The sequence below is a fragment of the Phaseolus vulgaris genome, chromosome 9, assembly GCF_000499845.2.
Source record: "Phaseolus vulgaris cultivar G19833 chromosome 9, P. vulgaris v2.0, whole genome shotgun sequence".
Classification (NCBI taxonomy): Eukaryota; Viridiplantae; Streptophyta; class Magnoliopsida; order Fabales; family Fabaceae; genus Phaseolus; species Phaseolus vulgaris.
Genome location: NC_023751.2, coordinates 12,729,894 through 12,798,008, shown reverse-complemented (window position 1 = coordinate 12,798,008; position 68,115 = coordinate 12,729,894). Strand labels below are relative to the sequence as shown.

The 68,115-nt window shown below is 29.4% G+C and overlaps 3 protein-coding genes across 7 annotated transcripts; 1 reads left to right on the top strand and 2 right to left on the bottom strand.

The window, feature by feature from the left end:
- The first annotated feature begins 18,656 nt into the window (after positions 1-18,656).
- LOC137822746 (transcription factor RAX3-like) lies at positions 18,657-20,533 on the top strand. Its single transcript, XM_068627730.1, has 3 exons — positions 18,657-18,962; positions 19,086-19,215; positions 19,490-20,533. Exons 1-3 carry the CDS (start codon positions 18,827-18,829, stop codon positions 20,256-20,258), a joined length of 1,035 nt encoding a protein of 344 aa, XP_068483831.1. The 5' UTR covers positions 18,657-18,826; the 3' UTR covers positions 20,259-20,533.
- Positions 20,534-31,610: 11,077 nt separating this feature from the next.
- Positions 31,611-43,512, bottom strand: LOC137822474 (CSC1-like protein RXW8). 5 transcript variants are annotated; one of them, XR_011082924.1, is made up of 12 exons: positions 43,281-43,467; positions 41,944-42,297; positions 40,813-40,959; positions 40,051-40,114; positions 39,721-39,930; positions 36,307-36,498; positions 35,193-35,491; positions 33,955-34,231; positions 33,534-33,812; positions 32,249-32,450; positions 31,993-32,161; positions 31,611-31,888 (listed from the first exon to the last, which is right to left on the bottom strand). XR_011082924.1 is itself a non-coding variant. In XM_068627361.1 (12 exons), the coding sequence occupies exons 2-12, from the start codon at positions 42,219-42,221 to the stop codon at positions 31,809-31,811; spliced, it is 2,187 nt and encodes a 728-aa protein (XP_068483462.1). In that variant the 5' UTR covers positions 42,222-42,297; positions 43,281-43,512; the 3' UTR covers positions 31,611-31,808. The 5 variants fall into 5 exon arrangements, 4 of the variants coding, with proteins under 4 accessions (XP_068483462.1, XP_068483461.1, XP_068483463.1 ...); XM_068627361.1 differs by having other exon boundaries at positions 32,249-32,440; positions 43,281-43,512; XM_068627360.1 differs by having other exon boundaries at positions 32,249-32,482; positions 43,281-43,506.
- A 2,883-nt stretch (positions 43,513-46,395) lies between these two features.
- On the bottom strand, positions 46,396-51,950 carry LOC137821163 (1-aminocyclopropane-1-carboxylate synthase CMA101-like). Its single transcript, XM_068625631.1, has 4 exons — positions 51,738-51,950; positions 50,784-50,915; positions 48,470-48,630; positions 46,396-47,412 (listed from the first exon to the last, which is right to left on the bottom strand). The coding sequence occupies exons 1-4, from the start codon at positions 51,876-51,878 to the stop codon at positions 46,476-46,478; spliced, it is 1,371 nt and encodes a 456-aa protein (XP_068481732.1). The 5' UTR covers positions 51,879-51,950; the 3' UTR covers positions 46,396-46,475.
- Positions 51,951-68,115: the final 16,165 nt, after the last annotated feature.

The following is a 68,115-nucleotide window of genomic DNA, read 5'->3' as shown; positions in this document are numbered from 1 at the left end:
TTATGACTAATTTCATAGCAGTTTCTTCCTGCACCTCTACATTTTTCTTCTTGCACCCCCAAAATCTAATGCAAAGACAAAAATATCCCTACTATTTTTTAAAAACCTCAAAATACACATAAGACCCACACTACTCTTTTTTCTTTCGGACAATGCAATTCAGTAATTCTACGGAATGGGAAATCTGTATTTATTTTTTTGCATTCCGGATTGGAAAATCCATAAATATTTCGGATTGGTGAATCTGGTAATCTTCCGGATCCATCAATCTGTAACAAAAAATAGACTTCCGGATTTAGCAATCCAGAAATCAACAAGTTGATTTCGAAACACCCCTTTATTTGAAAAAGAACACGAATCACTTTTGGATTGATGAATCCGTAGCACACTCCTGGATCCCGATAATCCGATAACCTAAAAAACTCTAATTTTTCAAATAAAAGGTGAAGGTCAATTTTGGGATTTACAAAATTTTGGGGGTGCAGGAAGAATAAGCATAATTTCATTATTATTAGTGCAAACAACTCTTAGTTTATACTAAACTTTTCTCATTTAATTTCTTGGCAGTTTCTTCCTGCACCCCTACATATTTCTTCTTGCACCCCCACAATTTTGTAAATTCCAATACTGACCCCCACAATTTTGGGATCTGGAAGTGTGTTATGGATTCATCAATCCGGAAGTGAATCATGTTACATTCCGAATGAGGGGGTGTTTCAGAAGCAAATTTTGCATAAATTGTTGATTTCCAGATTATTGAATCTGGAAGCCTAATTTGTATCACGGATTGGTGGATCCGAAATGATTTTTTTCAATTATGAATTTCTGAATCCAGAATGCATATTTTGAATTACGGATTGGCGGATCCATAGTGGTTTTTTCAAGTATGGATGTTTTGCATTTTTTTATTTATTTTGGATTAGCACTATCATTCATATACTACCGGAAGCATCAATCTGGAAGATTACCGGATGTGCCAATCCAAAAATTTACCGGAAGCGCCAATCCAAAAATTTACTGGATTTCATAATCCGAAATACAAAAAAATATAAAAATGTACCGTTTATATAGGGATAGTTTTATATTTGCATAACCTTGTAGGAGTGCAGGAAGAAAAATGTAGGAATGCAGGAAGAAACAGTCTAATTTCTTTTGATATCGAGTGCGTGAGTCCATTCAACTTTATGAAAAAAAAAAACTCAATTATTTTTTTATTTTATAAATATTTCTTGAAGAACTTTATCTAAATAAAATTTTATTAACTTTAAAAAAAACTCAATTATTTTTTTATTTTATAAATATTTCTTGGAGAAATTTATCTAAATAAAATCTAGATAAAATTTTAATTTTATATGTTTCAAATGACCTCACAGATACATTCAATTGACGTCATTCTTCCCGTAATTTAGTTAAAAGTAAATAAAATATGCTTTTATAAACGACTTCTTAAAAAATGTATTTGATGACATGAGTTTTTTGTGCATAAAATCAAATTAAAAAAAAAAGTATAGACTAAAATGTGGAAAAATATATGTAATCATCAAATTAAAATATGGTCTTAATTTTTCTTCGTGGAAAATAGATTAATGGAGTTTTCACTCTATGATTTAAAATAAACAGAGACGAAAAATCATTAATTTTTAGTTCTGAAATTAAAAAAAAGGAACAAATTAAAAAAAAAATCATATATGCTGAAGCCATTAATCTTAAAACAAAAAATTCATGCTTCTCAGTAAAATACCAATACTTATATATATTGATAACCTACACCATATTACAATTAAAAAAATATTTTTTTATCAAAATAAGAACCCTATTTAAAAAGATCAAACAATTTTAAAATCATATTATAAAATTTGTAAACTGATGTTTTTCATTGTAAAATTGTGAAAAGTGATATTTTTGAAAAGTAATATTTTCCTATATAGATAGATATCTGAGTTGAGAGAAGGTGCATGCACTATGGTTATGGATCAACCTAATAAGCCAAAGAGGACCTACATGCACATCTATATTCAAAGTCGTCGTATAAGTAGCATACCAGTAACTGTTCAATGCACCAATCCTATCATATCATGAAAAAAAGTCAAGTTGTAGGACTATTGAACCCTTCATTTTCGTTTTTCACTACAACAAGTTTCCAAAGAGGAAAGTTCTGCAATATTCCAAATCCTCATTCACTATATGACAATTAGACTTCATCAGAACCATAGCTGCTTCTCTGCTTCAAGGTTCAGTATCACCCAATCGACCAACCCTATCTTCTTTATTTAAGTTGAATTATGTGCTTTTAACCACATGAATTCTTTCCTATAATTATTATTTTTAACCAAATGCAACCCCTTGTGTGAATACTTAATTTCTTGAGAAAATCGAACTACTGCAACAAACAAAGTTTTACCAAATTTACAAAGTTGACATATTTTTCAAATCCAGAACAAAATTTTATTCCACCTAGAAGGATAATTATGGTAATATTAAAAAAACCATGAAATAAAAATTAATTTTAGATAAAAAAAAAATAATTAGTTGCTATAGTAACTAAATTAGAAACCATTTTAGAGACTAATTTTTTTATTTATTTCTAAATTAGTATCTATTATTGTTAAATAGTTTCTAAATTGGTATCTAGTCAGCTATCAAGGTTTTAACTACCAATTATTTAGATTCTAAATTTGGTAGCAAAAACTTTGGTAACTAATCAAATATCAATTTAGAAATCATTTAACAATAATATAATTAATTTAGAAACCAATTTTTTTTTTAGTTTTTAAAATCATCACTCATCTAGTTACTATAACAACTAATTATTATTATTTTTTCTAAAATTGGTTTCACTTTCATGATTTTCTCGTAAGAGTTTGGATATTTAATATAAGTATATATACTTAAAATTCAAATTTGATAATAATATTATTTATTTGATTTGTGAACTTAAACTTTATATACTCGTTAAGAAAAAAAAATTATGCACATACACTACAAGAAAATAATGAAATAGAAATAAATTTTTAGAGACCAAAATAATTAGTTGCAATAGTAACTAAATTAGAGACCATTTTAGAAACTAAAAAAAAATTGGTTTCTAAATTAGTTTATATTATTGTTAAATAGTTTCTAAATTAGTATCTAATTAGCAACCAAGGTTTTAACTACCAATTATTTAGTTTCTAAATTTGGTCTCTAAAACCTTGATTGCTAATTACATACTAATTTAGAAATTATTTAACAATTTAGAAACTAAAAATTGTTTTAATTTCTAAAATGGTCTCTAATTTAGTTACTATTGCAACTAATTATTTTAATATCTAATTTAGTTACTATTGCAACTAATTATTTTAATATCTAAAAATTGGTTTCATGATTTTATTGAAGTGATATAACTGATTTGAAATAATAATATTTTTTTCTACTTTGTATTTCCATTCTTCTATTTTTCAAACAAAGACATAGGTCCACTTCGGATGTAAAGTAACCTTGAGGCAAGTCTTGAACACTTTTTTTTTCTTCATAATAGTACAACTTAATTAAACCAATAAAATTATTTTTGGCTTTACAAAACGTAGACTATTATATGGAAATATTATACACTAGAACTAAAGTTGGCTTCAGCTGTACTACTTGCCACTAAGGAACTAGATTGTCAAGAAATGATTGATTTTTCAAACTTGCATGTCAAATCAAGCATTTAACACTTCAATTGTTTATTTACCATTATACATTACACCTTTCTTCTACTTTTCAACTCTTTCAACCTTTTTTTCTTCTTCTTCATTATATCATCCTTCTTGCAATCGCTTCTTTTTTTTTTTACTGCGTCTTTGTTTTATGTTTCAAAAGATTATTCGTCATACATAGAGCTAGCTTTAGGTGTCTCCTTATATAACCAAGTTCTCCATCTGAATTATTTTATTTGGCAACACTTGTTGACTATGTAATTCGTTGTGTAGGTTACTTAAAGTTTCAATTGGAAATAAACAATCGAATAGGTATGAGTGATGGATATGTTGATGTAACTTCTCAGACCTAAATATAATAACTCCTAATGGAATTCCTTAATCAAACTTTGGGATGAAAATACATGACATTTATTATAAAGCACGTCATATTTGATAATATTTACGTATTAAAGGAAATTAATCTCTAATAATCAATACAACATATACAAAAAATAGCAACAAAAAGGCATGAATTAGAATGATTTTTGTTAAGTGTGATAACAGATTTGTTTTGTTGCATTGCATCCCCAGGTAGCTTGAAGCTGCTACTATTACATGGCTGCGCTACCTGCTACTCATCCAAGTCTCTAAAACACTGACATGTGGCAAACAAAACCAAACCAATGAAGACAATCCAAAGGTCAATCAAATGAAGCCACTTGGATATAAAGTTTATATGACATTCTAATAGTAAAAAATAATTATTCCTATAATCAATTTTTAGAAGGTATTATTATTCTATATTAAAGTGAAAATGAGAGAAAAAGTTAATGTTAAAAAAACTTTTCTCCTGATAACTATTAAAAGGAGTTATATAAGTGAAAGTGAAAATGTTGGACATGTCTTTATATTTTATTTGTTCAAAAAATGTGAATAAAGGTCTTATTTTGTTAATAAACATTTTTCTTTTTCTTTTTTTCTCTTACCAAACAATATAAATAATTACATAATATTTGTATTATTTTTTTCATTTATTTTGTTTCACACTTTTTCTCTTAAAACAAGCATACCCTTGTGTTAAAATTGATATGATAGAAAATGAAATTAGAAAGAGAAGTTTAAAATTTGAATTATTGAGTGTTTTTTTAAAGTGTTTTTGATAAGTAAATCCTTATTTTTAGGTGATACGAACCTTTTTAGATGCGGTTTAAAATGACTCATGCAAGTCTTATATCAGGATAGATACTTATATTACAAAAATCAACTCAAATTTCACTTAAACCTAGCTAGTTTCATTGTTAAATTTCATTCAAATCTTAATGTATGTTTGGTTAAACTTTTTCACAATACTTTTAAAAGAAAAAATAATAACAAAAATGAAAAAAAAAGTGTTATTTATTCACAAATAAAAATAGGAAATTAGATAAACTGTATAGATAATAATTTTAGTTTACGTAGAATTTTATTTCTTTATTTGTATTTTTTTCTCATTTTTTTTTATATAAAGTTGGCTTTGGTGATAAACTCGTAGAGAATTGTATAAATATGAGGGGTAGGTTTCTCGTACTTAAATAATCAATGAGGGTTAAATTTTGGGTTGAGGTTTTTCATTTCGTGCCCAGAGAGAGCAAATCCTGAAGAGCCCAAATTCTGAATTTTCCCTTCCAATTTTAAGTTTTACCTTTGTATGGAAATATCTGGGGTGGAAAAAAAAAAATTTTGGTGATGCATTGATAAAAGATAATAGGTAGGAATAACTTCCTAGTATAGAAAAATAATAAAAAAGAATGAATAAGTTTTTGAAATTAATTTATGTATAAATTTAAAATTAGAAAAATTAAAAAAGTTATGCGAATATTTTTTTTATAAATTGTATAAATTAAGTTTAAATTTTGAATTATTTAATTTTATTTTTTATTATTCTTTCTTAAAAAGATTTGTAGAAATTTAGGGATGACTCAGTTTTCATTTTTTGAAAATTTTGAAATGTTAAATTGTTTTTCTTTGACACAAATATTGTTGATGTGAGATCTCCAACACACATCCTTCACGTCGAGAATGACAGTTCGTGTGTGAGACAACATATTATGGGTGGTCCGATAACAGTTCGATAGCGGGTGACACTATAGGTCCAATAAACAGTTGTTAGGATAGACTTTAAGGCTCTGTTTGCTTCCAGAGATGTACTGAGAAAGGATGTGAGTGGATATCCATGGTTTGGATCAAGGGATGTGTAAGGAAGGGAGAGAGTGAATATCCATGAACAGTGATTTTTCTCATCCTTCTCATATGCAAAGATTTGAAGGGAAAGCCACCTAAGATGGTGGTGTTTTCCCTTTTTGGCCTTTTTTTTTCTTTGTCATTAATGTAATAATATATATAATAATACCTTTTATTTTTATTATTTTTCCATCATAATTATCATATTATGATATTTCATACTTTATTATATATATTTCTTCTTCTTTATAAATAAATTTGTTGTACAATTCACTTTATATATAATATTTTTTATTATAAAATGTCCTCTAAAATATCTACATGGTTATGTATCTATATACAATCTAAATCTAAATCAATGAATATAAAAAAACTTTAAAAAATGTATAAATAAATATAACAATAAATTTGTATATGCTTAGATAATATTATTTTTATGATTTTTTTCATGTTTCGATAATATTACATAACTCGTATTTTTTTAAAATAATTATTTAATAGTATCGAAATAAATTATTCAATTGTACAGAAAATAATTTAAAATATTTCAACTAACTCAAATTTACACAAAAATACATCATATTTCTTTATTTAAATATTTATAAATACAAGGATAAATTTGTAAACTTATATTTTACACTTTAAAAAAAAAAAAAAACTTACAACAATTACATCACTCACAAACTCTCATAAACTTTCCTCACACATCCACCCTAACATACCACAATCCAAACAACCTCACTTTCTTCACACTTTCTTCTCACATCCTCACACATCCACTCCCTCAAATCCTCACACATCTACTCTCCAATTCAAACACACACTAAATGAATCTATCATATTACAGAGTGGACTTTAATAAAATAATTAATAAAATTCAAATTTTTAATTATACTTATTTTCTTAGCCTGTGTACTTATTTATTTTCAATAATTTAAATAACTTAAAATGTCTACAATTGTTTCTTTACCTCTGCTTATTTGCATAAAGTATATTTATATTTTTTAGTATAAATTAAGTTTATTATTTTAGTTTGTATAAGATGTAATGGTTTGGACTTTGATAGTGAAGTGGGGACGCTATAGAGTGCAATGGTTAAGGTCAACCTGCTGCCTCGGTCCTCACGGCATTCTTCTTTTATCTTGTTGCTTTGTTGGTCATTTGTTCACCAACCAAAAGCAACAAAAACCTATAATTTTTTCATATATTTTCAATATCGCTAATGCCTTGTTTCTTCCTTCTAGAAACTCTATAACCTTTCAATTATAAAATGCACATGGATTTGATAGTTGATCATAATTTTCAACATCTTGCTTTTCATTTTCTCATTTGGGTGAAGTTTAGTGAATTAAAGACCCTACAAGTTTATTATCTATTGGTGAAATGTGAACCTAAAGTTTCGTAGTAGAATAAATAACTAATAAGTGAAAAAAATGACAACTATAATACATTAAGGATATTTTTATCAATAAAAAATAAAATGAATAAAATAGAATATTTTAAAATGTTTCAATATTTATACAAAAGATTCAAAACATATATAACTCATTGGAGATTAAAAAAATCCGAATGTATATCAACCAATATATAAAAAAAAAACACTTAAAATACAGGATTTAAAGAGAGGGTTAACAATCTTAAAATCACTACAATAATATATCTTAAGGTACATATTGCATTAAGCGTGATATATCTTAACTCTATTTCATACTTCAATAATGATTTTTTTTTTCTAATGTTTACTTTCTCATTCAAAGTATCATCCTAATTTTCCTTCCCTCAAATGTTCCCTATATTTTACAAGAATTCTAACATCCTTTAAATATTCTAAATTTATTGATTTATTCATTATGGATAAAAAAAGTCTCTCTCTCAAATTCTTAGACCTTGCATTTTTGTTTTCTCTTTAACTAAATTATCTTTTCTTATTATTGTTAATTTTTTTTATAGAGAAATGTTACTTTAACAATTTATACCGTGTAAAAACATCAGTTTCCAACTATTATCTGACATAATATTATTTCAAAATTACTTAATTTTAATAAAAAATAATTTTCTCTCTAGTTGTAATATTAGTCCCCTTTATTATTTCTTCCTATATATTGAATTTTTTTATAGGTATATATTTCTAAATAAAAATTACTTTGCAATTACTTGTCATTATGATGTGTTAAAATAAACATATATAATATACTTTTAACTAACCTTGTATTCATTTAGCTAGTATATACTTATAGTGCACATAACATTTTATAATATAGAGTTGTATTTAAAACAATTTTTTTTCCAAAATATATATACTATTAAATCATAAAAGAAAAAATAACTAAAAAAGCTACAAAGTGTAATTGAAGGTTTAATTTTTTTATCAATAAAAAATATAAAATATAAAAGATTTTAGGTTCATATCCTGTTACAATAAAAAAAATTATGATTTCTGCATAACTCTTATAAAATCAACAATCTAACAAAATAGGATTTATCACCCTATCAGTTTCAGCATGCCCATAGTCAACTATACACAAAAAAAAAAAAAAAAAAAACTTATACTAGTGCTTACTCCTTAAGGTGAGCATATAAAACACTACTAAGGATAGGAAGCACACAACAAAAAAAGCGTAGATGTAACCATTTACAAAACCAAGAACCAAACCTCCCAAAAAAAAAACTAATAGGCGTAGGTAAGGATAGTGTGTGCGTGGATAACGAGAAAACCGTAGTTACCCATCCACCATTATTTAAAAAATATCTAAAGAAACTTTAACCATTACATTAATAAATTTTATTGTTATATTATAATTATTATTATATTTATTAATATCATTATTAATATTAATATAATTAATAAAATAAAAGTTAATAATATTATTCATATATTTAATATTATTATTATTATTAAATATTATAAATAGTGTTAATTTTATTAATAATATTTATATTATTAATGTTATTATTACTAATATTATTAATTTTGTTATATTAGTAATATCATTAATACTATTAATATTACTAATACTATTATTATTAATAATAATATTATTATTCATATTATTAATATAATATTAATATTATAATATTAATAATATTAATATTATAATATTAATAATATTAATATTATAATATTAATAATATTAATAATATTAATAATATGTATATTTATTAGTTATTATTATTATTTATGATTTTATAATTATTCATATTATAATAATATTTTTAATATTATGTATATAATAATTATTATTATTATAACAGTTGATAGGTAATAGAGATATGTGAGTGATAGTTTGTAGGTAATAAAGATTCGTAGATAATAGTTGGTAGGTAATAGAGATCTATGGGTAAAAATTGATAAGTAATAAGATTTGTTGGTAATAGTGGGTAGGTAATGCTGAATTTACCTACGGATTCAGAATCTGTGGGTAATATTTGTAGGTAATGTTTTTCGTGGGTAATATTTGTAGGTAATGCTGAATTTACCTATAGATTCAGATTTATGAGTAAAAATTCATAGATAATACTGATTTATTTTGTAGTATACCCACCAGAGTCAAAGTATGAAGTTGCTTTAACCTAATATGATTTATGACTATAATGGTCTTGATTGTCTTTTTATAAATTAAAAACTAATTCATGTCATATATAAAAATTAGTCATATTCCTAATATGATTGTCTTGAGTATTGATTATCTAATAATTTTTCTCTAATTTGTTTTGGGCTCAGAATTAACTTTTTTAAGAGCAAAATTGGTGTCATTATGAGGTACTCCACTGTAGCATTATGAACTTACAGTTTCTTTATCTTGTATTGCCTATTGGGGGGAAACCCTTCTAAAGCTGACTTTTGGGAACTAGTGATTACAAAAGGTGAAGAAGAGGCTATCAACCTAAAAAGGTAAAAATCTATCATTTGTTGGTCGTGTCTGCTTGATTCGTTTTATGTTGAATTCTATTTCTTTGTATTATCTTTCGTTCTTCAAAGCCCCATCCTCTATTTGCAAAAAAGATTACAAAGCTTCAACGCAATTTTTTGTGGAGTTAGGATTCTGAGAATCGGAAAATTGCTTGGATTAAATGGGATAATATATGAAAGCCTAAAGTGGAAGGAGGGTTAGGCATAAAGCAATTAGAGCCCTTCTTGGAAAATGGAAGTGGAGACTTGGGTCTTTTGAGAATGGTTTATGGAAAGATATTTTTGTCTCTAAATATGGCTCATGGAGGAATCTATTTGATCCTACAACCCATAAGGCATGCATCTAGATGGTGGTGTGACTTAAATAAAGTGTGTGAGGATGGGCAAGGTATTATTTTGATTCTAATATGGAATAGCCAGTAGGCTTCGGTGAAAAAATCAAGCTATGAGAAGATGTTTGGGTGGATAATTGTCAATTGAAAGTCAGATTCCCAAGGTTGTTTAATAATTCTCTCACCATTGACAACTCCCTGTGTTGCTTTTGCAAATGAAATAGTAACATTTGGAGTTTGGAATTCAAGTGGAGAAGAGAATGGTTTGAGTGGGAGAAGGAGCAAGTAGATGAATTCATGTCTATTTTGGAAGATCAAACCTTGAAATCAAGCTGGAACGACAAATGGCTATGGGGAGATCCGCAAAACTGTAAGTATTCTATCAAATCTACATATAAAATCCTTAGTTCTACCACATATGCTTTTAATGACATGTTTAGAGTCATGTGAGGTCTGTTGATCCCACCCTCGTCACAATGCTTTGCTTGGAGGGCACTATAAGACAAGATAACTACAAAACAAAATCTGTTTAGAAGGTCGGTTCACGTTGTGGATTCTCCATGTGTTTTATGTGAAAGCGAGGAGGAAACAACTTCTCACATACTGATATCTTGTCCATCTGCGAATGTTGTTTGGATTTTATGTCACAATTGGATCGGGGTTAGCTTTGTAAACCATTTTGCTATGATGAAACCCTTTGAACAATGTCATTGTACTTGGTTTAGCAAAGAAGGTAATAAGTTGTGGGTTTCCATCATTTGGTGCATTTAAAAACATAGGAATGTGATAGTGTTTAACCAAGCAAAAGTGGATGCAAGTGAAATCTTCTCTCTGGTTCAAGTACAATCATGGACTTGGTTAAAAAACAAGGTTCAAAGGGTGGTGTACTTCTTCTTTTTTTGATTGGGCCCAAAGCCCATCTACTTGTATTATTATGACAACAAAACGTTGATCGTCGAGTGGTTTGAAAAGTTAGTCCTCGGTTCCTTTTGCTTGGCCTGACAGATGTGCGTTTTGTTTCTTACTCATGCTTTGATTTTTAGTTTTCTTGTTTGAGAGACACTTTTCTCCTTTGATGTGGTTTTTTGTTTTGTATGGCGTTATTTCATGAGAGTAGGGAATTTTTGTGCTTTGTTTTGACATGTTTGCTTTTATCATAGTGTTCTTAGAAATGTTGTTTGAATTCTTTTTTGTATAAAGATTCAAACACCCATTTATATTTCTTTTATATTTATATTTATTTATTGTTTGTTTATTAAAAAAAAAAATCTCTCCAATTTACCCTCGAAAATAGTATCCTTTTCCCTTAGTTGGAGATTAACTATGGTCAAGCCTTTCTCTTTGAAAGGAACACATCAATTAGCATCTATATTTCTTCTAGTAGTGCTTCCTAACAAATATAGTTTTTTTTTTCAAACACAACATAGACATTATTTTTACCTTTTTTAAGTGTTTTTCCTTCTTCAAAATGTTAGTGCAAAGCACGTGCGCTAATTTAATAGATAATATTGTGTCTTAAGCATATGATTAAATATTCAATATCTCATATTCATATGAAAAATAATATTTGTTGAGAGATATGATTATAAGCAAATATAAGAATCTTGTAAGATAATCTAGGGCTCCCAGTGGAAGAATACCCTGATTTTTTCACCCCCCAAAAAAGCATTCATGTGCGATACCATTAACTACTAAGATGAAAAGCACACACAAGCACAAGTGTTTGGATCGTTAACTTTTGGCAAGTTTCAACTTTTTCTTTTCTTTTCTTCTGTTAGAAAATTGAAGGAACAGTGAATGTAAAAAAACAATACAATTTTGAATGCTTCTATAGTATGTTTTCGAGGGGGACACTTCTCCATTTGATCCATATATAAATTAAAAACTTAATTCGTCGCCTTTTAATGCTACAACTCTACCATCAAAATAGTTGAAGAAGGTTAATTATGTACACTAATTTTTTTTTTTCATGATGAAAAAAAAAATTATTTGAATGTCATAAATAGACTTAGTGTGTTTCAATGAGTTTTGGCAACATTAATTTCCAATGAAACTAATTTTACAAAACTAATTTTGATTCAAATTTATTTTGAATTAATATAAATTATAAAATATTTAATTATAAAAACAAGTTAACACTACTATAAGAGGTTTTTTTGACCATCATGGGGTTATTTTTTTTTGTTTTTATTAAAATGGGGTCCGTTTAAAAAAAATTATAAATTAAGGCTAGTCGTGCCTAATTAGGATGACTTCATATGCAGAAGTCGTACCAATTAGGCACGACTTCTGCCATGTCATACTAAAGTCGTGCCAACTTGGCACGACTTCTGCCCCATCATATTGAAGTCGTGCCAACTTGACACGACTTCTGCCACGTCATAATTTTTTTTTAATTTTATTGTTTTATATTGGGTAGTAAGTTATGTAATGTTAAAAATTAATTTGATACATAATTTTCTAAGTGTGTTAGTTTTAAGGAACAAAAAATTGAATAATCGTTCGTTACCCTCCCAAATGAATTTAGTAACATGCTTATTTTGAAGGTGCAATAGAGACATATCACAAGGTAGATGACGTCCGAATGCCATAAAAAATGTATGCCATAAAAAATGTTTCTATACTTACTGTAATTATTTTGAAATAATTAATTAATTGTAAATAATTATATATATTTTAAATAAGTCAAATAATACCGTAATTATTTTGAAATAATTAAATAATTTAAAAATAATTATATATTTTTTAAATAAGTCAAATAATATAAATACTTTGACTAATGTAGCAAATCACAAATAACAAAATTATAAACAAATCATAAATTATGATTTTTTTTTGTCTGAACTAATAATTATTTTTATCACAAATCAAATAATACATTTTTCGTAAACCTGCTTTTTTTCCTTAAAACTAACACTCTTAGAAAATTGTGTATCAAATTAATTTTTAACATTACATAACTTACTACCCAATATATAAACAATAAAATTAAAAAAAAAATTATGACAGGGCAGAAGTCGTGCCAAGTTGGCACGACTTCTGTATGACATGGCAGAAGTCGTGCCTAATTGGTACGACTTCTGCATATGAAGTCGTCCTAATTAGGTACGACTTGCCTAAATTTGTAATTTTTTTTAAACGGATCCCATTTTAGTAAAAAAAAAAAAAAAAATAACTCCATCATGGTCAAAAAACCACTATAAGATTCACGACAAAAATTTTGGTCCAACTCAAGAAAAGTACCTAAAATAATTTCAACTCTAAAAATTTTTAGTCTCATTCAATTTTCCAATAAAAAAATGTGAAAAATCATCTAAAATATGTTAACTATGTTGTTGTAGTGCAAGTTATCTGATGGTTGTGTTACTAAAGCATAGTTTTAGTAGCCTTGTAACTAACACCATGCTGTTGTGGCATTAACAGTAAGAAGTTTTTAGAGTTAGTTAGATTAGTTTTGCTTAGAGGTTGTAAACAGAACTAAATATCAGTGTGAGAGATTGATTTTTCTAGAGATTAAATAGCTGTTGTAATCCTCTGTTTCAATACTAATAAAATTCACGTTAGTTTTCAATCACAAAAAGAAAGTCTTGTTCCAACAAACTGGTATCAAGAGCATTGGTTAAGATCCAATTTCCGCAATGGCAAATCAAAGTACGACGAGTTCCCAATTTCCGGCGAATCTTCCGGTGTTCAAAGGTGAGAATTATGATCGGTGGTGTGCGCAGATGAAGGTCATATTCAGATTTCAAGATGTGCTTGAAATTGTGAATGATGGAGTTGCAGAATTGGCAGCAGATACCAATGAGGCTGCAAGAACCTTGCATCATGATATGAAGAAGAAAGATGGAAAGGCTTTGTTCATCATACATCAATGCGTTGATGGTAATGTCTTTGAGAAGATCATTGAGGAAGAAACGGCGAAGGGAGCATGGGAGACTCTAAAAAGGCTCTATGGAGGTGATGAAAAGTTAAAGAAGGTGAAGTTACAGGCTTTGAGGAAGCAGTATGAGGTGTTGAATATGAAAGAAGGTGAAGCCATATCAGAATTCTTTTCAAGATTGGTAGTCTTGACCAATCAGATGAAAACATGTGGTGAAACGGTCACTGGTTTGCAGAAGATTGAGAAGGTGTTGAGGGCCTTAACTGCAAATTTTGATCACATTGTAGTTGCAATTGAAGAGTCTAAGGATCTTTCTGTTATGAAGCTTGAGGAGTTACAAGCTACTCTGGAAGCTCATGAGATGAGGCTGAAGCAGAGGAAAACAGAGAAGGGAATAGATCAGGCTTTGCAAGCAAAATTCACCAAGAAAGTCAAAGATGAGGCTTCATGGTTCAAGAAGAACAAAGAGAAGTGGAAAAAGAAGAAGGGTAATACTGAATCTGAGAACAAATGTTCAAAGAATCAGAATGATGCCAAGAACAAAGGTGCTTCTAGTAGTAAGAATCCAAAGAAGAAGGATCTGAATGAGGTCAAATGTTTTTGTTGTGAAAAGTATGGTCATTATGCAAGAGATTGTCCAAATAAAGGATCAAACAATCAAGGAAAAGATGAGGCTCAGCTGGCAGAAAGTGACTCAGATGATGCAATGTTGATGGCTACAACACAATTGGATGATGACACATCAAATGTGTGGTACCTAGACACAGGTTGCAGCAACCACATGACTGGAAACAGAGGTTGGTTTGTAGATCTGGATGAATCTAGTTCTAGAGGAATCAGATTTGCAGACAATAGTCAAGTGAATTCTGAGGGCATTGGAAGCATCATGGTGAAGAGGAAGGATGGCAAAGAGGCTATCATCACAGATGTGTTATATGTGCCACGCATGAGGAGTAACTTGATTAGTGTTGGTCAATTACTTGAGAAGAATTATACAGTGAAGATGGTGGATAAAGAAATGAAGCTGTTTGATTCAAAAGAGAGATTGGTTCTTAAAGCTCCACTGTCAAGTAACAAAACCTTCAAAGTGTGCATTAACATGATTGATCACAAATGTTTTGTTACCACTGTTGCTGATGATCAGAATTGGACATGGCATCATAGATATGGCCATTTGAATTTTAGGAACCTGAGCATGTTGAATGCAAAGGGTATGGTGACTGGTCTTCCTAAAATTCAGGTTCCAAGACAACTTTGCAAAGAATGCTGCATTGCTAAGTCTGCAAGAAAGGCATTCAAGCATGATTTACCCATGAAATCATCACAGAAATTGCAAGTTGTACATTCTGATTTGTGTGGTCCTATGGAGGCTCAATCTATTGGAGGTAATCACTATTTTCTCACTTTCATTGATGAGTACACTAGACATGTGTGGATATATATAATTGAGAAAAAGAGTGACACCTTCCCACAGTTCAAGAAATTTAAGCTACTTGTTGAGAAGGACAGTGGTTGTAGCATTAAGAAATTGAGATCTGATGGTGGAGGTGAATACACTTCCCTTGAATTTGCCAAATTCTGTGAGAATGAGGGCATAATTCATGAGATTGTAGCTCCATACACACCACAACATAATGGCATTGTTGAGAGGAAGAATAGGAGCATAATGAATATGGCTAGAAGTATGCTCAATGGAAAAGGAATGCCAAAGAGGTTCTGGGCAGAAGCTGCTGCTACTGCAGTATACATTCTGAATAGAAGTCCTACAAAGAAGCTGCAAGGTGTGACACCTTATGAAGCATGGACTGGTGAGAAGCCAAGTGTTGGTCACTTTAGGGTGTTTGGCTCACTGTGCTATAGACATGTACCAGAACAATTGAGAAAAAAGTTGGATGATAGAAGTCAAACAATGGTGTTCGTTGGTTATCACTCAACTGGTGCTTACAAATTGTATTCACCAACAGATCACAAGATGGTCAAGAGTAGGGATGTACAATTTGATGAGGCAAGAGGCTGGTGCTGGAATGAAAATTCAACACAGAGAGAAATTGTACCACCTACAGTTAGAGCCACTCTTGATGACTGTGATGCTGAAGAGAATCCTATCAGGGTTAGTACTGAAACTGGACCTGAACAACCAGTGGTCAGAAGATCAACTAGAACAAGGGTACCTTCAGTAAGATTGACAGAGTATGATGTGTTTCCTGATCAAGCAATAGGCCAAGAGGGTGAATTACTTGAGGAAAACATGTTAGCTGAATCAGAACCAATAAATCTCGAATCAGCAATGAGAGATTCAAATTGGCTAGATGCTATGAAAGAGGAATTGGCAGCTATTGAGAAGAATAAGACTTGGGTACTTGTGTCACAAACTGAGAAGAAGGCAATTGATGTAAAGTGGGTTTACAAGCTGAAGCTGAGGCCAAATGGTGAGATTGCAAAGTATAAGGCAAGGTTGGTAGCAAAGGGGTTTCTGCAGAGGGCAGGTATTGACTTTAATGAGGTATATGCACCAGTAGCTAGACTAGAAACTGTCAGGATTTTGGTAGCAATAGCAACACAGTATGGATGGAATTTGCATCAACTGGATGTAAAATCTGCATTTTTGAATGGTCCATTAGAAGAGGAAGTCTATGTGAAGCAGCCACCAGGTTTTGAAGTTAAGGGTCAAGAGAGCAAAGTGTATAGGCTCAAGAAGGCACTGTATGGGCTGAAACAAGCTCTAAGAGCTTGGAATAAGAGGATTGATAGTTTTCTGATAAAGGCAGGATGCACTAAGTGTGTTTCAGAACATGGAGTATATGTGAAGGGCTCTAGTAAGTCTGATCATATAATCCTATGTCTTTATGTGGATGATCTACTGATCACAGGTGCAAATGAGCAAGAAAATATGAAGTTCAAGTCAATGCTGATGAAGGAATTTGAGATGAGTGATCTAGGAAATTTGTCATATTTTCTAGGGATGGAATTTAAATTCACTGACAGAGGGGTCTTTCTTCATCAAAAGAAGTATGCTGAAGACATTTTGAAGAGGTTCAAAATGACAAACTGCAATCCAGCTATTACACCCATGGAGACTGGTTTGAAACTGAGCAGAGAATCACCAGGGGAGCTTGTAGATGCTACACTGTACAAACAGATCATTGGTTCACTGAGATACTTGTGCAACACTAGACCTGATATCAGTCATACTGTTGGGTTATTGAGCAGATTCATGGAACAGCCAAGGTCATGCCACTTGCTTGCAGTCAAGAGAATTTTGAGGTTTATAAAAGGAACTACCGATCATGGCGTGTTGATGCTAAGTGAAAACAATTTGAAGAAAATTGAAGTTTTGGGGTATTCAGATTCTGACTGGGGAGGTGATGTGGATGATAAGAAGAGTACTGCTGGGTATTTGTTCATGATTGGGAAGGCATTGATATGCTGGAGCTCAAAGAAACAGGATGTTGTAGCTTTGTCATCGTGTGAGGCAGAGTATGTAGCTGCATCATATGCTGCTTGTCAAGCTATGTGGATCAAAATGCTATTGGAAGAAATGAGGATTTGTGACAGTACCAAGGTGAAGCTGCTGATTGATAACAAGTCTGCAATTGATCTTGCAAAACACCCTGTTAGTCATGGCAGGAGCAAGCACATTGAGAGGAGGTATCATTTTCTTAGAGAACAAGTGAATGAAGACAAGCTTGATGTGGAGCATTGTAGAACCGAGGTTCAGTTGGCTGACATACTGACCAAACCTCTTAAGAGAGTGAGGTTTGAGGAATTGAAGGAGCTTATGGGAATGGAAAGCTTGGATAACTTGTACTAGGAGGTGTGTTGTTGTAGTGCAAGTTATCTGATGGTTGTGTTACTAAAGCATAGTTTTAGTAGCCTTGTAACTAACACCATGCTGTTGTGGCATTAACAGTAAGAAGTTGTTAGAGTTAGTTAGATTAGTTTTGCTTAGAGGTTGTAAACAGAACTAAATATCAGTGTGAGAGATTGATTTTTCTAGAGATTAAATAGCTGTTGTAATCCTCTGTTTCAATACTAATAAAATTCACGTTAGTTTTCAATCACAAAAAGAAAGTCTTGTTCCAACAAACTATATTTCAATTAATTTCTATATAATATAACGTAAGACCAATGCTCATAACATAAGCAAGCCATCACCCGAATTTTCAAAATCCTGTCCAAATAAAAAGGTGGCAGCATATTAACAGAACGCTCCAATTATTAATGACATAAATAATGGTAGTGCAATGTACATACACCAATTAATTTTGTATAGAAACAGGGAAATAGTGACCAAAAGGAAGAGTTACAGGCATGTCGTATGCTCGTATATGGTTGGACAACGAGCGTGAGAGTGGAGTAGACTTTAAAGACTTGGGAAAACTTATTTTGACACCATTATTCTTCTTAAATTAATTACTTCCACTTTACAATTTTTTTTAATAAAATATTATATTATTATAAAATGACATTTTTTTAGTAATGAAATGAATCTAGAATAAGAAAGGGAGTATCAAAATATGGTGACTCTAAAAAGTTGCAAGAAAGTTTGATTCCGGTTTAAGAAAGACAAGAAGAACGACCCTTGTTCTCGTATTTTAGCAATACTAAATAGCTGGAATTTTCTATATAAACTTCTTTCTTTTCTGCCACACCTTATATAAAATTTGTACGAATGGATGTTCAATTGGAATCATGTTTATCCGCTCCTAGTTTTATAGTTAAATAACTCTCTCTCTCTCCCTCTCTTTCTCTCAATTATTCAGACCCTAAATAGAAGGATTGTCCCAATAATCAATCAAAGCTTTCTGAGAGCAACAACACCACCATGGGAAGAGCACCTTGCTGTGACAAAGCAAACGTGAAGAAAGGACCATGGTCGCCTGAAGAAGATGCCAAACTCAAATCCTACATCGAACAGCACGGAACCGGAGGCAACTGGATCGCTTTGCCACAGAAGATTGGTATTATTATACACACTAAATAACCCTATTTTTTTTGTGACCTAGCTACTCTTTCAGTGAACAAGTTCACTTTTTCATGAACTTCTCCTTGTTTCTTCTTATGTGTCTTCATTTCTGATTCAGGCCTTAAAAGATGTGGCAAGAGTTGCCGTCTCAGGTGGCTAAACTACCTCCGCCCTAACATCAAGCACGGTGGTTTCTCTGAAGAAGAAGATAACATCATTTGCAGTCTCTACGTTAGCATTGGAAGCAGGTAGTGTTTTGCAATATAATCTAAGTATGTAACTCAGTAAGTGTGATTCAGTTCACAGCACTGTCAGAATCTATATGAGGAGGCAAGTCACAAAAAATATCTTTGAAGAGGTGTCAAAAGTTTTAAGGTTGACTAAGTCTTTAAGTTCCAACCACGATTGTTTCTGAAAGAGGATATATGTGTGAAAAAGAAAAACAATCTTTATATTTTTCTTTAATAAACTCACACATGAGAGTTTGATTTTTGCTTGAATGTTTTATGTCATGCAACGCAGGTGGTCGGTGATAGCAGCACAATTGCCAGGAAGAACTGATAATGACATAAAAAACTACTGGAACACGAGGCTGAAGAAGAAGCTTCTAGGGAAGCACCGTAAGGAACTGCAGGCACGTAACAAAGGAAACGGTGTCGTTAAGCAGGAGAGCAATTCCTCACTCTTGCTTCAGGAAAACAGTGTTCAACAACAGCCTTGTTGGCCACAGATTCCTGCGCTGCCACTTTCACCGTACACAAGTCAAACTCCAAGTTTCAATGACCAAGACTCTATTAGAAAACTTCTAATCAAGCTTGGAGGGAGATTCTCCGATGATTATCAACCCATCCTTGATGGGTTGAATCTTCAGTTTCCACACGTTTCTCTCTCATCAACACAACAAATTCAAGAGGAGGAACATGTTAGCTCCTCTGGATGCATGAACTCTATTGGCAACAGCCAAGTACAATTTGGTCAGAGTGCGTACTGTTCCGAGTTAGTGCAAGGGCAAGTGAGTTTCGCTTCCGCAGCTATTGGGGAAATGGTTTCTACTAATGATTATTCTCAAAGGTTATTAGGAGGGTTGGAGTTCTTCTATGGAGAGGAAATGATTAGCGATAAGATAATGGGGGGTTGTGCATCATCTTCATGTTGTGGGCAAAGTACTAATTGGGGTGAGACAAGTTCTTTGATGTATCCTCCTCTTGTTGCTTCGAGTTTCGAGGGTTTGAGGCAAGAGATGCCACGAGAAAGTGGTTTTCAAGAGTTGAGCTACCCGGGGACTCAATAGCATCATATCGTGTACATTATTATAGTTATCTCTATTGATGGAAGTTTGAATTATATGTATCGAATTGAAGCTAGCAAAAGGGAAGCGAGTGCTTAATTCCCATATAGATAATAAAATCAGCTAGATTTATATTTAACTCGCATGTGTCTGCTTTCTCAGACTTTCTCATGTGCTGATCCATCAGTACTGGCAGTGCAGTTTATCTGATTTGTTTGTATTATTTGGTTGTAATTTTATGAGTCGTTTAAATATATGCTCTAACTGAATATTTTGCAGCACTGGACCCAAGTTCAAGAATGCAAATTAGTTCACATTCTTAAGCTGACAAACAAAGGAATCATTTCCTTTTTAGTTACTGCGAGGGTTGCAGGAGATAAGCATTTTGTCAGAAAAACTTAACTATTACTGGCATGAACGTAATGCTTTATTTTCACATTTTTATTTATTTATTCATAGGCATGCCTATAGAAGATAAAATTAAATTCTCGTTCGAAAGAGCACTAGGGACAGTTGCAGTAGTCATCCCTTGATAACATAGTAGGTGAAGATATATATGTATGTGACTCTTATATGCAAGATGTTCTTTGGTCAAATGGCTCATGCTGAAAAAGTTCATTTCTGTTTAGCATAATATATGTGGCTATAGATAAGTAACTTGAACATAATTAAGGAACTTACATATATTCTATCATCTATGTTATCGGCAAGGTTGTCAAATTCAGAGTTTAAGTTATGAGAGTTTTTTTTCTGTAGATTCTGAATGAATTGTAAATATTTACTTTATGTAAAAAATTATTAAAATATTATAATTTCCATGTTAAAATAGATTATTAAACCTCGATGAATAAATGATTAAGTATGCTAGCACAAGAAGTGTAGAAAGTTAGTAGTTAATTTCACTCATTTAAATCTTAATTTCAGCAAAATAGGAATTATTGAAATAGGAAATGGGAGTTATTACAAACTTAACTGTGTTGTTGCTGTGAAAACAATAACCATCAAAATGATAATTAAAATGCAGAACATACTGAAGTCATGAACAGCAAGGAGTATGCAGACTAAACCACTGAACGAGAAGCTATTACTCCAACAACGAGCAAGGAGCATCAAAATTGTTTAAACTTATAAACAAAAAAACAACTTCAACAGAACGCATGCCGTGCAAAAAGAAAGAAAAGGAAGAAAGGGAATCAGGGAGAGCTGGAAGAAAATGAGCCAATCTTGAAACATCCAAAACAAACTCAAGTCATAGTTAGCAAGGAAATTGCACGAGGAAAGTGAGGAAAGTGAGAAGAGGTTGAAGGTCCTTGTGACAAGAGGAAGAAGATGAGACCAAAGTGAGAAGGATGTCAAACCCTATTTGCTTTCTAGAATCATCTTTTTCTCCATACAATCATAACCCAAAGATGACTTTGGTGTTGTCATTTTGATTAAAAAAAAGCCAACTAGGTTTACTCCCTGACTCGTGCTGAACTTGCCAGTTTATTTGAGTCATGCGGGTTTACTCCCGATTCCACTGAGTTCACTGGAGTAAACTCTTGCGATTTTACAGAGTTAAATTGCAAGTTTGATAAATATGCTTGTGTGAGTGAAACCAGCTGTTGCTGTAACTTGAAGCTTATTGTCACTGAACAAATAATATTAATTGGTTTTGTGTATAGAAGTTAATGTATTTATTGTCACTCTTATTCTATCACTGTAATACTTTCATGGGAATGAATTCCTATATTTAGCAGACATATCTAACATCGGAGCTTTTGAGTGAACAACAGGAAACTTCATTAGTCCATTCTACATGTAACAATGCAAAGTTTATAATGGAAAATGATACTTATGGATTATACCTGAGTTTAGAAATAAATATATATAAGAAAGAATAAATTTAAAATTAAATTATATGAAAAATATTAAAATAATAATATTAGGAATGATAATGCGATTGTATGAAAAATTGTGAGTTGTAAATGTATCATTTACCTAAGTATCTTCTAACTATTATCTACATTTTGGATAAGTTTCTTAACATCCATATGTATAAGAAAAAAATAAATTGAGTTAAAATTATCTTATACACAAATTAAAAAAATTAAAATGTAAAATAATTATCTAAAAGTTTTTATAAATTAATTAAGTTGATTTAATTTTTTGGAAAACTTTATTTCACTTTTTTTTTCTTACTTTTCTAAACATTCTTATAAGAAAGATTTGTTCAAATAAGTATTGTCTAGGTCTTTTTTTTAACTGGATGTATTATAAAAAAAATTGTGATTTATAAGATTTAGACATTTGATATGGTTGTTAACCACTAAAACATATAAGTTTCAATATTTTATATTTCCACTAAGAAGTCGCATTGTATAGTTATGTATGTATATCTTTTATTATTATATTATTTTAATTTTAATGTTTGAGTTGTTATTACTAATTTCAACAGTTATTTTAAGAAGGGAGAATTCATATATAAGAAAAACCTTCGATCATATGCATAGATGTATTCAACCGATGTGGGATTTAAACATTCTTCCCAAAAATTGAAAAAAGTTCTCTGTTTTGATCATTCATCGATGTTCACGCAGAATATTGTAGACCTCCCATAGGTGACTTTCACATATTCTGCCTATTCACAATCTTTTGAGCAAGTGTGAAAAACAAAGAAAAGATGAAACAAAGAGATGATTTAGTTTTACATGAGTGGTCACCACATCCAACACAAAATATTTAGTGTATGGACCAACTGCTACTTTTCACTCAAAAGTTCAAAGCAGTCATTGTCATATAGCACTCAAATTTGTCTTGGCTACTGCGTGTGCATAAATATGTAGTTGTTTACAGTTGTAACATTTATTTAGATGAATTTTTGTTGACTATGGATACTGTCTGGTAAGTAATGGTCATGATTTGTTAGAATTGGTTGACATATATGTGAAAACGGGTACCAAATGATTTTGTCAACTATTTCAAATTTAGATCCATTTACTATGCATTTCCTTAAAAAAAAATTTAATAAAAAATAAATTAAATTAAAAGGGAACACTTGGATAGTGTTTTAACTGTATAAAAAGTAAAGTTTTTAACAAAACCTATAAACCAATCTTGCATCCCAAAAAAAGAATAAACCACTTGTGAATGACAAAGATAACTACCAATAACTCATTTCACATGTTAACCAAAATAGAAATACACCAAATTTGACTGTATATTGTCAAACAAGTATTTTAGAAATGTACCTTTGCCCTTTATGATTGTTGTTTGCTTTACTCATACTTTGAGATGGTTGTCACAAAAGATAAGCTTTTGATAGATAACTTTGACACATGTTAATGCTTTCCATCAGAAATGATTCGCAAAACCTTCAACTATACACTTAAAAACGGCATAGTCGTTTCTGTTTACAACTTGCTATGCATTTCCTTCGATAATCATGTGATGCACATATTATTTCTAAAATTGCGAAAAATTATCAAATGACTTTGAAGATGTTTTTCAGTTACGTAATTAAACATTATTAATTATTTTTTATATTTAAAAAGTTGAATTCGTGCCATGTAAAAACTAATTGTTCAGAGTATGGACAAGAATTATAATTTAAGTCCACCTAATAATCTTGAGTTTGGATAGTTTGAAATTCGTTTTGATGGAAAAGCATACGATCTATAAAAAGAAAGTTAAAATCTTTTTTTTTCTTCAACAAAAAATAAATCAAAGAAAATGAGACACTTTAGAAGTGTTTCAATCCTTATAACATTTCAGGAATATTTCAACTCTTATACATAAAGTGACAAAAGTCAACATATTTAACACCTTACCGATCAGGTTCAAAATATCTTCAAACTAAATCTCTAAAGAAATACATGAGAGTACATGCCAAAAAACAATTCCTAATCGAGTTCTAATCAACAATTCCTAATGAGTTCTAATCAACTGACGAGCACACATACGCACATGAGTTCTAAACTCATTCATAACTGAACTTTCCAGTAGTTAAACTTTGTATAGCTACATAAATGAATTGAGGCACGCCAAAATAAAATACATCAAAAAAAAACACATGCTTTTAATAGCTATAAGCAATTAGTATTTGAAGAAAGTCCATAATATGAATAATTATGCTCTGTAAAGTAAAAAGGAATATCCCAAAGCCAGAAAAAACATGAAAGAACAATCCTACAACATAAAAACAAGGAATTAAAAACTTAAGTTTCGAGTTAGCTGATACTTTACAGAAATATAATAATTAATAATTGAAGAAGAAAACAAAAGAAATTAGCACAGATCCGTGATTGAGGCCATATAGGAAGGGCATGCCCTAACCCTGACAAGAGCCAAACGACGACTTATCTTATATCATAATTCATGTGTCATTGTTTTTATAATAACAAGTCCCCTTCTATCTGGATTCTCGATCCTCACCAAATTTAATTCCTATCATATAATCAATTGGAATTTGGAAAACCCTTCTTTCTTTATTCCCTGATAATGACACTCACTAACATGTAATAAACTTCTCAATAAATTTCAGTCCCTTAAACCAGACAAACATGTTTAGTTCGTTAATTGCATTTCTTACAGTGTTGCATCAGAATGGCTGCAGACAATTTTTAATACTCTTTCCAAGAAAATCATAGCCGACATTGGCCCACTCTATTTGTGTGTCAAAGGAGCCAAAAATAATATATCTTATCTTAGAATCCCCATTCATTCTTTTCCACATCGAGTCATGTGTTAATATCTTCAGTCTGTTTAATATATGCTTCTTTCTTCCTTTTTAAATTTATAAATGTTTTATATTATCTGTGTAAAGATTTTTATGACACCACTCAGTCACTAGATATGTGAAACTTTTTAAATAAAACACTTCTACATAAAAAAATATGATTGGATAACCCGTTATTCTCTTTCTTCTTCTCTAAAAAAGGTGCAAATTTCGTACAAGTGCACAATTTTATATAGTACTATGGCTAATTTCAAGTTGATTATGTTCTTGTAGAGATTTAAACAAGGGATGTAAATGTATTTGAGGGTCTTGTTATTAATAGTGTTTTAGTTGTGTTAGATATAAAATTAAAAGAATAACTTTTTTTATTAAGAATATTATGGAAATGCATTAAAAAACTAAGATTTTTTTTTTCATACCAATATTTTTTTATTCCTTAGTACAGTGTTTACCTTGTTTGAAAGTGGAGATACTGTGTACAAAAAGTAACATAAATTAGTTATAAAGATATATTTGAAAAAAAAAAAAAACTAATTTTTTCATAAGACTTCCATTAAAACTTATTTATAATTTATCTAAATCCTTATGGTACAAGTTAATTGTGAAGAACTTTCATTCAATCTTATAAATCTATTTATAAAAGTGATATTTACGTAAAATGTTATATTTTACCTCTAATAGATGAAATGTTTATATATAAAAATTTTGTATTTTTAGTTGATGCAAATTTTAATAATTTTTTTTATATTTGTAAATAATGAATCAAATCCGTATAACATTGTTCTTGGAAAGCATTGATTTTACAATTGAAACAATTTATTTTAAATATGATGAACATTGGAAATGACTAAGTTGTATCATTTATTTATTTATTTGGATGCATGACTAGTGCATCTGCCAAACAGGAAGATGGAGTGCAGTTCGAGTAACTTTCTCTCATTGTAACTAGTGCATCACACAGCTGAGAAAAAAAAAACTTGGTGCATCACACAACTCTAATAATCGATATAAAATTGACTTGGCAATAAAATTAAAGCCAACCGAGTCTCTCCTTCAACAATAGCAAACGTTAATGAAAATATGTTTCGATTTCCATCTTGAGTGATTGCGGTTAATAATGTTTCAGGTTATAAATGTCTCATCAATTATAACGAGAGACAATATACTGCATAATTGCTAAATGCACCAATATACTGCACAATTCCCATCTAGGAAGATCATTGTATGACTGTTCCCAATCCCCAAATGTCAAAGCAAGAGCTTTCTGTTTTCCCAACCAAGCTTTTCTATATGTGATAGTATAGTCATGCATATGTTTTTATTTATGCAATTAAGATTTTAATTGGGAGGAAGGGTTTGCTTTTACTGAAGTTTATGGATGCAATATGGGTTAAGTCCAAATTAACATGGTCTGTTGAAAGATTTGTTGACAAACAACTATGTTGTGCATCAATTTTCTTTATCTCTCATTGACTTCGAATTTTACTAAAAGATGCACGTAATCTCTATTGGCACCCTTCATCATGATGTATGCATCGAGACACATATCTATCTGGCTTTGATTCCATGATAACAAATATGTAACCATTATCTATGTGGTATTTTTTTACGATATTCAATGTTGCCTCCTTTGACATGAAATACATGTGTTCATTGAGGTCGCAGTCAATGTTATGTCCGGATTGACTGTCAGACGGAATATATTATGAAAAAGATTTGTTGAACTGATCTTCATCATCCAAATCAAAGTCGTAATTCTATCAATCTTCACTTTTGTCGTCCACGATGTCCTCTAACTATTGGTTCTTCATGTTGGCTTAGTGATGTTCCACCGACATTCCATGTGTCCATCTGCATTTTAAAAGAAATTAAATTACCTTATACAATAGGAGGAAAGAATATGATAACAAGAGTGTTATACATTACCTTTACGATTATTTTTTTAACTTTACACTAGAAGGAGAAAATAATGTATCTCATAAACCTTCTCCACAATTGTTTTTTACTTGGATAGAGGAATTAAGACAAGAAAAAATGTAGAACAAATGATGAGTGCAACACTACAAGACTCCATTGTTATTTCATTATATAACAAATGTTGTGTCTGAATTAAATCTAATTTAAACATAATTATTGAAATTTTTATTAACAAGTCAAATCCTCAACTACAAATGTGTATAGAAAACCATGACGACACACTACACTTTGTTTCATTTATTCATTTTCAATTTAAAAAAAAGGTTGACTTCACTATTAACAACTTTGAAAGAAGTTGCATTCACCACTGAAAGAAGTTGCATTCACCATTGACAACTTTTATTCAAAGTAGCCAGTTGACAACTTCTATTTAAAGTTGTCTTTACCATTGACAACTTCTATTCAAAGTTGCATTCACCATTAGTAACTTTGGAACTTCTATTCAAAGTTGCCTTCACTATTAGCAACTTTGGAAGAACTTTTATTCAAAGATACCTTCACCATTGGCAACTTAGCAAAGACACCAAATAAAAAATTTTCACACACCATTAGCAACTTCAATTGCAAGACCGTGCACCGCCAACTTTATTTTCTCACAAGCCATGCTTTCCTCACATCAAATGCCTAGCCTACCCTTTGCTGAAAACTTTATCTTCACATTACTACAATTTTTACTTTGGTATGGGTACAATAATCACAAAGATTTTTTTCTGACAATGAAGTTTTAATTCAAATTTACATTTACTGGTGTGGGTGGATTCAAACTTATATTGAAACTCACAATGTTTAAGCATGTTTATTTAATAGACTTTTATCACCTATGCAATACACATTCAATAACAATCGCTCGCCTTTACATTTCTTTAGCTTTGCTACAACTTCTATTCAAAGTTGCATTTACCATTGACAACTTCTATTCAAAGTTGCATTTACCATTAGCAACTTTGGAACTTTTATTCAAAGTTGCCTTCACTATTAGCAACTTGGAAGAACTTTTATTCAAAGATACCTTCACCATTGGCAACTTAGCAAAGATACCAAATAAAAAAATTTCACACACCATTAGCAACTTCAATTGCAAGACCGTGCACCACCAACTTTATTTTCTCACAAGCCATGCTTTCCTCGCATCAAATGCCTAGCCTACACTTTGCTGAAAACTTTATCTTCACATTGCTACAATTTTTACTTTGGTATGGGTACAATAATCACAAAGATTCTTTCTGACAATGAAGTTTGAATTCAAACTTACATTCATAGGTTTGGGTGGATTCAAACTTATATTGAAACTCACAATGTTTAAGCATGTTTATTTAATAGACTTTTATCTCCTATGCAATACACATTCAACAACAATCGCTCACCTTTACATTTCTTTAGCTTTGCTATTGTTCTGGAAGTGCTTAGGTGTGCCCATTTATCTTCAAGGGTATTTTCTCTCTAATATTTTAATTAATTAATTTTAGTATCAAACACATGCTAATAAAGATTATGATACATTTCAGCTCTCATAAATCATTTTGCATTTTCGGTGGGTGGATCTGTATGTATTCTTGTTGGACAACGACGTTTCAATTGGGTCTTACATGGTGACATTACTCATGTTACAATTGTTGTATTCAACCCTTGTTCATTCCAGAAGAAAATTATATCTTGGTTTTGATTAAAATTTAGTTATATATATATAAGTAAAAAATACATTTACCAAATAAATAAGTTTTTCAATCGCTAACAAAAACTAGGCTATTAAAATTTAACATTTACCAAATAAATAAAACTCTTAAGAGTATAGCTATGATATCACAAATGGTTAACACCCATCTCTCTTTTTAAGGCCAATGAGAAAGACAAAACAAATTAAAATATGTGATTTATGATTTGGAGCATAATGTTGGGTCTTCGGCAATTTCGGTACTTGTTTTTGGTTCTTTTACTTGAAATATTTGACAACATTGCCTCCTCTTTTAAAACAATAATGAAAATTTATTGTTTTCCTTTGGTGGTAACTGTCGGTGAATGATTCTTGCGGTTAGAAAAAAAGTGTTTGCAGAGTACACAAGGTCTCCACTTAAATCTGTGGTAAGTATTAAAATTTAGTTTGGAAAATATTTAGAGGAAAATGGAAGTTTTTCGACACTTTTTGTAATATTTTTTTCACATTATATTAATTTTGGAATGTAACATTGTCTATTGTTTACATTTATTCTATATCGGTTATGTTAAAAGGTTAAAGAAGATGTGAGTACAAGTATTAAATATAAACATTCAAAAGTTCATTGCAATACAAAGTATCAAAAATGAAGGAAATTCTATCCAAATGGGGCACTTTATTTTGAGATTTAAGAGGGCAAATTTAAAAAAAAAAAAGTACAGAGATCAAAATTGTGAATGGTGTAGATAACATCAATTAAATTCATTAATTTGTTCACTTTTTTGTTTTTTTTAATTAAAGTTGTCAACCACAACTTCAATTTAAATAAAATTGGACACTAAATTGATAATTTTAGTATATTTTTATCTCAATTAAAGTTGTTAATTCGATTAACAAGTTCATCTAATTTTTTTAAAAACATGATAATTAATATTTTTCAAAATAAAAATATATAGTTAAAAAAATTATTTTATAAATAATACTAAAATTTAATTTTGTTTTATTTAAGAAAATGATATATAAAGTTGAAGAATTAAAATAATTTTTTTATAATAATTTTATTATGGCAGTCGTTAGAGGAAAAGAAGGCGTTGCAGTCGCGGACAAGGTCACAAGGGAAGGAAGATAATAAGATAGATAAGTATTTTGCTCTTTTCACATTTATAATGAGTGCAAGAAGCAAAAATATTGGGTACAAAATGCTTGGGAGAAGAACAATACAAGGCCCATTAACTCTGCTTCGGCCTCTTCAAAGTTTGGATTTCTCCTGCTCTTTTCTTCTACTTCTAGGTAGTTTCTTCCTGCACCCCTACATTTTTCTTCCTGCACCCCCAAAATTTTGTAAATTCCGAAACTGACCCCCACAATTTCGGGATCTGGGAGTGTGCTACGTATTCATCAATCCAGAAGTGAATCATGTTGCATTCTGGATGAGGGATGTTCCGGAAGCAAAGTTTGCATAAATTATTGATTTCCAGATTGCTGAATCTGGAAGCCTAATTTCTATTACGGATTGGTGGATCCGGAATGATTTTTTTCAATTATAAATTTCTGAATCCAGAATGCATATTTTGAATTATGGATTGGTGGATCCGGAATGGTTTTTTCAATTATGGATGTTTTGCATTTTTTTATTTTGGATTAACACTATCATTCATGTACTACCGGAAGCATCAATCTGGGAGATTACTGGATGCGACAATCTGAAAATTTACCGGAAGTGCCAATCCGAAAATTTACCGGATTTCATAATCCGGAATAAAAAAAAATGTACAGTTTATATATAGGGACAGTTTTGTCTTTGCACAACCTTATGGGGTGCAGGAAGAAAAATGTAGGGGTGCAGGAAGAAACTGCGTTACTTCTAATGTGTGATGTGTGTATTTGCCTACTTTTATTATGTTAAAGCATGGATTATTTGTACCAAAAATCGCCCTCCGTAGATAATGATAATTAATATGTACAGTATTTCTTAAATTAAAAATTATATGTTTAAATTGAAGAATAAAAATTATTGCGAAAAATAAATAAAGTATTTGCTACACTAAGATAACAAAACTGTTAGATGCTCACCACTAATTTTTTAAACAAATTAATTAAATGAAAATTAAAAATAATATATACAGATTATTTTTTTAAAATTAATGTATCATGTTTAACTTTTATTTCGTTCAGGTTACTTGTATTTACTTAGGTAGTAGTTTAGTTTAAAAGAAAAAAAAAACTAAATTAAATTATAAAATTAAAATTGAATTGAATTAATTTCTTTATAAGTTTAATAACTATTCTTATATTAAAAACCTAAATGAAACTATATTATAGGTTATTAGATGCTTTTAAGTTGAATTGAAACTAAACTGAAAAAAATAGTACTTCATTAAATTAATTTAATTTTTATAAAACTAAAACTAAGCTAGAAAATATTTTTCCAAAATAAAGTAGAAAATAACCAAATTTCTATTATATTTTCTTTCTGGAAATCGAATTATTTAAATTGCATTCTTATTATACACTGAAAAGTAAAAAAGAAATATAATTCCTTTCAACTCAAATTTAAAAAACTTATTTATTACTGATGCATAACCACAATGTTTTATAGAGAAATTATATCTAATAAATTTATAGAATTATCAAAATTTTAATATAAATAAAATCATCAACAAAAGGTAAACTTTTCAAGATATAAACTTAAAAGGCGGTCACATTTTTTTTCTTGAATTGATACATAAATAAATTATTAATTTATAGAATATAATATTTTGTTTTTAAAATCAGTATTTTAACATTTAACGAAATAATAATTTAATTTTTAGTAAAAAAAACTATTTTTTTTTATAGTTCAGTTGAATTTAGTTTATCGGATTTCCATATGAAGTAGGGTTTCCCTAAATTTCCTTAACTATGATGAAGATTATTTACGTTAAAAATGGGGAGGTTAGATCCTGGTGGTTGATCTCTCGGACGAAAGCATAATAGCAAGGAAGAAATAAATGAAGTGTAGAGTTATGACTAAGCAGAATATTAGATTTTGTATTTTTGAGTGAGAATTGGCGGTGGCTGTGGCACAGCTGAAATTTTGAGGGACAAGCCAAATCCTGTTTTGTAGGGAGGTATTTGGAACCCATTTTTTTTATCAAAATTGTTGATGCATCATGCTCCGTCCCCTTTTGGGAACACCACGATTCTACAGCGGCTGTAAAAACTAAAATTACTTCCCCCCTATTACCGGTTTATCGAAACTATGAAGAACTGGTGGCCATGATATATCTTCTTGCCTATTTTCTTTCCCTGAAAAATCAAAATAAACAAAAATGTCAAAACTATCATATATCAAATAATATCCTTAAATTCATATGTTCACTGAAATCCCTCCACTGAAAATGGAAGCAAACCTGTCTCCATATCTTTTGGAGTTCGATCAAGTTCTCTCTCCCCTTGATGACTGCTGAAACATTCGGATTGAGTAGAACCAGAAAACTGGCAATACGCTGAATTCACTAGTTCATAAATCTGTTCCATTTTCCCACAACGCTCATCTCTCCTATCCATGTCGATAAGAACCTAAAACAAACAACAAGTCAAGTAGTCTTCTTACAAAGGAATAGAGTGGTGGAGGAATTGTAAGGGTAATTAATTAAGTTCAAGCACCTGTGTTGCGTTGTTCTTAAATACTGGCAAAAATCGTTCCCTACAATATTGGTGAAATAGAACGGTGCAAATCAGCAATGGAATGGTAAATCCTGATGCAATCGGTGCCTCTTTTATTCCGAACACCCCAAGTGCAATAACTTGAGCGACGAGCAACGAAATGACCGTTGTGTTGTGAGCAATGGGCCATAACTGTCCCCCGCTATCATATTTGTTAATATATACATTCAGAATCTGAAAATGCAAGTGTTAAGTCCAACCTTTTTTTCTATCATTATAAAAATTTACTGCCAAACATTAAAAGTTCATTCATGTCATGGTGTCACAGAAGGTAGAGTATAAAATTTTCACTACGAAACTGCACTAGGTGGATTAAAGTGAAGAAATTGCCACACATAGTACACAAAATAATCAAATTCTATATCCAGCTTTGCAATCAATTAATCAAACCATACGCAAAAGGTTTCTTATTTCTAAAGTTTCTGACATGACCTAGAAAATGATGAAGGCAAATCATTTTCTATGATTGTATTCTCAATCCGACTGATATCTTCAGGTGACTAATCTGACTGTTCTTTATAGTCCAAAGGAAGGAAATTAGTATACGTACAACCAATAAGCATTCACTTGAGTTCCAGATTTTCTCTTATGCCAAGAATCCCTTCAGATTATGTTCATATTTCCACCTTGAAGCCAGATTCAATATCGCGCACCTTGGTTTGAACTATGTTAGCTGTCCTATGATTTGTCTCAGCTTCTCGTAACCATCATATTCATTTATATACCTTGTGCAACAATACCATTCTGAGGCATTTCATCCTAAAATGAGGTGGTTTAATGCATTCATGCCCCTGCTAAACGTTTTTCTGTATAAAAATTGACAGGGAAATAGTTGCTGCTTTCACAAGATAAACTACAGGGATGTCAGAATAAAACCTCGATTTCCAAATGATGCATTGATATTGCACTAAACCATGGTAAAAGAAAATGCATTCAACCAAGGTGACACCAACTGTGGATTTCTAACCCCTAATCTCATATTATCCGATAAATATTAATTGCATAAATCTCACAATATAAAATTGCTTGAAAATTGTCAGCACATGAAAATGTCAAGTAGGAAAGGGATTCCAAGTCTCTATCAATGCCCAAAATAAAACAGAGTAAAATAAATATACAACACCCATATAAGGTAAATGCTTATGTATATATATAAAAGAATTGGCGCAATTTAACTTGACGATGAATAGAATAAAGAGGAGGAAAAGTGGAAAGAACTAGTAACCTGGTTTCGGTAAACAAGGTATGCGAGTACAAAGTAAAACAGCAAGAAGGGCAATATTAGGGGTGCCAGAATAGAACAGGTGAAGCCAAGGAATCCAAACAGTAAGATCCTTGGAACTTCTGTATGGTATGGAAAAGTTAGGTCGCCATTCATTGTATCCTCATTGTACCCAAGTATGAATCTTTGGAACAGATTGCAAAATAGCGGAAAGAGTTGCATAATTTCAAATGCCAAACTTGCCCAACCAGATGATAAAACATATGTTGTGAAGTAGGTAGCCTGTATGACATGAAAAAGTCACATTAAAGTGAAGAATTAATGATTCATTTGTTCTAAGAAACTTTTATGCAAGTGAAATGCACACAAGGGATACGTAATTTTCGATAGGCATTTGCCAGGTATAATAAATATGGCATATCACCTGCGCTGGAACAGCCTTGGCAAGTTGGGCTGGTAATTCTGTAAGACTACTAAAGACTGCAAGTTGGCTGATAACAGACCCGGCAAAAACATTAACAAAAAACACGTTCCAAATTGTGAAGTACAAAACTTTGGAGCATGCACTCTTCTTCCTTTCACTACGAGAAATACATCCCTCCATTGTTGAAAATAGCATCACCACTGGTGGAACAGCATATAAAAATAAAACCAAAATCACACTTGGTAAGTAACCAGTCACCAGCTGAATCACAAATTTCCTGCAAAATAAATATTTGCTTGTTCAATTTACAATAATTTTTAAAACGGCTTAAGATTTAAATTTCCAAGCTAAACTTCCACATCCTCTGCACAAACAATCATCAACTACAATTTATAACAATTCCCGCTTTACAAGAAAATGCGACTTACAGAAAAACAATGTTGTGACATTCATTAATTTATGTGTAACTCATGTTTGAAATGAGATATATATTGCATTACTCTTCATTTTCAATAAGATTACATGGCTTTTATTTGTACAGAAATTGGGTCTTTGAATGAGATTTCCGTAGCAGAAATAGGGAGGGATTGGGTAGCTTTGCTGCGTTAATTTACTATTCTTTCTGTGTTATTTAATGTTTTGTTTTATCCATCCACCCTTCTCGTTGTAATTATTTTCTTTGACAAGTATTTCAAATACACAAACACGAAAACAAACAGAGCAGATGGTAATAACAAATAATCTTAATAGAATGACAAATAAAATCTAGGAGAAATTACAAAGAATGAATTCTTCGTATGTTAAAATTGTTTCTACTTTAAGATTGGACTAATAAATAGTTAAGCCAATAAGTGGGGTTACTCATTAACCACTGTTCAACATAGTCAATCAATTGAGTTGATCATTCTAAATGAAAACATTTCAAGCAAGAATCACAGCTTTGTATTTTTTTTAAAAGCTTTTTTTGAAGATCTAGAAGCTGGAACAAATTCTTCTATATCATTATTTATTGTTGCATATTGCAAGTCACAGGCTTCACAGTCTAATAGAGCATATGATAATTTAGTAATATTGAAATGTGCAAAAAGGAATTTGTGGCAGGTAGATTCTTATATAATGGACCGTCAGAGAGAGGGTTTCTTAAATGAAGTTCCACATTTATCTTTTCATGCATGATTATTTGTTTCAAAATTGTAATCCATAAATATTGGGAAAATGTTGTCCGATGAACATCTTACTTTTGAAGCATTCCTGTCAGAAAAGGGAACATTTTCTCAAGCTTCTCCAGTTGAGTCAATCCTTGTGCGAATGTGACAGGGATTAGGAATACAAGGACGAAGGTGACAGAAGCAGCAAATGTAAATAGCTTACGGATCCAAAGTTGCTTGTATGGTATGCAAAGGTTGGGCCAGTAAACATCCTGTGGTTCAGGAGCTAGTTCTGTGACCCATAACATAGGATTTGATGTTTGAAGACTTTGAGAAACCGTAAGAGCATCATAACGACTTTTAAAGAACACGAAAGCAGCTGCAGATTCCTGTATTAGAGTCCAAGCATGCGCATATTTTGTTTATTAAATGAGCAGAAATTTGACACATGACATAAACTGTGATTCTAGGACAAAACCAGAGCGATTATATATGTACTTCTATAATTACAGTGGCAAAACAAATATCTCCCGGTAATGACTGCTTAATTCGTGGCTTAATAATACACAAGTAGTAGACATTACAAGTATTTTAACGTATCAGACCACCACCAAATATCTGGACACACAAATTAGAGATATAATCAAACGCATATAAAAAGCATGAGATGAAGTAACAAACCAGCGCAAAATATATGCTGAACCAGCGCAACCTTATATAAAAATATATACTAAAATTCAATTATTTTAAGATAAAGAAAGATCAAGCTCTTAAACAGTTAAAAAGAAATAGGCTTAAATACTGTGTAATAAAGAACCAATTCATTCTAATCAGCTAAATTGGTTGGGGAGCTGGTACAAGAACGATTTTTGTTCCACAGACTTAAAAAGTGAAGCTTCTTTGATGATGTTCCTCGAGGTTGCCTTTTCTATGTAGGTCATTATAAATGATGTTGGGAAGCCTAGACAAACATCTACTGGAAATAGTTGATACTTGTTTATAAGGTTTAAATTGGACAATGCGGCAGAAGAGAAAATATTAAGTGAATCATTAAAAATCAAATCTAGATTAATTTAAGAGGTTTCACATATCATATTAGATCAAGAAAATTCTTATCATGGAAGTTCACTAGATCACAATAATGAAAAGGGTTAACATATTATTAATATTGTAATTATAAAATCAATCCAGCCAGAAAATTGACCTTTTTTCTTCCATTTAAATGCACGTCAGAGTAGCTTGTTCTTCCATGTATACTATCAGTTTCATTAGAAATAATCTTAAAAGAATTAGTGGATCCTCCACAAAAGTAACATTGCGTAAAGCTTGGCTTACACGTCTGTTCCATTGAACCACAACCAGAACTGAGCATTTTACACATATATTCTGCATCATCCTAGCAGAAAAAGATTAAAAAAACAAAAGTTTAAACAACAGTAATGTCAACACACAGAAGAATGCTTGAAAAGTTTATATTATTTTAGAAAGATTTTTTTAAGACCACAAGTGACATATAACAACCCTAGAATCACAAAACAAAAGAGAAGTATTACGCACTTGTACTTCTTGAATAAAAAATAAAAGCCCAGTTACCCCACTTAAATAGGGAAATAGGGAAAGATGTCATAGATATTAAGAAATCCCACTGACTTTATACAAATGAAACTCAATAACTATGACCACGAAAAAATTCAGGAACTGAAGCATGCCACAGGTAACTACGACCATGAAAAACATTCAATAACTGTGACCGTAATAACTATTTATAAGCTTTCATTTAATAACTTGAGTTTTTTAGAGCATTGGTTTGTAACATAATGCCATAAAATCTACGACAACGTGTCCATTGCTTCTTCAATTCTTCTAAACAAAAATAGAATTTAGTAGTTCCACTTCAAGGACTCTTGTTTCATGGGGGCACCAATAAGATCATTCATAAGTCTTAACCAATACCTTAAACTCCTGAAAGAGTTTATTCTTGATAATTTTATGCACAAATTTTTAACTAATTCTGTATTGCATAGCCTTGAAAGGCTTTGATGATATTTTTGTCATCTCAAAAAGGACATCAAAATGCAAAATGAGGCGTATATCAAAATATTGAAAAGAAAGAAACCCTATCTCAACTGAAAGTTCCTGGGTTTGAAAGATTAAGAAAAATAAGTACAGGAAAAAAGTTCCACCAAATAACCCAATAAATTGCAAAGCATGACAAAATTAAAGAAAAAAAAGAAACTTATTTCCCTAAGCCTTGATACAAGTTAATTCACCTTGAACCAAATAATGGAATTCTTATCTAGCATTAACTGTTATGAAAATACTTATATATGACAAATTAAAATAGAGACAAAAACTGTTTGAAATATAAACTCGATTTTGGGCCTTAGTTGTCTTAACAAAAAGCCTAAAATGTAGCAATGTTTAACATGTTCTAGAGAGACATTTTAGAAGCAAGTTAAAAACGGATCTCTTTAGGAGATCATTCTAGAGTAGTATATAGAATTATCTATATGCTAGTATTTGTGGATAACGTCAAGAAAGGCACTTGCAGCCATTAGATTAAGTATGTGTTGGCAAAATGCTAACTATAGGTTTATGAGGAGCCACTAGTATAAATAGGGTGGTTTTCTTAGAGTTTGTGTCAAGTTCAAAATACTTTGAAGTGATCAAATATGACAAAATTATTCCCTCCAAAATTCTAGTCTTTCCCATTCTCAAATAATCCCTTCATTATTAAGATATCATTTCAACATTCTCAAATATTTCCTTTATTAAAATATCATTTCAACAAATTGAAATTAGAGCTTGAAGATCCTATCTAAAGAGATGGTAAAGTAGCAGTATGGTTCCATTCCTAGTCTTAATTATCGGTAAGAGCAATTGGGTCATCAAGATAAAGACTATTTACATAGTGTATTTGGAAGATAGTTATTCTTGTTAGTAATATCAATTGTCTGTGTGATGGAGACTTTAGATAGTGCATTTGGGAGATAGTTATTCTTGTTGGTAATATCAATTGTCTTGTGTGATGAAGACTCTATATAGTGTATTCGGGAGATAGTTATTCTTGTTGGTAATATCAATTGTCTTGTGTGATGGAGGTAAAATGGATCATTAAATTTTAGTGTTTGGTATTAGAGTGAATGTTATAAGTTCAATTCTTAATAAGACAATTATTCTAGAGGAAATTATTGTTGGTTAAACAATTGTCCCGTGACTTAGTCTAAGTGAACCGAATCACAATTGAAGAATTTGATTTCTATTGGAATAATTATTTTGAGAAAGATTTTTTAAACTAGTATTTTATGACAAAGGATTAAGTGGATTAAGTCACAAATAGTGACTTTTTTATTTTTATAACTTTTTGTTAGTAATAAATACTCGATCCAACACTTGTGAGAGATCATTATTAAGACGAAAATGAAGTTATTCTCTCAAAACTCAAATTGATAGTTTGAAAGACTCTTTCCAGAGATAAATATATTCTTTTTCTAATCTAACAACAATTAAATCACTATTATAATGAGAAGATATCGAAAGCAACTTATATATCAAAGAACAAAATAGTAGTGTTTTAATTGTGCGCTTAAATATATATAGATAACTTGATCTCAAATGTAGCAATCCAAGCATGTTCAAGAAGTTTAAGAAAAAGATGACAATATGTAAAGCAACATGTTTGGTCGATACACCAATAGAATGTGAATGTGAAATGAAGCTAAAGAAACACAAGGAGGGACTGGATCCAACACTTTTCAGGAACTTAAGTAGAACCTTACGTTACATGAAGGATCCAACAAAAAATTACTGGAAGACGACAAAAGAGAATTAAGGAACAATAAATTTTGGCTAGTACTATTCTCTGATGATTACAAGCTTCTTTTATACATTGATAGTGACTGGAGAGGAGATATGGATGACCACAAAAGGACAATTGGCTCTGTGTTTTACATAGGAGACACTACCTTCACATGGATGTCAAAGAAGTAAACAATTATGACTCTTTCCATATGAGAATTGTAATATGTGGTTGCTACCTGTGTTTGCCATTCAATTTAGTTACAAAATCTCTTAAAGGAGTTGGATTTATCACAAGAAGAGCCAACCACGATTTTGGTGGACAACAAGTCAATGATATCTTTTGTTAAAAAACTCAATTCTGTTTACCATGATCAAGTACATTGATGCGCACTACTACCACGTTCGAGTGCATTGCCACAAAGGATGCGTAACTAGAATACGTGAAGACTAATGATCAAGTAGTAAACAAAGGGAATTTTGAAATATAAACTTGATTTTGGACTTCAGTTTTCGTAATACAAAGCCCAATTTCGAAATATGTTTAGCATATTCTAAAGAGACATTGTAGAAGCATGTTTTACAAAGATCTCTTTAGGAGATAAGTCTAGAGTAGTACGGAGATAAATAGGGCTATTGTTCTAAAGTTAGTCCTAAGCCAAAAGAACTAGAAGTGATCAACTGTATAAGTACCTCATTCTCCCATTTTCCCGTTATCAAATATTCCCGTCACTACTAAAATAGCATTCTCACAAAACTAGAGAAATATTAATATAGCATGACACTAATAAACAGAGAAATATTTTAAAAAGAGACAAACCTTCAGTTTCTCCACTACACCAGACTTATACACAACTTGGTGCGACAAATATGTTGTGGGGTGATAGAATGAGAAAAACTTTTTCACTGTTTCGCAGTATGATTGTTCCGAAGACCAGGGTATTCCTCTGACAACAATTGCAAAATGACTAGGATTTGGCTGCGATGAAGTAATATGTACTAGCCGCAAATTAGTAATGCTTTTGTATTCCTGTATATTATTTCCACTTCGTTAGTCATTTAAACATTTGAAAAGTAAATCATAGTTTACTCTGAAAACATATAAAGAAATTAATCTTGTGAATTAATGTCGCATGTCACAGGTCCTTACAGAGTAAAGAAGAGTACAAGCTGTTAAAGTTATGATGTATAATGCCAGACAATGAGCCCAAAGCCTGAGATCAAGCAAAAGAATAAATACAATCAATAAGTAAGAAGTTTGTAGGAATATTCCTGATTGAAATCATTCATTATTCACACATTATCATCTAAAATGGGAGTGAAAAAAAAAAAAAGAATGATTGCGTCCTGAAACAATTCTAGTTGCTTTTTGGAGAAGGTTAAGCTTTCCCAATTTAATAATAAATAAGCTTTAATTTCACTTTAATAATTTTAATTTAGAATGCATATTTTAAATTTTGAGGCAACAAAAACTTTCTAAAGTTAAGTAAATTTACTCCTATTCTCAACTTTCTTTTATCTACATCTCTTTACTTTCTACCCAGTATTTGAAAAATTATAAATGAATTTAAAGTAAATGGAGCTCACAACAAGATATTAAACAAAATTATAGTATATAAATGAAAAATAAATTTTATTTTAATAATATAATTTTGTAGAATTAAGTCAAACTTAAATATATATTTTTTAATAAAAAACTTAATTTCCTTAACTTACAAGAGACTTTATTAGTTATTAGAAATAACTTGAAATAACATAATCACATGACAGATCCAAAAGTGTTCAGAGCATTAATTGGAGAAATCACTTTCTTTTTTCTGATCTTTATTCATTGTTTTCTCAGGTTCAACACAATATTGACTATTTGACATAATGGAAATTTCCATGTAGAATATAAGTAACGGGTTCATACCACTGGGATCCTTCTTTAACATTCTCAATGGTAAATACTTCCAGTGATTCGAAAGGTATATTCTTATGTATTCTGTCCTGACCATAATAATTCACCGGAAGCACTAGAATAGTGCAGATAATAGCAGCAACAGAAAATACTCTAATACTGAAACAGAAAAATTGATACCAATAGTTAGTAAAGCACAAAAACCACAAAACTGGACAACAAAATTAGTTCTTTCATTTTTATATGTACTTTTAAGTGGATGATTAGGGCGTGGTTTTAATTTGAGTAACATAAAATAGTGCAGAAAGTAAACTCAACAAACTGAAACAAGTAAATTTACCATACTGAAATTAATAAAGACGTAAAACTCCATAGAAGGACCATCGCAAACTTGAGTTTAATATTACAAAAAGTTATTTTGGTGACTTGATGACTCAAACTGACATACCTATATCAATTAAGCATCATATATAGTCAACGCAGTATCTCTTCTATGAGCACAAGTCTCACTTCCAGTTATTATTGTACAAATTGATTATCTTCATTTATATACAAGAGAGAAACAAATCATAAAAATGCTGTGCTCACATTCGGCATTTTAACAAATATTGATCATAGAGTTTTGTGGTGCATAATGCCAGTGCCTAATATCATAATGCTTGAGCCTAACAATATACCATCTATTCACTTCTACTTATCTAGGATTAAGATATCTTCGCTCTGAATTTTTTGTGGCTGGTAGGGTCTATGCACTGTACATTCTTTCTTACGGAGTCTTCTCTGATTATAGCTCCAAGGCCGGAAGAAATATCCGAGCTAGGGAGATGCTTGCAGGTGCAAATCTCTGTTAGTTTATCATGTTCTGCACCTGTTATAGTTCTTAAGCTATATGGAGGTTTTGGAAAACCTTTTCTTGGATGTAAATAGACTAGTTGTTGGGCTGAAATTTTTTGGTGAGGAGATGTTTACCTTCTCTTGTGCAAATATACATTAAATTTTCTATTTAATTTAATTAATTTTTTATTGATAAAAAATATATATTTCCCTTATTAAGTGGTGGCATTTGTGGAATTCAGATTAAAACTATAGTATAAGCATTACATGCAGCTTTGAAAAGTTTCAATTTTAAAATGATTGAGCAACCTGAAAACAACCATCCTGCTAAAAACCACAGCATCCAAGCCACCAGTAGTCAACATTTCCTCTTGAGTCGTTTCCCATGCTTTCATTACCCAAGTAGGAGAGGGAACAAATCTATCCAAACAAAGATCCCGGCTTTTTGAACGCCTGGAAGCTAACCTTCTTCCAAAGTACACATTGACATTGCTGGGCTGTTTTCTTAATATTGAATAGAGTGTAAAGAGCACCACGCACACCGCAATATTAATTCCAGCAGAGGTTAAAAGAGCAGCAATGTCCATCTCTGCCTACTGAGCAAAACTTTAGATCTCATTACCCAAGAAGAATGACACAAGACATCCAAATCAAATCCATCACCTGAATCAATAACATTCCAATTAATGCCCCAGTAAATATGGATTTCTTACGACAAGTTCAGGAATGCACCATGTATTCCTTCCTTTAATTATTTGGTTAAGTTGCATCCTAACCTGTGTCAATTTAACCTCAAAAACAATAGTAAAAAATACCGAGAAGCAAAGAATTTTGAAATAAAAAAGAATGATCATTCATCTGAAACTTACACACACCAAGACCAATCAAGAGAAGGGAAGTGAAGTTCAAATGCAAAGCAACATGGGATCAAGTACTATAAACCTTTCATCATAATAATCAATACCCTCACGCAATTCACCAAGGAATACCAGAGAGACTATATATTTCATAGATATGATATTTTGACTATTCTACTCTGTTCTCATGAAATCGTAGTTAAAGCTGGTAGTGTACGTAACTAAAAGGTAGGATAAGGAAACCGGAAAACATAAAAAGGGTTAAAAAAGAACTTGTGCAGTAAATTACTAACATAGAAGGAAAGGGAAGGATGGATTGGCATTAAGTTCAACTGAACAGGTTTCAAATAAACACTAAATAGTAAAACTGAATAAACTTATGCACCTATTGACAACAGATATTTCATATATATGACCAAACAGACTAACATTGTTTATGGTACCATAGATTTGTAACCTCATCACCGTTTAAGCTAAACACAATGGATTTCACCTCGAGTCAAGATAGTAGACAAAACAGCATAATAGAGAAGCCCGAAAACAATCCATGAATGAAACTACACAAAAAGTTGGCAGCACTAAGGAAATCAACATGCATATAATCACTTTAAAATACAAATCATTTGTGCGGTACAAATATATATATTTATACTATTATTCAATGTTCATACAACTCGAGAGTAACATGCGCACACAAGTATTCGTAATGAGCGAAATATCTGATAGATCAAATGCAGTTACGTGAAACAGGGGAATAACGAGCACGGAAATATTCGAAAAAAAAGAAACCTGCAAGGGATGAATAATTTGTAGGTGAAGGACGTGGAGTTAGGGGGGAATGGGGTGGAAAAAGCACAATGACGAAGAAAAAAAGAACGTGAAGGGGCTTCGCCTTCACGGGAAGGTTTATTGCAGAAACCGGTAAGGGAAACCCTAACAGTTTTTGCGTTTATTTCTTCATTAATTAATACTCTTCAAGAGTTGAGAAGAAAAGGTGCATACTTAAACGTGGAATAGCTTCAAAAACGTGTTCTTCTCTTGATTAATGTTTATTTGATAAACATGCTCACCTATTTTAATCATTTTTACAAATTTATAATTCTATTAATTTTGAAAAAAATTCAACTATTTGCATTTTGCATATATTTTTTTATTTTTTAATATAAATATTAATATTTATTACTTATCAAAATATCATCACTCTATTCTCTTTCCTTTTGCAACCAGCCAACACACCAATAGCGTGAGTGACGGATTCTCCACGTGGTATTCGTAACGGATTCTCCACGTGGCCAATCCCCATGCCAGAACTGCCACTAATAATGTTTGATACCAAGCATTTGCCATTACTCTTATTTATCAAATTGAAGGAATGTCACGTCAGCGCATGGGATCATGTTATGTTAGAACAGAGTACTTTATTATATACTTGTTCACTACTATACTAATACAAAATTATATAGATAATTTTGTATTATAATAATATAATAATTTTATTAACTAAAACAGTGTCCTTAATAATATGTTTACATTTTTATTACATTAAATATATACAATTTTATAAATTTATCACTTTTATAATTTTATCATTTTTATGAATTAATTAAACATAAAAAATAGTACAATTTATTAAAAAATTATATAATTTTTATTTTAAAGAAATTATTTAATTATTTTAAAATAAAGAAAAATTATTCAATTATCTAAAAAACCGTGATTATACGAACATTTTCAAAATTTGTTTTTCTTTTTGTGTTAAATTGAATGATATGCTAAGTATATTTGAAATGTATCAATAAAATGTTTTTCTTGAATTTATTTATATTGACTCAGCGTAGAAAGTTTGTAATAACTTTGAAAGAATGATAGAAACTATTCACAAATTTATTATTTTCAGCTGATTTAACTAATTTAAAAAATAATTAATTATGTTTTTCCATCTGTATTATAATACATAATTTGTTTTTTTTTTAACTTTATATCATATAAGTATTATAATATAAAAATATTGGGATGTGTCATTTCATATGTAAAATGATTGTTAGCTTTTAAAGATTGTTAATTTTTTTCAAGATTCGTTGTTGTTTTGATTGTTGGTGCCAATTATAATTATTTTCAATGGTTTGATGAAGTGAAATATCAAATTAAACCAAATCGATATTAAAAAGACTCATTCAATCATTTTCTTACTACAAACATTGAATGATCTAAAATTTAGATTAGAGATAAATATATATATATATATATATAAATTATAACACCCCTAAACATGTATAATCAATTATCATTACAAAATAAATTATATCAACACAATAGATAAATAAAAATAGTATTAAATGTCTAATCAAAACTCATATTAAATATATTTTATCATAAACAAATACCTAACATATCCTTAAGAATAAAATATGGGGTAAATTCATTGCAATCAATATTTTCATACCACACTAAGTCTTGAATGCACAAGAATTTTATTTTTTTTAACTTTTCTTATTAAATGTCTTAGTCTATATAACTTAAACTATCTATTAGTAATATTAGTAAAATATATTGAGGTGCAAAATATGCAGGTACCAATAAATGTAAGTTAGACCTTCATTGTCATGAAGGTTAAGAAAGTTTCACATTTAACAATCGGAAGAAAGGTTGATGAGTAATAAAGGCTAAGCAATGAGGCATAACATTAGTAATAAAGACTAACATACCATTGAGGTAGATGACACAAGAATACTTGATGTTGACTCAGATTCACAGAAGAATACATGTTAGTTTTGAATCTACAGTAACAGTGGACTAGCAGGCTTGGAACTGGTACAATAAGCACAGTCTTGAGACTAGAAACATTGGACAACAAAGCAAGCCACTAAACAACAATGTGGGTTCTGCATCAAGCATATGGAGTAGATTGTCCTTGGCTATAAAATAATTTGTGCAAGAAGGAAGTACATCAAGTCATAAGGTTGTTGGGTTACAACAGGTGTTACTAGAGGAATTGCAAATGTAGAAGTAATTGAAAATGATGCAAGTGAAGTTGTGACAAGGATTGGGTCTTTCCCTTTCATGGATGAATGTAACATGGAAAAATAGGATCAGGAAACAACTCAATTTTGAATACATAAAGGTCACATGACCTTAAAATTTATTGTAGGGTATGAAATGTTTGGATTGTAAACCTTAGAAAAGTAATGTTTGTCAATTATAAGAGTTGTTGAAAAGGTATACATAAATGACTTCAGATTTTTCAAAGTGAAGTCGTGTTGGCATATGACTTTAGTGTGAGAGGAGAAATTATGTGATCAAACATAATTTTGATTACTCTTATTTTTTTATATTTTTTAAATAAAATCGTGTTATTCTTAAATTACTTTAGTTGAAATCAAATTACAGTACACAAATAAATATATATATATATATGTGGATTATTTTGTTTTCTTTGTAATATATTTATCAATGTAATTTCAGTTTTCTCTTCACTTCTTTCTAACTATTCTAACATATCGTCGACTAAATTTGGTTTTTGAATTTTTTTTATTGACCTTGTTTGAAGATTCTCTATGTTTTCATCACCTCTTCCTGAACAATATGCCTAAATACATTATTTGGATTTTAAATTTTTTTTATTGGCCTTGTTTGAAGTTTCTCTATGTTTTCAGCATCTGTTCTTGAACTATGTGACCTAAATACATTATTTTTAATTTTAGCGGTAGTTTTATATACTATTATTTAGTCTGTTCTTATTTTTATAATTTAAATTCTTGTGTTAAGGAGCAAGTAATCTATACTCGTATACAGATGAGAAAAATTACTTTATTATAACTCCAGTTAATTTTTACATATTTTCTAGTAATAACATTTCCATAAATCAACATGATTTCTTGAAGTAACATATTTTTGGAAATCAATATTCATCACTCCTGCAATAATCTGTATATAGTCAATACTTTGGAAGTGAAAATGGACAAAATAGAAGATTAATGAAGCATATCAGTTCACCCATTTAGCAATTGACTCTCTTTCGGCGTTCACAGATTGTTCATAAGTACAACCGTTCTCGTTGACAACAGAGACGGTTGAATCTATAAAAGCCTTCATTCGCCGCATTGCAACTTTTAACGTGGCTTCGGACATGTTGGCAAAGCATACCCTAAACCACCCAGGTTCAGAGCAGTGGCAAGAAGAGCCAGGAGATATGTTCAACCCAACATGGCAAAGAATCATCATCCAAAGCTTCTTCTCTGCCTCAAAAGTTGCAGAGCTTAATAAATGTCTCATGTCCACCCAGCAGAACAACCCTGCATTGCTTTTCAAGCACTGAATCCCTGCGTTTCTGAGACCACACACTAGCATCTCCATGCGCCTCTTCAGTCTCCTCTGAGTCTCTTCAATGTAATTAAAAGTGAACTTCTTGTCCTTCAGCACGTTAGCCACCAAATGCTGAGTTTGTGAGGAAACCAGTCCAAAGCTTGACATTTTTGTTGCAGCATCCACCACCATTTCGTTATTTGAGTAAATCATCCCCACCCTAAATCCTGGTACTCCAAGGTCTTTGGAGAGACTGTATATTATGTGAATGCGATTTCGGATGTTGTTGACGCTGTTAGTTCTCTCGTTCACAACTTCCATTACGCTCACGAATTTAGGTGGGTCGAACACCGTGCCCGAGTAGATTTCGTCGCTGATTATGTGAATGTTCTTCTCAATTGCGAAATCAATTAGGTGGTTAAGTTCCGTTCTCGTCATGGTTATTCCTAGTGGGTTCGAGGGGTTAGTTACTAACACCCCTTTCACTTTGAGATTCAACTTTTGTGCTTTTTTATAGGCTTGTTTTAAAGCAGAGGAAGTGATTCTGAAACCATTTGAACTTGAGCAATGCATTGGAACAATCTCAACCCCTGTTCTCCATTTCAGATCTCTATCAAACCTGTCAAAAATAAGTAAAAATTAGAAGCTTGCATGCTAATTAACGTGTAATGAATAGTTATGGAAGATTTTTATATTTTTGTGCCTTTATAACTTAAATGTAATAATAATATACAATTATTATTTTAAGCACTTTAACCAGAGTGTAATATCTTGCAGTATTTTTTACAATAATTTCAAACATAAAAAAAAAACAATTAAAACGTTGGGTAATGGGTGTCGAGTGAGGAGTACTACATCTAGAAGAAAGTTGTACTCTCTTTTCTGATGTGCGCTACATTATGGTGTTTTATTAGAAAGTTTTGGGGACTAAGCCACGTGACGACACGCGCCACTGAAATACGTGTCAACAAAAGAAGCACGTCAATATTTTATTGGTTAAATTAAAAGACAATTAAAGCCATACAAAATTAAGGGTTAGAGGATAAATTGGCATTCAAATAATATTACGGGAATAAGTTAAACGAAAATAAACTAAAAGAATATCGGTCATTTTCTCAGGAAAAAATGTTAATAATTATACTGTCCATAATATATATAAAAGAAAGATAAAATAATATATATAAAAGAGAGATAAAAGTATTTTACACATTTATTTAGCGCAGAGTAAAATAATGTGTGTGATGTGAAAGATTTAGCAATGACACAGATACGAAAATGTGACATAGAAACAAGAATTTATATATTATATAATTATGAATTATATAAATTGATAATAAAGATTTATATATACAAGTATGTTTTATATTATTTTTTGAAATAGAAAAATGTTTTTTATGACCGGTTCAAAAGGATTTGTTTTTTATTTTTATAATCATAATAAAAATTTATATAATAAATTTGAATTTTTATAAAATTAATGTTTTTTTTTTTTAAATTGTGTTAGAACCGTAATAGAATTGTCAGAAATTCAACAAATACTTTTTGAATTGGAGACTTCACATATACGTGCCCTACAAGTGTCATATAAATATTGGTGTGGGTGTTCGATACGAATATCGGACACCAACACACCATTTAAGAGAAGTGAAAGCTTTTAAATAGATGAGAATTAATACCCAGGATAGTAGGGTGTGGGAAGAATGAAAGCGTCTCCCGGATCAGCAAGGCAAAACATCATAATCTCATTAGCAAGAGTGGCACCAGCTGTAAGGACTAGATTCTCTGGAACAAAGTTTACTCCATTTCCTCTTATTTTCGACATAAATTCCACCAGTTCCTTCAAGAGATCAAAAAATTATTTAGAAACTCATCTTCTATCTTATAAACTCAGACGGAGTGCTGATATCTTATCAAACACTGTAGAAAGGCTACACTTCACATCCCAATAATATAATGGTTTCTCAAGTATATAAGTTTTAATTTTTAAATAATATAATGATTTGTAAGTATATATATATATATATATATATATATATTACTTTTTGGGTGTTAAAGAAATCTTTTCTTAAACTCAAATATAAACTATATTAATTACAAAAATTAAAGAATATATTTAGAAAAAACTATTAACTATTTTAAATCATTTTTCCTATCAATTATTAAAGTTTTACTTCGACAGCCAACCCTGTTATTTTAATTTTAAATGAGGTTTTTTATTACCTAAAAGTAGAAGCAACTATAAAACAACTAAAATAACCGGAAATAGATTTTGTGCTACAAAATTTCTCTTTATATATATATATATATAATATTTTAACTATTTGAAAATTACTAAATAATTTTTTGTTTTTAAAAACACTTTCATATTTATTTTAAATTTATACGTGTTATATATCAATATGTTTATATCGTTTTCAATCAAAATTAGAGTTGTTTATAATTATGTACGAAATAATAATCAACACGAGTTACCAGGATAATATTTTTTTTAATAAAATGACTCTAAAGTGTAGTTACACCATTGTACCAATGTTTTATCTCTCTTTTTTTAATGTTTTTCTTACACTGATGACTTCATGATCAAGTACAAACAACGATAGCTACGAAAACATGTTATGTTGGACGAGAGAAAAGTCTTCACATATCATTTAAAAAAACTATCATTCAACACCTTAATAACATATAATCCTTTAGAAAGAGAAATATTATATATATAAAAGAAAAGTTAATATAAGTAAAATAAAAGAGTAAATTAAATATAAAATTGAAATGTAAGAAAATGGTGCATCTATAGAAAAACTTAGATACAGTATTACGTGTTTTTTTTAGTTAAAAAATAGAGTTGTATTGTAATGATCTTCCTAATAAAAATCAAAGAAAAAGTTGCCAAGATAAAATTTTAATTTTATTAAAACAATAACACTAAAAATGCTTGTACCTGAATTTGATCTATCTATATCCAGTTCAATCTTTATAGGCTTACTTCGAAATAATGTACAAACAATGATAGCAACACAAACATATTATGTTGGACAGGAGAAAAGTCTTCATGTACAATCTAAGAAGATATCATTGAACACTTCAATGTGAACACACCCAATGAAAATGTAAAAAGAATGGTGCCAAGATGAAATTTAATTTTAATGGAAAATAACTCTAAATATACTTACAACATTGTAGCCAACTTTTATCTCTTTTTTAGTTAAATGATATTTTTTTCTTGGGTTTTTTCAAGCACAAACAAGATAACAACACAACCATGTTATTGTCATTAATAAAGTTTTCTTACATTTGCGAAAATATCAGTGAACGCCTTAACAACATAAGTACATTATTTGGAATCATACAAAAATGAAACGTAAAAGAACAAAAATGGTGTGATTCTATATACATGCCCCAACATTAATTGTTGAAATATATTATTTTTACTTGAAAATATCAGGGAACGTTTAATTAAATATATACATTTTAATTTGAAAAGGGTCAGGTAATTTTAAAAAGAACAAGTTTGTATTATTATTTCTTACTGTTTTCTATAAACTTTTGAAAACATGATAGAGTAAAATTATAATGTTGCTTTTTGTAAGTATAAATAGAAAATAATTTCTCATAAAGTACCTCTATTTTGACCCATTGCAATTGAACTAATAATAGATATACTATTTATTTTGTTTAAGGTTCGTTGCTGTTTTTATACCAATATATATACATATACTTTTATATATATATATATATATATATATATATATACACACACACTTTTACTTATCACTATATTTTAGTTTTCTTTATAAACGTATAAAAATACACCTCTAAGTTACAGAAAGAAAAAAATTACCACTCAATTTTGTTAACTATTATCAGAAAGACTAGTGTCTAATTTAGTATAGTATATAATCATCAACTTATTGTTAGGAAAAGGCCATGAAAAGCTAATTTCACACTATCATTTTTTTATTTAGACATTAAGCCTCAGTAAGCATGTCTTACAATTTTTAAAGCAGGTAATCCATGGTAATCTTGGAACAGAGCAAGCTCTTTAAATACGGATACCCCATCTTGCTTCATCGCCACTATATCAGGATTTCTTTGAAGCCATGATTTAAGTAGGTCAAATGAAAGCTGCAAAATAAGAGATGTCAGCAAAAAAATGTTGAACACCATTACACCACTATAGAGAATGAAATATGTATATATATATGATTGATATAATAATAGCCGCTATAAGCCGCACACCAAGGAAATTTACATGTGCACCGCACTCAGAAAACATTCTGTTGACATATCCCAACCCCTTGTTCCTAGGTCAACTGGTAAAGCATGCTTGTAAATTTCTTCTGTCTCTCTGTCCTCCACAAGGGATTCTTTTTTACTTTTCTTATTTTATATAAATTTTCTTCTCTCTTTCTTTTACAATTCAAGGTATTTCTTATCAATAATTAGTCACCCAAAATATCTATATTTCATAATCCAAAAATTCGGTTTAAAAATAACATTTGTATCTCTTTATATATTATAAAATATTTTTAATTTTAGTTGATAAAATCATTTAAAGTGTGTATTTATATATTTATAGATAATCAATCATCCGATAATCTCAACAAACTCTTAACTAAATAAATTTTAAAAGATGATTTTGATATCATATTAAAATGTTATAATTCTATTTTACAAGATCATTCATAAATTTACATCTATCAATATATTATAAAATGTAATTATTTATAGTTGATATAAAATATTTAAAAATATTGACATATATTATAAAATATAATTATTTATAATTGATATAAAATATTTAAAAATATTAAAAAATTATTTTATTTCATAGACGTGGAAATCACAGCTAGGGATAGTTGTTAGTATGGGAAGGAAGCTATGAACGAAAATGGTATGTATAAAGCTGAGTGTGAATGAAGATATAATTTAAACAGCTAACTTAACCTGATTCTCTGCAAGTCCCATCTGAATGATTCCGGTTGGGTTTCGAATGAGGTGATAAGGATTCTTCTCGTAATCTTGCCATCCTAAAAAGTAAGAGGAGTTCTGGCCATGAGAGTCTTCACTAGCCCTTCTAGACAGCATGTCCGTTAACACTACAAAGTGTCTACTAAATTAGTGTGCGTAAGCTAAACTAACTCTGAGAACCGAAACAGAAGTGAGTGTGAGTGATGAATAATGGTCTGCTAGGGTTGTGTATTTATAAGGGCGAGAACTTAGAGACATGAGCCCCACAATGCAAATGACCTCGTCCTTTGACATCATGAAACCAGCCGCAGTATGAGTGTGTTGTACATGGTGACATGGTGTGATAAACACCCTTAATGTGCTAAAGACCTGAGGGAGAAAGGTCCACTTAGATTGTTAATTATTGGAAGCAATTTTTCTCTGACTTTAGCTATACATAATTAATCATTCAAATTAGCTTATATACAGTATAAAAATCAGATTTCTTTTAGAGAAGTTATACAAACTAGTTTATACAGAAATTAATTTTAATTTTATATTATCTTTATTTTTCTTCTGGTATACCGATGCAAAATAAGAATTAATGTGAAGTTACAATAATCCTAACAAAAATTGTTGTAACATGATAAGTACAACAATTTTGTAAATATATATTTATTACAGCAGTTAATTAAGTAACTCATATAATATATAGTTATTACATTATTCATTGTTACATTGGTTAATAAATAAAATAAATGGAATGTCGGACATATATACATTTGGCAGTATGAATCCTAAAAAATATATACATTCCTTATATGTATTTTGTACATTTAGTGATAGATTTATCATTTGAAATAAATTTATATTACTCTTATCAAGATTTTCTATTATTAATATAGCATTACTTATCAAGTATTTTTAATTTAAGATTTATTCCTAATTAGTGATTATTTATATAATATTATCATATGGTTGGTTATGTTTAGTACATACAAAAGTTAAACACAAAAACAAGGATGATGTTGTTGTACGCAACTAACATGCATACTAATAGTTGTTGGTCAATTTGATGATGCATTTTTCAAGTGTCTATCTCAGGGAAGGAAAAGGTTAATGAGTTTTCAAGTGATTTATGATTGGAGGGAAAAGTTTGTGCTTGAAAAAAAATATTAAATATAAACTAATTTTATAGATCAAAATAATTAATTATCATATTAATTAAATTAAAAATTATTTTATAAATTAAAAAATTATTGATATTTAAAATAATTTTTATTATTAATAAAAATTTATAAAGTAGTTTTTAAATTAATATTTAATTATTAATTACTAAGATTTTAACTAGTAATTACTTATGTTCTAAATTAATCTCTAAAAGATCAATAAAGATTAATTTAAAATATAAAATATTAATAGTTAAAACTTTAGTAACTAATTCATATATTAATTTATGTTACTTGAGGTTTAGGGTTTAGGGTTTAGGGTTTAGGGTTTAGGGTTTAGCTGTGTCAAGTTACATAGTGATACCTAACACGAAAACTTTATAAAAAAAATTAAATTTATATATTAATTTAGAAATTATATTATAATATTTTATTAATAATCAAAATTACATTAATTATTAATATTTTTATAATTTTTAAATTAATATTTAATTTAATTAATTATTATTTAATAATTTTTTCGTAGCGAATTTCATTTCGAGAAAGCTTTTCGGATAATGAAATCCTCTGTTTTTCTGGATGGTGTTATGAGAACACTCTAATTTTGATGGGAGTGGGTACGTGTGGTACGTATGACTATGCAAATTTGGATCACATGGTGGTTTTTTGCAGTAGCTATGATGGATGATTTTTTGTTGACAACCTATGGTTCATGGGTAGCAGTCCTAGGTTTTGGCAGAGGATGGCTCTCTATGGAATGTTCTCATTCTCAACAGTGATCAAGTGTTTGTGCACCTGTTTTTGTGTAGAGGCATATAGGTCTTCAATATGCAGTGGTTCTAATTAGGAGTTTGGGATGTTGAGGCTGTGATTTTGTTGATGAGTGTAAGTTTGTTGGGTTATGAAGGAAGCATAATCTTTATTTCTAACAGGGTAGAAGAAGCATTTCATTAATCTGTTTTTTTTTATGTCTATAAAAGAAAAACAAATACTAAAATAAAAGTATAAGATATGTTTTTTATTAGCAATTAATCTAAGTTTATAAATTCTTAGTGAATTTTCCTTTTACTAGTGTTACTAGTATGGGATGTGGTAAACATTAAATCTACATAGTTATTAGATAAATTACATTAAATCAATCTTGAATTCAGTTTTTCATTGAAATTATTATAACTATGTTTATTCACTTTTAATCAATTAGCTTTTTTAAAATTTCATATATTATAAATATAATACTTTATTTTTTTAAAATATTTATTATTTCAAATATGCTATCATAAAATAAAATTAATATTAATTATATTTTTTTTTTACTTTAACTTTTTTAAATAACATCACTATGAGAATCACCACATCAATGTTTTAATTTTTATTACGATTTTATCTTAAAAAAAATTATTGATAAGTTAAAAAAATAATGTATATATAAACTTTTTTACTTAACTGAGTAACTAGACATAAAAGAATTAAATAAAATCATTACGAGTAAGTTATATTTTTTTCATACAAGAAATTAGTATGATATAAAATTAGCTTAGTTTTTTTATTAGTAATTATAGTTAGTTTAATTTTGATTTAAGCTTTTAGATTTAGATGTTAGTACAATAATTTTTAAATTTTAGTATCTACTATTTTTAACAAATATTGGAGATGACAAATAATTTATTTAGTACAATTCCAATTATTTTATGAATATTTATAAAAGTATCATCTTATCCAAAAATTTATTTCTTATTTTTAAATATTTATGAAACAAATAGTGAAAAGAATTCATTTATGTGAACTAAACAAACCTTCTTCTTTTATGATAAAACCCAAAACTAAATATGTTGTAACTTGAAGGCTAGAACATTAAAAAGATAGAGTTTATTTTTGCTATCAATAAATAGAGAGCAATTTAATACTTTTATGATTACTTGTGCAATATCACCATTATAGGAAGCAGAAATATCACAACACGAATCAAAAAAAAAATGCAAAACACTTACAAAATGATAAAGACAGAATACCTGCCATGAGAAGTTATAGATATACTTAGTATTATACATTTATAGTTTAACTTTTCCTTTCAATTCTGGTCATATGCTAAAGAAAAATAGGTTTTTGGGATAAAAAAGATAAAGTATTATTATAAGTTGTTATATTCTTTTTTTCATATATTGTTTGTTAAGTTGATAGAATGATATAAATTTATTATTTTAGCTATACGGATCCCATATATCTTAACTAGAAAAAAAAAATATTATATATTTATTACCAGTTAAAAACTATCATATGAGAGTTAGATTAAAAATAAATATAGAATATAGAATAAAAAATATTCTTCTCCGTCATCTTACTGGTACAACTTTTATTTATTTCATTGACCACTATAATTATTGTATATCATTATGGTCGCCATCACATTTATGTAAATAGAAAACATATCTGTATGAGAAAAATATGTATATGGGCCTTCTTAATCTTATTGGTCATGTCTCAACAACCCAATTGTCACTCCAAATACTCTTAATACAAGTTCCTTTTATAAAATCCCTAACCTACCCAGGATCACTTTGGCAAAAGTAGCCTCTTTATTTAAGTTGGTATGAAACCTAACATCTATAATAACATTTATGAGATAAATTATTATTTTGTTCTTACAGTTCTAAATATTTCTTATATGAGATCCTTCGTATTCTTTTTTGAGTCTCTCTTCCTGTCAGCTTATTGGTATGAAGTATCTGTAAAAGTACTTTCACACTCAAGTCATAAGTAGTAGTAGGCAAAAAATCTAGTTTGATCAAACTGCTCCACTTTTACACTGTTCTAATCCAATAAAAAATCATTTATCTAAATCTAATTTTTAATTTAATCCATATTTTATTATATTTTTCATATCAAATTTCCATTTTGTTTAAACAGGTTTTAAAATTGGAAATCCAAATTTCCAATTCAAATATTTGGAAGTAGTCTCTCTCTACTCCTCTACCCAAACCACCTTTCTATATTTTCTTTATAATTTTATTTGTTTCAATATTTTATTTGCTCCAATATTTTATAGATAATAAATTAATATAATATTTTCAAATTTTAATTAAAATACTATAGGTAGGTGTATTTAATGTTAATTTTTTTTTATATTATGTTATCTTTAATATTTTTTATATTATTAAATTATAATTTTATTATATTTTCTTAATATTTATATAATATTCAACTCTTTTATATATTACTATATTAATATTATGTTAATTGTTTTTTTAAAAATATGAATTTTGATTTAAAATACAATTTATTTTTTTTATATAAAAATATGGATTTGATCCATAACCACCCTTCATAAGTGATTATATTCAAGTTACAAATCCATGGTTTAAACATTCATTATTTTTTATCTAGAAAGTTTCACCTATTTATCTTGTAATAGATCATTTTCTATGGAAGAGATTATTCTAGACTAATTCAAGTCCAATGTCGCTTAATTACACTCTTAGGCAATAATCAAGTTTTATTCTTAATTAATTCTATTATGTGTGTAACTTACCAAATCAAGAGATCGATTCATCGTAACATTCTATAATTTTGACTAAATGATCCAAAAGACGAGTTGTTGTGAGTTCAATACTAATGGTTTGTTTGGTCTGTGTACCATGTAACAAGGTGTGAACTTAATGCATCAATCCCTCATAATACAATTTTCATAAAGACCTCAAAAATAATTCCAATTAAAATTGTTTACTAAATATATTCTTGCTAGATACATTTTCAAAATAAACTCGTTTAATTTCCAGTTTGCAGTTTGTTATTTAAATACGAAAACTTACCTTGATTCTACTGTAAAAATGTCTCTAAACATAATTTTTCATATACATCAAATATTAAAATTTTCATATTTTATTTTTAAATATAGTATAGACTAATGCAAACTCTTTCTAAGTAAGATAAATATATTTATGGATGGGGTACAGTTTGGACGAATAAATTAATTACTTTCGATTTCCTAAATAAGACATGGTTATCAATAAAATTAGTAATGATTGAATTCCTTTAAGTATGTTGTAATGAGTTTCATTTGCTATTATGTGTATGAAGAAAATTGAATCTTCTAAATAGAAAAAATTAATTAGAAAGTGAAATTTACTAAAAGAAAGTTAGTCATATTTTTTAGCAATTTTTTTATTATTAATAAAAATCTATATATATGTTACGCTTTTACATATAAAAAGGAGTTGATAAAGTGTATTTGTCCAAGACGATAATTTTGAGTAAAAAATCTTAAAAGACATTTTTGTCACTCAATAATTATTTACAATTAGTCATATAAGTGTGTGAATACTAGTAACTGAAAGAAATATTGAGATTAAAAGAATAGTGAATTGAAGAAAAGAAAAAAAGGTTACCTATATTTTGTGTAATTGGATAAGAGCACCACAAAGATATTCCAATCCAACTTGCATCATCAAATCTGTGTCCAACTTGCTTATAAAAACATATGAAAGGGCCCAATTTAGTTGCTGAAAGCAACCTAGTATACAACAAAAGACAAAAATTTGTGGTTTCCACCTTCGAGGAGAAGATACGGATAAGCCCAGTGGGCCTCACCTTATAAACACTTTCATTCAATTCACTCACTTATCGTGTAATCTTAAAATAATAACCTAAATAAATTTGTTTACCTAAATTTAAAATTAATTATTTTTAAATAATATATAAAAATATATTTTCTAAATTTTAAATATTTACGCCAATTTTTTATTTTTTTATAAAAATTTTCATATTAGGTATAGTGTAACTTACATCTCATATTATACATATTCATAAAGAATTTTAAGAATAAATTAAAACTAAAATTTGATAACAAAAATTAGATATCAATTTATAAATTATTTATCAATAACAAAAACTAATTTAAAAACTAATAATTTATTTAATCTCTAAAATAGTATATAATTTAATCAATATAATAACTAATTATTTTTTTCTCTAAACTTAGTTTTTATTTAATAATTTTTTATAGTGAAAATACAAAGATAAAATCATCAAAACCCAACTAGCATTATCTATCTGTATCCAACTTGCCGTAGAAAATCATAGAAACCCAATTTAGTTTGCAAAATTTAAAGAAAGGTTTCTGTTTATCATTCTTAATTGTTGCAAACACACTTTTTACACATTAAAAATAGCTGTCAACTAACAAGTCCATTAATTATTTTCTAAATTGTAAAATTCACCAAACTAATCCTTTTCGCCACCTTCAATTCAACAAAATATTTTCATAAGCTAATTAAACCTTAAATCAACTTGTTTAACTCCCCGTAACTTAAACCTCAATTCATACATTCATAGCATTTTCTTTTGTCTTGTAAAGTGCCTACACAATTCTTATTACCGACTGTTCCTTCAGTGCAACTACCAAAGATTTTTTTGCCGATTAAATATTTAGTGTTTGGATGTTATCAATGTTGTAATAAAAACGTATATCTACTATGTTTATAGTGTTTATTATTTGATGTGTATAATCATAATAGTATAATTATTTAATTTATTGTATCTTTTTTTTATCTTGAGATTTCTACATTAACCGATTAATTACAATAAAATTATGAAATAGAAATAAATTTTTAGATACCAAAATAATTAGTTGCAATAGTAACTAAATTAGAGACCATTTTAGAAACTAAAAAGAAATTAGTTTCTAAATTAGTTTTTATTATTGTTAAATAGTTTTTAAATTGATATCTAATTAGCAACCAAGGTTTAAAGACCAAATTTATAAACTAAATAATTGGTAGTTATTTAACAATAATATAAACTAATTTAGAAACCAATTTTTTTTTTAGTTTCTAAAATGATCTTTACTCTAGTTACTATTGCAACTAATTATTTTGATATCTAAAAATTGGTTTCTATTTCATGATTTTCTGGTAGTGATTTTCGATACTAAATATTACTAGATCATCCGATTTCATTACAATTTGCATCCAAAAAAGTGCTCATAGTCTGTGATACTTGTTTAAGATGAATATGGAGTTTATAAAGTTGTCTTTTAAGAAGAAGAAAAAGAGTAGAAGCCAACCTTTCGTTCTCTTGATCCCCACACAATAAATGTTGACTACGTTATCTATTATATATCAAAGTTAAAGAGGCAAAAAAGTTCAAAATAATATTAAGAGAAAGAGTTAACTAATTTAATTAATTTTTTAAAATACTATCCTTTTATCTTTGTTTAAAATCTAAAAAATTCCATTTAAATTAGATTCATTCTTTGTATTCTAATATTTCATTACTTGGCTTGATTAAATTTCTCAAAATTCAAGTTCGATTTTTATAAATAAATAAAAATATCTAAAAGAGAGACTCATTAAAAGTGTTCGCACAAATTCTTCGAACAAAAATTAGTCATTAAAAATATATATTTCACTTCAAATGGTGATTAAAGTAAAAAAAAAAAAAACTAAAAACAAGTAAAAGAAACTCCTCATAAAAAGTTAGTTTCGTTATAATAATCAAAATAAAATATAAATTAATTCATTAAACGCATCAAAATACAGATATAAATTTTAAATGTAATGCCAATTTTTTAATCTTATTATTTCTTAAAAATTGTTATTTTAAATACGTATTAATTCATTTTGTTCGATTTAATTTTCCGTTTAATTTGCAATATATATAAATTGATATGGCCCAATTATTATTTTTTCTTTTAATTTTCAGTTTTCAATATTTTATATATTTGTTAAATATATAAAATAACATATTTTTTAAATAATTATTTTAAATTTAAACTTGACTGATTTATTTAATTAACTAACTCGTGATAGATTAGGTTAGACAAATATTTTTAAATGAATCCGATCGAACTAACTCATTTATAAGGTGGATTAAACCCAATGAATTGAATTAATTCTTATCTTAAATTGTATCATACATTAAGTTACGAGTAACTTTGTTATTTGCTTATTCTAAAATGTTATTTCTTTTGTGATACATTAATGATTAATCTAAGCAGGAATAGAGAATTTTTTTTCTCTTAGAGTTTTTTTATCGTATGAGTTAAGTCATAAGTGATGATTTCTATACTTAGTTCTCTCATATAGTTGAGTGACGTAAATTTTTCCTAATTTCTAACATTTTTATATTCTCATCTTATAAATTAGACTAATAATGATTAATCATCATCTTACTTATCTCATTGAGTTTGAGTGAGATAACTTTTTTTTTTCAATTTTTATCACTATCTTGCTTTTTCAAAATATCTACATCACAATTCAATCAATAATCCTTCAAAGATATTATGTGAGATAACCAAAAGTTCTTTATTAAATTTGAGTCAAAAAGATCCTCCAACACAAGAAAGTCTCTTTGGTATCCTAATGAAAAAATGTTTAAAAAATTGTGATAGCTTCTGGCACCAGACTTTTACCATGTAGTTACTGAACATCTTGCATGATATGTTATAATCGTGTTTCCCTTTCCTCTTTCTTTCATTACCCCTTCTTATAACTAGTCTCATGAACCTTCGTATTTGGTGACAATCCTTACGAGGAGAAATGAGTCAAATGTGCAATCAATTATCGAATTATTCTTGAATTTATAATTTGAATTACAAATTTGTCCTTCAACTTGTGAATTGTTTTAAAGAAATTGTGACAAAATGATAACATTAAGGTATACTCTTTATGAGTGGGAAATTTGTTTTTTTTTTCTCTTAATTCATTGATTATTGAAATTTGTTCCTGCCAGTTGACCAGAACGTGCTTCGTCTTGGTTCCAAATCTTCACTCTATCCCGCCGTGAGTACTTGAAACAGAGAGAACAAAGGGCGTCCTCGCGGCCGTTTGCACTCCGACGATCAAGTCAGCAAGCAGAAAACATCAAACATCTCCGTATCGGAGCACCGTAACTGTGATGCTCTAAAGGCGCATAACTTAATTGTAACTAACTTCTCTCTCTCTCCAATCACTCGTGCATACAGTGTGTAAGCGAGCAAATGATTAGAGTCTGTGTAAAAACGTGTAAAGCATACCTCACTAAGCTTTCAGAGAAGCTTATATACCTTGGGTTTTAGTGCTTACTGCCACGTGGCCCTTCTGACTTAATCGCAATTCCACGTGGAAGGCCTTACGACGCTGTAACCCAACTTAGGGAAATTCCAGCGTGTAAGTCTTCCTTCCTCGAAGTGCGTCTGGCACAAGGGGTGACTACCTGGGTGCCAACTCATGCGCCCCAGGTTCTAGTCACTCGCCCCGGAAGTGTATCAGCCTTTCTCTCGTACCATGCACGTGGCTCACCCCTGGGCGTGACCCTCTCCCGGGTCGTATCTGTCCCAAGGATTCTCCAGAGGTGGCGTGGGTACTTCGCAAGTCAGGTTACTCCCTGCTGGTACTGGGAATATGGCCTTGAAGCCACCTTTCTCTTCTCTTTATTACTGCTCTGAGGTACCGGGGCCCGAGGCCTCCTCGCCCGTACCGTGGCCTCTTATCGTGCCGCCCCCTCCATGGTCTTCCCTACCCGTTATCGGGGGTGACACTATCGACGCCTAAACCTGACGACGCCCAAAGCGGTCAATCCTACTGACTTTCCTCCTTGGGACCTCCTTGGTGGGTCCCACCATATGTTTGATTTTGACCTAAGTCAATGTCCGGGGAAGGATCAGTACAAAATTGTTTTCAAATTTTGGAGTAAAAAATAAATGAAATTCCATAACATACATAGATTAATGTTGGATGGATGGAGGGAGACTGTATAAAAATAACTTTTACCCATTATGTTTATGTTGGATATAATCAATTATTTCTAACACGGAACATTATTTTCACTCACTAAATTAACATTTACTTTGTTCGTAACATGGCACAAAGGCCATGTAATTTTCGTTCTAGACATGTTAATGTCAATTTGAAGTTGTCATTTCACATTGTTGAGATTAAAGTGGAGTGTAGACATAACACAAATGTCAACTTTATTTCTTTTAATACCAACCAAGGGAAGCACTAAAATAGATAACACTCACTTAGTTTTGAGTAGGGCACTCAAAATTTATGGAGCCTTCAAATCATTATATTATGATATTTTTAAAGCTTCTAAGCATTTAATAAAATAGCTACATCACCAACACTTTATTTCTTTGACTTTAACCACATTATCATTATTATTAGTGATTACAAATTTTTAAATGGATTTATAGTCATATTAATAATTAAATTTCAAACAACTTCACTAATTTTACAAATATAAATATATATATATATATATATATATATAGTTCTAAAATTATAATAAATATTTCTAAATATATTTTTACAATTTATATACATAATTATTCACCATTCAAATGTAATTTCCACACTCTTAAAAAAACAATCCAGGAATATATTAGTAATATTTTACGTAACACAAATTTTACTATTTTCTTAGTCATATCAATTTTATCTCATACAAACTTTTTTTCTTATTTTTCACTTATCTTCTCTTAGTGCAAACCCATCCACTTTTCTATCTCTTTCTTCGTTTTTTTTTTTCTTTTTCTTTCCAACCACCCCCAATTTAAACTTGCATGGAACCCTTTCTCTTCTATCCTTTCAAAGGACTATAATGATTTATTTTAATCAGAGAGGATAAATGTGAAAATTTGAGGGAAGAAATTTAAAGTAATTTGAAATAAAAATATGAAAAAAATGAGATTATTTAAATTAAGATGTATAATGAATTTGTAAGAAAAATTTAATATAGTTTCTAATTGATGTAAGTGAATTTGTAATTTTTTTAATTAAAATTTATAAATCGATTTTTATATTTAAATATATTTAATTAATAAAATATAAGATATTTTTGTATAAATTTAAATTAATTAAAATTTTATAAATTATTTCTGAAAATATTAAATAATTATTTTTAAAAAATACAAACAAAAAGAATCCGAACCTTTCATTATTCGTAATATTACTTGACCTGGTAGAAACACAGCGTTTAGACTTGCCTGTGCTAATAAAAATAATTGATTTTAAAATAAAGTAGACAATTCTACAAACTTATGTCTTATCTCTCATAGATGTTTTGGTTGTAGTGCAATTTTTTCAATTGTAAATAATGATAGTTTGAATTATGTGGAGTACGTCAAAATCAATGGTACGTCATGTTAAATTTTACTATATTTGTTTCTCTTTCTACGAAAATTACTTTAGAAGCTTAAAATATGTTGTTTTATATATAAAAAATACTAATTTCATCCAACCAAGGTATATCTAAGTTAATAAAGAAAGTGAAAGAAATAAAAAACAAATCAACAATTTCTTATAAAATATTTCTGAACATAAATAAATATATATATATAAAAGGAAGAAGAAGAATTTTAATTTCTTTTAGAAAGTTCACTACATTTTATTTTTCTCTTCACTATTGGATGAATATTTGCCTTTTCTGGCTTTCCCCATTTTATTTAACAAATTATAAAATATCAAATGAAGAAAAATATTTCATAAACGCGTTTCCTCTCATAAATAATAAGCATACATAATTTTGAGAGAGGGACATATTTTCACAATATTTTAACTTTTGTTTGTTAAAAAAAACATTACACTCTGGTAACTTCATTCTCATTTCTGTTTTGTTACACACTAATTACAGGTAGAACAATGATTTTTTTAAATAAAAATTATAAATGAGATACAATGATTAAGTCATTAACTAAATATGGTGTCTAGTCAACTAAACTCAAAAAAATTATTAATTTAATTAAAAAAATATATTAAAACACATATGAATAGAAAAATAATATAAAAAAGGTGTATAAATATGATTTTTTTTAATAACCTAAAATATAAATCTTTATCCGTGTAATACATTCCTCTTTTATTTGCTTAAATTACACAAATTATTCTTTAGCTAAGAAATCTTGATATTTTATGTTTAAAATAAAATTAACTAATCAAGTTTAATTTTCATTTAAAATATTTTTTTTTGGTTCATGTATATTAGTTTGATTTTAATAAGAAATTTTGTTATGTTAAAATAATTAGAATAAAATAAAAATAAAAAATATTTAAAACACGAGATTGCATTGCATAAAAATCCATCATCGAGATTATCGATTTAAAGAAAACTGATGTAAGCTTCATGCATATAGTGGATGAAGATAACATAATAATGTGAATTAAAGAAATGAAAGTGAGAAACAATAATAGTAAACAGAAAACAGAGGAAGGGAATAAAGATAGGACACAATGAAAATCACAAGCTTTAATTCTAGAGGCTTAAGACTAAGAGGAAAGGAGAAAGATAGACATTTAAGGGATATAATTAGAAAGGAGGAGATTGATGTGGCATGTATCAAGAGACTAAGTTGGCAATTATAATCTCGGAGAAATTTCAAACAATATAGGGAGATAATAACATATATTGGATGCACAATGTTGAAGAAAATGGAGACAGAGGCATACTAAGTGTATGAAAAAAAAAACTCACATTAAGTATAATTAAATATTGTAAAACTGATTTATAATGTGAGATTTACACCCATTTTAACACTATAAATGTTCTAGTCGATAACAAATAGTTTGATAAGCTCAAAAAACACTCATTAGTATAAACTTTAAATGATTCTAACTTATAAGCCGAAATTTGCACTCATTTGTATACTACAAAATGTTATAATATATAGTTGATGTGCGATCTCCAACAAGACTTCATAATTATAGGGGGAATGGAGAAAAGAACAAACAACCTGTCACTATTGTAAATGTGTGCTCTATAGGTATGCTTAGTGAAAATAAAGTAATGTGTTTATGTTGAGTTATTTCGTTTATGAATCGTCCTTAATGTATATATTGGCTAAAACAACATTACTGAAATTATCGCGTGTTACATTATTTGTTAAGTAGATTTGTCGTGTATCTCCTTATCTTATCTTGATGCATTAGTTTTATTCAATCGGTACAAAACATTTAACAATTAAAAAACATATTTAACAAAATATATATAAATATAAAATTTAGCAATATTTTCAATTATAATATTATAAAGTTTAAGCATGAATTAAATATGTTTCGGTACCGCCAATATAATCGTTTAGGAGTCAACGTACTGAGACGCCTTCTAAGAATAAAACCGTGAGGAAACACCTACCTTCAAAATGAACAATACTTCAAATGTGATTGACCCTAACGATGATATATGTCGAACTTGAACAAAATCATTTATAAAATAATCAGATTAAAATGTAACTCTTATAGAATATTACAAATAATCATTTCACTTTTAATATAACTTGCTCCTTTTCAAATTCATAAAATTAATTAAAGTTATTATATTATAAACTAATAATTGGTTTACCATTGTTTAAACAATTCTAACCTTAATTTTAATAATTTATTTATTAAATAAAATATTTCAAATTATTTATTTTTAATTATAAGAATTAAAGAATTAACACTTCCATAAAAGTTCGACTAACCAATTTCTTAAAAATAATTTTAAAAAATGAAACTTCAGGCTAAGAATTCGTTCTCTCCAACCCACTTTTTAACATGAACAGTCATTTATAATATTTAGGTACATGATAATGAAAAATATATATATTATATATTAGGGTTTATATTATTAAAAAAGGTATAAATATGGATAAGAAAGATGGTGGATCCAAGGTGGATTAGACAGGGACAATGTGGAGTGTACGGCTGACGTGGCGCATCTGTATCCTAGTATCATTCTGCTGTCGCTGTCGAAGCGTCACAGCCACTTGTTTTTTTGTGTGGAGGAGATACGCTGCCCTAATTTGCTGAATTCAAATACATGCATGTGCATGTTGCCGTTTCAATTCCTCCCATGCACTTCACATCCCATCGCCATCTTCCACCCAATTCTTCATAATTAGTTTTTGAAAAATAAACGTAGACTCTCCAAAATTTATGAAAAGAAAAAACAAAAGGTAAATATTCTAAACAATTATATTGAAAGTAATTAAAGAAAAAAATTAAATAAAAATAAGAAAACAAACAAAATTATATAATGCATGACTCTAATAAAAAATGAAAAAAAACTATTCAATCCAACAAATATAAATGAAATTGACTCTTAGCAGTGGTATATTAATGCACGTTACTACTATTCTTTACTTAGTACTTTTTTATCGATTAAAAATAAATAATTTAATTAAAATATTTAAGGGATATTTTAATTTTATATAAAAAAATAGAAGCAAGATGCGCAGTATCCAAAACACCAATTTACTTAGTATATAAACATAAATATTTATATATTTTGTTACATTACTATTTAATGTTATTGGTTTGGTTCAAAAAAAATCGTTGCAAGGGTACTCTTTAAATCAATTTAACTTTATTAATTTTTAAGGATCACATAGAGACTAGAGATGAATATATATGTCCACTAGTATAAAATTTTTATTTATGAGAATACATTTATAACATTTTTACGAATAGACGTTGTCTCTACACGGTGATATTTTTTAAATTAAATTCGTCTAAAACGATAAAGTCGCCTTTTTTTATGAAATGTTTTGGACTAAAATGATGACTTTACACCATAGCCGCCGTTTTAAAGTCTTTTTACTACACTAATTCATTGCGCGTAAGTTACGCTTTCATATTTTCTTATCTTGTGACGATTTGTTTTCCTCTTCTTTGCTCTTTATGCTTCTTTTTCATCTCGAGTCATTGTCATTTTCGGACCATTGCCATCTTCGAGCCAATGTGTAAGTTTCTTTCGAGCTCTCTACTTCTTCTTCACCATTGTTTATTTGTTTATTTTTGTTTCTCTTATTTGTTTATTTTCTCCATTGTTGTGAAGGTTTTGATACCTACTAATGTTTCATTGCCTTGCACGTTGTTCTTTGGGTTTTCACTGTGCCTCCATTTGGTTCTTCGTTGCTGTCACTGCCATTGCCATTGTCGCCGCTCTTCACCACCACCATTGTCTTCACTCACAAGGTTGGTGGTATTTTAAATTTTTTTAATATTTTTTTAGTGTTATAAATTTTTTTATTTTTTATTTATTATAATTTATATTTTTTAATTTTTTAATTTTTTTTTTAGTTTTTATGTTCGAGTAGAATTATTAAATTATTAGATTGTAGATAGTTTTATATTATTTACTATTTATAATTAATTAAATGATTTTAATTAGTATATTTAATATTTATTATAATTTGTATTTATTATTAATTTATATTATGTTAGTTGTTAGGTTAGAATAAAATTATTGTTTTGGTATTGAGTTTGAGGGTGTTCGATCCTGGACGATTGATACGTGTTGGTATTGAGTCTGAGAGTGTTCGACCCTCGATAATTGATACCTGTTCTATTGAGTCCAAAGATGTTCGACTCTCGGCAATTGATACATGTTGGTATTGAGTCTGAGGGTGTTCGACCCTCGACAAATGTGAGATTTTACAATCATTAGTAAACACCTGAATAACCACTACAGAACATAATAGATCGAAATTAGATTAATTATGTTCACATAAGTGATGAGTATTAAAGAGGAGTAAAAGAATTTATACAATTTGTTCAACGTAATGCCAATAATAGTGGTAATGATGGAGTAAAGATTAGGTGTCTATGCGTTAATTGTTTGAATGGAAGGAGATTGAATGTTAAGAAAATCATGGAGCACCTTCTATGTGATAAGTTTCTTTGATCTTATACAACTTGGACATGACATTGTGAATTCTTGAATTTACCACGTGTTTCCGTATCTGAAGAATATGTGGGATCCGATGCATTACATGGTGAAGTACATGATGATCGATTGGAGGACATGATTCGTGATGTGGGAGATGAGTCTTTTGCAGAAGCGCATGGATATAAACGTATGTCAAGTTATGCAAAGACTTCATTGTATCCTGGATCAACTAACTTTACACGATTTTCAGCGGTGTTAAGATTGATAAATTTGAAGACAATAAATGGATGGACTAATAAAAGCTTCACGGAATTGCTTCAATTGTTGAAGGATATGCTTATAGAGAAAAATACTCTACCTAATCGTAATTATGAGGCCAAAAAAATGTTTTATCTGATGGGTATGGAGTATAAAAAGATATACATGCATGTCCTAATGATTGTAAATTATACAGGAAATATTTTAAATTGTTGAAAAGTTGTCCGAGGTGTGAGTTATCATGTTATAAGTTGAAACAAAAAGATTATGATACTATGGAAGAGATAGAAAAGCATGGACCCCAATGAAGGTTATGTGGTATCTTC

Coding starts and splice junctions, on each gene's coding strand:
- LOC137822746 (XM_068627730.1), top strand. CDS start 18,827: ATGGGAAGAGCACCTTGCTGTGACAAAGCAAACGTGAAGAAAGGACCA. Junction 18,963..19,085: donor CGCTTTGCCACAGAAGATTG/GTATTATTATAC, acceptor TTTCTGATTCAG/GCCTTAAAAGATGTGGCAAG. Junction 19,216..19,489: donor TACGTTAGCATTGGAAGCAG/GTAGTGTTTTGC, acceptor CATGCAACGCAG/GTGGTCGGTGATAGCAGCAC.
- LOC137822474 (XM_068627360.1), bottom strand. CDS start 42,221: ATGGACATTGCTGCTCTTTTAACCTCTGCTGGAATTAATATTGCGGTG. Junction 32,483..33,533: donor ACCTTGTTTACCGAAACCAG/GTTACTAGTTCT, acceptor TTGCATTTTCAG/ATTCTGAATGTATATATTAA. Junction 32,162..32,248: donor TTAAGAACAACGCAACACAG/GTGCTTGAACTT, acceptor TGTTTGTTTTAG/GTTCTTATCGACATGGATAG.
- LOC137821163 (XM_068625631.1), bottom strand. CDS start 51,878: ATGCTGTCTAGAAGGGCTAGTGAAGACTCTCATGGCCAGAACTCCTCT. Junction 50,916..51,737: donor TGGGACTTGCAGAGAATCAG/GTTAAGTTAGCT, acceptor CTTATTTTGCAG/CTTTCATTTGACCTACTTAA. Junction 47,413..48,469: donor CCCACACCCTACTATCCTGG/GTATTAATTCTC, acceptor TATTTTTGACAG/GTTTGATAGAGATCTGAAAT.